This window comes from Phoxinus phoxinus (genome assembly GCF_949152265.1).
Source record: "Phoxinus phoxinus genome assembly, chromosome: 4".
Taxonomy (NCBI): domain Eukaryota; kingdom Metazoa; phylum Chordata; class Actinopteri; order Cypriniformes; family Leuciscidae; genus Phoxinus; species Phoxinus phoxinus.
Window position 1 is genome coordinate 25,360,904 of NC_136879.1, and position 60,948 is coordinate 25,421,851.

The window sequence follows — 60,948 nt, forward strand, 5'->3', positions numbered from 1 at the left end:
TACCTTTGTAAAGTTACAAAAAAAGTAAATTTCACTTCTATAACATGCCTCTACTCTGTTCACTTTTATCCAAGTGTATGTTTTGGATGTTAAACGAGACAAGGATCATTTTCCATGTCCAACTGTAGCAGTGAAAATAAGTTACCGTGCCTCGAGGTAGGTTGTGAACCCAGGCAGACTTTTCCATCTGGTTTCACGCTCGCTCAGTGAACAGAACATCAGTGTTTCACCATAAACACAAACTTCATGCTCATATGATCAGGATACGTTTCCGTTGGCCTTTGCCTTCCTCACACTGTCTTAAGGCAATCACAAGACATAAATATCCCTTTGAGCAAGTCTCTCACGAAAGGAATACTATTTCTAGCAATGCCGCTTGAACTAATACTTTCACTTGTAGTCAAAGCTCAAGATATGCAGAAGTCGAGTGGCTTTTAGAGCACTATCAACTGCTCATGTCTGTTCGAGACCACACACTCACTCCTGTAGCTGCTTGGAACCTATTTTAGAATCAACCTTGTCTTCACTGTGCCCTTTTCAAGAATTATTCCTTGAGACTAATCGGACCCTGGGGATCTAGACCTCAGTGCTGAGGGTCTAGAATAGGGTCTATTAGACGTCCATTTGGACTCAAGCCAACACAGCACATGACAAGTGGAGTAAGTGTTTGCTCCACCCATGAGGCCCTTATGAAAAAAAGCGCTTTTCATTATGACACAGAACCGCCTGACCTCATGTCTGACGCTTTTTGTACGATTTAAAAAAATATATATTATAAATGAACAAGTCAAAGAGTTAATAGACTAAACTAAATAATAAATAAACACCTTACTAGCAGCTGGATTTGTTCAGCTGTGCACCAAATGACCCTTTGTTAAACTCCGCCCCCCTCTCAGACAAGCTCTGCAGAAGGTCCCATAGGAAAAGAACTGGATCTTTGATCTGCCGTCTTTCTTCAAAGCAAGATTACATAATATTAATAACATGATTAAAAACTGGCAGAAAACTAAATAAAAATCAATGCAAAAACTGGTAAACTGAAGAGATAAACCTCATTTGATTACAGTAACGTTAATGTAAGTGAACGGATGTCTCACTCACTGGGTTTGGATCATTTCTGTAAAAGCTCATTTCAAATTTTACCCAAACACATTAGAATTAAGTTTTACTTAAAAGAGTAAAACCTTGGCTGTGTCCCAATTCAAAGGCTGCATTCTTCGAAGGACCAAGACTTCGAAGGCCTCGAAGGTTGGACTGAGCGTTGTTAAATGGGATGTTATATTCAACTGCCTAAGAACAAAACCGGGTTCACAACCTGTCTAAATATATTCACTTTGGCCCATTTATGTACATAATAAAGAGTATAAACTATATAAAATCACATCTTGGAAAATATATACTCAACATTTAAACCGCTTTACACATTTTTACATTTGTAGCGCATTTATAACCTTGCTAGTGAGAAATGCCATGTAGCTAAGCTAAGTTGCTAAACTATTTTACTGATAAAATCACCAGAGCAGGGCTGACAACACGTTTCTGTGCCATTTCAGTGGAGAGAGAGCGGAAAAAAGAGAGTAGGCCTGTATACTTTCCGTACATAATAAACCTTTGTGGCAATACAAATTTTGTGGCAAAAAAAACCATAGAAATACATTTTTATCATTTTATTTTACCTTTGTTTACTATGTTTATTTCCTAGGCCAGTGTCCTTGAGGGTTTTAGCTCTTTTACTGTTGTAGTCTGTAAGGACCTTTGAAATAACGAAGTTACATATGGAACTGTAATGCGGACCTGCCTGCAGTGCCTGGCTGGAACTACTTTAGCCATGGGTTTCCCTGAAAATAATTGCACAACTTAGAACGTTCATCAACCAATCAGATGTTGAGAGTTTAGAATTGAGAGTTTAAATTACAGTTCTGAGAAAAAAAAGTCAGAATTGTAGGATATTAACTTGCAATTCTGAGGGAAAAAAGTCAATCTCAAGTTTATTTTTCGCAATTCTTATTTTTCTTCTCAGAATTGTGATATCGTTTTCTGCCACTATAAGTTCCGCCCACAAAATACATAATTGCTGTATGCAAACACCCAAATGGTCTACAGTATATGACAGATAGCTAAATTTGCTAAGGAAGTAGGCTATACTGTAGGCCAGTAATGTTTTTAAGGCGCGGCTTAGCAAAGTGAAGAATTAAACAAACATTGATTATTTATTGAAATTTATTATCTTCTGCTGCCTCAGTTCCGTAACAGAATCCACAGGGAATTGTGATTTTCTTAGCCTGTGCGTATCCGCAGTCTTGAGATGTTTATGTAAGGATGTGCTGAAATATAAATCTTGGCGTGCTCTACCCTCACAATGACAGTAACGCTTGCATGTAACTCTAGATGCACTACACTGTGATGAATTTGGTCCCCACCCACCAGGTGCTCATGGAAAGTGAATATCACGAAATACAGAATTTTTACATTGATAATAATATTAATACCACACTGACTCACAAGATCCATTCTGTCTGTACATCAGTTTGCAATCAGCTGACCTGTCCGGTTTCCCGCTGGTCTTTTATTTGCATACGCTCTATGGTAGTGTGGTGATATTTCATCAAGCAGCAAGCTTAATAAAATAAATCACAAGCATTTTAGTTTTCCCAATTTCAAATTAAAACTGTTAATCTGTTAATCAAACTCTAAATAATCAATATAAAAATGCATGTAAATGAAAAAATAAAGTGTCAGGCTGCAGTGAGCTCTGCTTTTGTCTTCTGACATTTGAAAGCATTACTGCCTATTGAGAATCTGTAATAAACCTGTCGTGTTCTTCAAATGGTCACATTATACTAGCACACAAAACTATAAAACTAAACAAAGGTAGTTAGGGCCCAACGCATTTATGAGCATCCCAACAAAGACATCTCATTGGCTAGCAGACCTATGATATTGCAAAGGCAATAAATTTGAGTGGAAGTTTTTGTGACAGTAAACAGCCTGTCTGTGGAAGAGAATGAATTGTGGGTTAATTGAGAGGCGCAGTTTTGCGATAAAGCTCCACCACCTCGGCATGACCCCTGTAATAATGAGCAGTATGACAGAGGGCAAGTTTTCCTTGACACTCCTAACAAAAATCTACTGCCTTAAAAAAATACAAATTATATTGGGTTTATCATTCCCAGGTTGTCACCCATATCTTTATCTTTAGAGGAAAAATAAGACTACATCAGTAGTATCTAGAGCATGCGTAAATCGGATATTAAATTATCTTGTAATCACGAAATGTCTAGACAGTGGAACAATAAAAGGTTATTTGGTGATTTAAGGACTGTTATGGTTGTATTTGGAAGCAGTCCTGTTTAACCAAGACATTCTGTCTGCAAGGTCCTTGACCATCAAAAAACTCACAATGGGAACAGGAAAACGTCTCGGTTACGGATGTAACCCTCGTTCCCTGAGTAGGGAACGGAGACGTTACGTCGAAATGACGACGAATGGGGTTCGCTTAGAAGCCTATCCTCTTCGAATATTAATAAAACGAGCCAATGGCAAGCAAATGCCATGGGTCTGCTGAATTTGCATAGCGTAACTCCGCCCCACAGTGTGGGTATATAAGGAAGTGAGCCGGCAACATGCAGATATGTTTCTTCGCTGAAGGAGCCAAGCTGAACTCAGGCTGTTCCAGCGGTACAGCGGAAGTGGCAGGAAGACGTAACGTCTCCGTTCCCTACTCAGGGAACGAGGGTTACATCCGTAACCGAGACGTTCCCTTTCGTAGTCACTTCGAGTTACGTCGAAATGACGACGAATGGGGTTCCCAGTCCAATCACGCCACCTCGGCTGTCTTCCAGTGCCCTGCGTAAGTCTGAGCTCCCTGTCGTGAGACTAGCACGGACGAAGGACTCCTACTTAACACAGGAATACCAAGGTACACTGGGAAGCATATCACAGTGGAAATATGCAATCAGTGCCCGCCCGAAGGGGGGGGACTTAAGAAAACACATATGACCCGGAGGGGGGTGCATACGGATAACACTGGGGTGTCCAGCCCGTAGGGTGGAGTATTTCAACCCCAGGGGTGGCAGACTGGCTTGCCAAGGGAAAGACACATGCTCGAAGGAGGCTTACAGTGGAAATACACACGTGGGGGTCGCCCAGCGGGGGAACCATGCACATGGTGGCACCTAGCCAACGCGAAAGCTGCCGGAGGCATAACTCTGGCGTTGACGTCAACAGCGCTGGAGGAACTCAGGGCTTATCAGGCTCACCTGAGGAGAATATCGCACGTATCCAGTCCGTGGAGTGGAATGGCGAGCAAGCGAAGACACCTGAGCGGGTCCTAGCACCGGCTGGTTGAAGCGAGTACTCGGGAGGACACTGGCTCCACTCGGAGATTGTAGAATCTGGCGAATGTGTTGGGTGTCGCCCAGCCTGCAGCTCTGCAGATGTCTGTTAGCGAGGCGCCATGCGCTAGAGCCCAAGAGGAGGCCACACTCCGGGTGGAGTGGGCCGTCACACCAAGGGGGCACGGTCGACCTTGCTGCTGGTAAGCCAAAGCAATGGCGTCCACTATCCAGTGAGACAACCTTTGCTTGGAGAGAGCCCTTCCCTTCAGCTTCCCACCATAACAGACAAAGAGCTGGTCTGAGGTCCTGAAACATTGCGTTCTGTCTACGTAAGCACGGAGGGCGCGTACTGGACAGAGCAATGCCAAGGCTGGGTCTGCCTCCTCCAGGGGCAGCGCTTGCAGGTTCACCACCTGGTCCCGGAAGGGAGTGGTGGGAACCTTGGGCACATATCCAGGCCGGGGTCTCAGGATCACGTGAGAAAAGGCCGGCCCGAATTCCAGGCACGCTTCGTCTACAGAAAATGCGTGCAGGTCCCCTACCCTCTTGATGGAGGCCAGAGCAACCAGGAGCGCTGTCTTAATTGACAGGAACTTAAGCTCCACTGATTGCAGAGGCTCAAAGGGAGCACTCTGCAGGGCAGTTAGTACCACTGAGAGGTCCCAAGAGGGAACGAGAGGAGGGCGAGGAGGCTGTAGTCTCCTCGCTCCTCTCAGGAACCTGATGACCAGGTCGTGCTTTCCCACGGACTTACCATCAACTGCGTCGTGATGTGCGGCGATAGCGGCAACATATACTTTCAGGGTGGAGGGAGACAGCCTTCGCTCCAACCCATCCTGCAGGAAGGAAAGCACGACACTGATCGGGCATGATCTGGGGTCTTCTGAGTGAGAAGAGCACCAAGAGACGAAGAGGTTCCACTTCAACGCGTAGGCATGTCTAGTGGACGACGCTCTAGCGGAAGTGATGGTAGCCACCACCGCTGGTGGTAGGGTACTCAAACCTGCCTCGTCCCGTCCAGGAGCCACACGTGGAGGTTCCAGAGATCGGGACGAGGGTGCCAAAGGGTGCCCCGTCCCTGAGAAAGGAGGTCCTTCCTCAGAGGAATTGGCCAGGGAGGTGCTGTCGCGAGGAGTACAAGTTCGGAGAACCAGGTTCGGGTGGGCCAGTGCGGCGCAACCAATATGACCTGCTCCTCGTCCTCCCTGATCTTGCACAGGGTCTGTGCAAGAAGGCTCACTGGGGGAAACGCATATTTGCGGAGGCCCCGGGGCCAGCTGTGCGCCAGAGCGTCCGTGCCGAGCGTGCCCTCGGTCAGGGAGTAAAACTGGGCGCAGTGGGACGAGTCGTGGGAGGCAAACAGGTCTACCTGTGCGTCCCCGAACTGATCCCAAATCAGCTGGACCGCCTGGGGATGGAGTCTCCATTCTCCAGGAAGAGGCTGAAGCCGTGAGAGCTCGTCGGCTGCACAGTTCAGGTCTCCCGGAATATAAATGGCTCGAAGCGACCTCAGATGCTTCTGACTCCATAAGAGGAGGTGGCGGGCGAGTTGCGACATACGGCGGGAGCGTAGACCACCTTGTCGGTTGATGTACGCTACTGTCGCGGTATTGTCTGATCGGACTAGTACGTGCTGGTTCTTGAGCAGCGCCCGGAAGCGGTGCAGAGCGAGACGTACTGCCAGCAACTCGAGGCAATTGACATGCCATAGGCGGTGGGGTCCTGTCCAGGAGCCCGCGGCAGCATGTCCATTGCACATGGCACCCCAGCCCGTGGAGGAGGCATCCGTTGACACAACAACATGCCTGGAAACTCGTTCTAAGGGCACTCCGGCCCGTAGAAAGCTGAGGTTCGTCCACGGGGAGAAGGTCTGACGGCAGGTCGGAGTAACTGGTACTCGGAGCTTGCCCTGGTGCCATGCCCACCTCGGGACTCGATCGTGAAGCCAGTGCTGAAGCGGTCTCATATGAAGCAATCCGAGCGGCGTTACCGCGGCTGCAGATGCCATATGCCCCAGGAGCCTCTGAAAAAGTTTCAGTGGAACCGCACTCTTGCTCTGGATTTGTCTCAGGCAAGTCAGCAGTGACTGCGCGCGCTCGCTCGTAAGCTGCGCGCACATGGCGACCGAGTCGATTTCCATACCGAGAAAAGAGATCCTCTGCACGGGGCAAAGTTTGCTCTTCTCCCAGTTGACCCGAAGGCCCAGACGGACTAGGTGCCGGAGCACTAGGTCCCTGTGTTCGCAACCTGGTCCCGAGAGTGAGCTAGGATTAGCCAGTCGTCGAGATAATTCAGGATGCGAACCCCGTGTTGCCGTAGCGGCACAAGGGCTGCCTCGACGACCTTCGTGAAGACGCGAGGAGACAGGGCCAGCCCGAATGGGAGGACCGCGTACTGGTATGCCTGCCCCTCGAAAGCAAACCGTAGAAACGGCCTGTGTCGAGGAAGAATGGAGACATGAAAGTAGGCGTCCTTCAGGTCGATCGCTGCAAACCAATCCTGTGGCTGCACACATTCGAAAATGCGCTTGGCCGTGAGCATCTTGAACGGAAGCCTGTGAAGGGAACGGTTCAAGACGCGCAGATCCAGGATTGGTCGTAACCCACCGGTTTTCTTGGGGACAATGAAGTAGGGGCTGTAGAAGCCGGACCTCATTGCGGCTGGAGGGACAGTCTCGATCGCACCCTTCGCCAGCAGGGTGGCGACCTCCGCTCTCATGACAGGGGCATTGCCACCGACCATAGTGAAGCGGACTCCCCTGAAGCGGGGAGGAGACCGCGCGAACTGAATCGCATAGCCGAGCCTGATGGTCCGCGCGAGCCAGCGGGACAGGTTGGGAAGCTCTAACCAGGCTCCCAAGGACTGTGCCAGCGGGGTCATGCGGACGACAGACGTCCCCGCGGGGGTGCAGCGAAGCGGAATGACCGGCCCGGACGTGGGTGGCATAGCGGCCCGGTGTGGGGGCACGGTCATTAGCCGCGTCCTGCCAGAGGGAGCCAGGGAAGGACCAGCGTTCCACGGGGGCGTGCTCTGGCAGGGGTCTGGCGACAGAAGGGGATGAGAGCGGCGGGGCCCGTGGGCGGCGCGCACTGTCATTCCCTTCTGGGGGCTCAGAGATGGGGATATCAGTTCTTTCTTTAACCACATTAGGGTGCTGCCCACCCGTGGGTGAGCAGCGGGGAGTGGAGAACAAAGGATTCTCCCCCGGCCCTCCACCGGGGGAAGGAGTGGTCCTGCTACCATCTCCTGAGAAGAACTGATGGCCATCTCTGAGCAGCCCGTCTCAGGAGCGCCGCTTGGCCTGGCGTTTAGCGGGGCGCGGGGCTGGAGAGGGCTGGGGCGCCTGCCTGCGGCGTCCTCCACGACGCGGCCCGGGTGAAGGCTGCTGCTGGGGCCGTGCGGGAGGGGCGGGAGCCGCGGGAGGGCGCCCTCGGCGGCGAGCAGGCTGAGGCGTCTGAACCGACGGCTGGGTGGAGGCAGCAGCGGGCCGTCGGGGCAGAATATGACGAATAGCCTCAGTCTGCTTCTGGGCGGTTGAAAACTGTTGGGCAAAATCTTCAACCGCTCCGCCGAAGAGGCCAGCCTGGGATATGGGGGCGTCAAGCAGACGAGTCCGCTCAGCGTCCCTCATATCGGCCAGGTTGAGCCAGAGGTGTCTCTCCTGGACCACACTAGTGGACATCACCTGGCCCAGGGAGCGTGCGGTCACTTTCGTCGCCCGGAGAGCGAGGTCAGTGGCGGCACGCAGCTCATTGAAGAGCCCTGGGTCAGTCCTCCCCTCGTGCATGTCCCTGAGCATCTGGGCCTGGTAGACCTGCAGAGTGGCCATGGCATGCAATGAGGCGGCTGCCTGCCCCGCAGCTCTATAGGTCTTCGCCACCAGGGTCGACGAAAACCTACAGGCCTTGGAGGGGTGCTTAGGATCACCACGGGAAGAAGCACTCTGTGGACACAGTTGCATCGCAACAGAGCGTTCAACCATAGGCACCCCAGTGTACCCGTAAACAGCCGCCTGATCGAGAGGAGGAAAGGCGGAGGAGGTCGCCGAGCGATCACGGGAAGACAAGGGTGTCTTCCAGGACCTCGAGACCTCCTCATGCACATCCGGGAAGAAAGGCATTGGGGTTGGACGCCGACGTGAATCGGCGGCCGCGCCCAAAAACCAATCGTCCAGACGCGAGCGCTCGGGGCAGGGTGGCGGATTGCACTCTAACCCGATGCTCGCGGCTGCCCGGGAAAGCATGGCCGTCAGCTCGGGATCAGGATCGGGCAATGCTGACGCGCCCGGAGGCGGCAGCACAGCCGACCCCTCATCTCCCGAGGACTCCTGCCCACCTTGTGATGCTGTGATCGACATAGCATCGTCATTAGGAGCGCCAGACGGCGCACTCGGTCCGCCGCCGACCGTTGGCCGGGACTGATCGAGCGCATCATCTGGTCGGCTCGCGGGTTGCGGCACTTGAGAGGGGGATGTGGCCCGAGGACGAATCGTCGGTTGTTGTTGCCACACCGTCACCCTCAGGTCACCCTGGCCACCAGCCGAAGTACCAGCTCTATTACTAGAGGGGGTAGATCGGGGTGTGGATGAGGGGACTCTCACTCTTTCGAGATCACTGAGTCTCGACCGTAGTGTCGCGATGGTCATGTTTCCGCAATGAAAACATGAGTCATCCACAAGCGCTGCTTTGGCGTGCTCTAAGCCCAAACACGCAAAACAGCGATTGTGCCCATCTAAATCAGACAGCCAGTGACCACAACCAGAAGGGCACGGGCGATGCATCTTTAAAAAGACGTGCCACGCGCTTTGCTCTTTTAGAGAGAAGGAGAAATCCCCGCAGATGCTGAAGCGACCAGGGAGAGAACACACACACACTGGCAGATCACTGCTCAGATCGCAGGGAATGTGCACTCGCTGGAACTCGCTGTCACACCAACACCTGGAGGGAAGCTCGTCTCGAAGAGGAATAGAGATGATACTCAGGATGGCTTGTGGAGTGAAGGATAAACTTGGCTCCGAAAGCGAAAACATATCTGCATGTTGCCGGCTCACTTCCTTATATACCCACACTGTGGGGCGGAGTTACGCTATGCAAATTCAGCAGACCCATGGCATTTGCTTGCCATTGGCTCGTTTTATTAATATTCGAAGAGGATAGGCTTCTAAGCGAACCCCATTCGTCGTCATTTCGACGTAACTCGAAGTGACTACGAAAGGGAACCCCTGTTTTTCCACTCTCCAGCTTGTCTTACAAATGTGGGATTTCCCTTATTAACCGACACTTGCATTGATATGAAATGGAATATGTAGCGCTGCAAATCCAGATATACTATCGAGCCAGTGACCAAATTGCAAGCAATCAAATGGGAATAATGAAATCCTTCAAACCAAACACTATTGTTGTTTCTCCTCTGTTTCTCCTTCCTCCGTTTTTTTTTTTTTTTTTTTTTTTTAGCTTGAGAGATCAAAGGCGAGGGTTTTAGCATTCCTCTGAATAAGCTTTTAGCTTAACAACACAGGGCAATTTAGATCTCTTGCCGGCCAAGACAAAAGCTTCCATGGATCTGTTAGCTGATATTCTAGTGCCTATTGTTGCCCTTGAACCTGATAAATTTGACAGGGCCCAAGAGAATGGACATTGTGATTCCACAAAGCTCTCCTTCAATAACCGCGGGGCTAATCTCCTCGCCTGATACCGTATTAATAACCTTTTAATTAAAACCGAAAGCGACATTGAACAAGGACTAAGCTGCCCCATGCTGGGAAGTATAACGAGAATCAATACGTATACTCGCAGACTATACGAAAGGACGTTCGAAAGAGAGAAAAAAAGAGGCCCCTGTGAAGTGAACAATGTCACAAAAGCAGATAGTGAGGAACAAAAATATTTGCTTATCAAAGGATTCGAAAGGACCAACGCTAAACAATGCATCAAAGCGTTTATGGTGTATTCAAAATTATTCGTATTTGAATTCATCCAGTGTTTTTTCTATTGATTAATGACTTTTATTTAATAAAAAGTAATCTTATTTATATTTTATTCATTGATATCTATGTGTTCATTTAATCATCATTAATCGTTATATTCCTTATGTTGCATGATTATTCGTTGACATGCTGATTTCTTTAATACCATATATTCTGATATGTTTAATTATTTTGAAATATAAGTTCTTTTGTGTCTCTTCTGGGGTTTGTCCCGTTGACCGGGTGTGTTTTCCATCAGAATTGATTACGTGATGCTCCTTGGTTTCAAAATATGTCCGTTTCCATCTCAGCAGACATGAGATAATGCAAGATCTGCAATGTTCTCTTAAAGGGTCTTAAAAACACAATTGCTTATATAGTTATTCTGTGTGCCTACAAGGACCATGGTGACCTAATAAGACCTCCTAGGGTAGCCTACGTTTTGTCTTGATTACATCATTAAATGGTTGCAAGAGACGTTCGAAGAACTTATAGGTACTTTAGTCCCTTCCTGTTAGGCAAAGCATAAAATGTTTCGTTTCAGAAGATTCTGGGCTTCTTCTTCTGCTTCTTCTTTTCTTCCTCTCCTTGAATTCTGCAGTAATCTTATGGGTTTTTTTTGCCGGTAGAGGTTGCATATTTAAAACAGTAACAAAGGCGTGACTTGATGATGCTGTGAATGAGTGTTGAATGATGGGAGGTGTCGTCTTCACCTCCACTGCCGATGAAAATCAATCCGTTGGGACTCATGTTCATGGATAAAGTTGTATAACTGTTACATTTGATCACATGATTTTATTTAATTCTAATGAATTAGCCGCAAGTAACGTAATGTTTAATGCTAAATTACTACTCGAACATGTCACTTCATTCAAATTAAACGGTGGGGTAACGCAGCGCAGTTTTACGTGTTTAAAACAATCACACTAAAATTACATTTGAACGTACCCACAGCATTTGCAAAAAGACTGACTTACTATTGTATTTACTGTATGTACTGTATAACATTCGTGCATTTGATTACACTGCCATAGACTTTTTTTACCAGACTTGTTAAACAATTTTAGGACATGACACCGATATTGATCCTCATTTAATTTATCCTTTTTACTGAAAACGATAACGGAAAATTGTGGTGCCATGCTAGAAACAACAACAGTTGCGTGCTAGACGCTGTGGTTTCAACGGCAGTAAAAGCGGGAAACTAGGATAAATGCGGACATGACGCCATTGACAGGTGACGCAATGAGGAGGAATTTCTCTGGATTTAAACAATGTTGGCAACATTTGGGATTATGCAAGTACATAATTGAACAAAATATATAACTGCTAGAATTTTAATGTAAAAAAACATACATATTGTTCCTTTAAAAAGAGAATGAAATCCAAATTCAAGATCTTCTACATTTGTTTTATGTTTAGGTAACACTTTACAATAAGTTTATACATTTGTTAACATTACATAATAATGAAAATACTTCTAAAGCATTTATAAATCTTATTAAATGTGAATGTATTGCTCATTGTTAGTTCATGTATTAACTAATGGGATTAGTTCATGTATTAACTAATGGGATTAGTTCATGTATTAAATAATTAGTTCATGTATTAACTAACGTTAACGAATGGGACCTTTTGTAAAGTGTTGAATATCCCATTTCATTCCTTAAGTAAAATGGGTTGCAAATGCCGTTTCATGTTGACTTCAAGACTGAGATAAACATGTTCACACACAATTTACCTTAAAACTAAAAGGAAGAGTAGGTGAATGAAAAAGGAAACAGCATGATTTATAGCCAGGAAATGTGAAATGCTCTGATAAAGATGTGGTTGCTTCAGTCGGAGTCTACAAAACCTGCTTAGGAAAGCTGCCTGTCTGTCCTCAGCCGTGCCTGGCACACAGGGGGTCACGACCTGGTCATGAATCGCTTCTATCAGCTCCTTGCTGGGACAGGAGGGGAGGGGAGCCGTGGGCGCTTTTGATCTCGGTTGGCTAGTCAAGCAGCATGGGTAAGATATCCCTCAGCCTCTCCTGCAGGTCAGGCTCTGTGGGAGCGGGGCTGAGGGCAGGTCAAGAGCACCGTCCTATTTTTCCTCTTCACTGAGACTCAGTTGAGCTGCTGTAGCTTCAAGTGTTGCCTCAGACATGTTGGGTTAGAAGTACGCTCGGCTATGAATATGGAAGGTGCTCATTTATGCATCTAGAGTATCTTGGTCAGTGTAGCGCCATAGAGGACCACAACAATTGTTTTACTTGCTATTGTTAGTCAAAGCAGGTGCCAAAGAAGGAGTGGACATTCTCATTCTAACAAGCATTTGTTTGGACTTGTTGTTGGAAAAATACACACTTTTATTCAGGAAGGAAGCATTAAATGATTTTGAAAAAGCGACAGTTAAGACATTATAATGTTACAAAAGTTTTAAAATAAATATTTAATTCAAATAGTTGTTATTTTGAACTTTCTATACATTAAACTTGTATCACGGTTTCCACAAAAATATTAAGCAGGTTGAACGGTTTTCAACATTGAAAGCAAAAAGAAATGTTTCTAAAGCGCCAAATTCGCATATTCAAATGATTTCTGAAGGATCACGTGACACTGAAGACAGGGCTAATGATGCTGAAAATAGAGTTTTCACTGTCACCCCAAAACGTCATATACTGACGGGTCTTGACCATACGTCAACATACGACGAAAAGGGTACCCCTATAACGTCAATATGAGACGCAGACATAAGTGCACCAGCAGCGCCTCCTAGCGGTACCCTAACCCATACCTAAACCCAACCATACCCGAATCGTCACATAATGGACGTTAAAGGGTACCCTTTTCGTCGTATGTTGCCGTATGGTCAAGACCCGTCAGTATGTGACGTTTTGGGGTGAGACTGTGTTAGGATGATCACTGGAATAAATATAATTTTAAAATATATTAAATTATGTAACTTAACTCTCTAGCGGTAAAAAAAAACTGCATGTATTTTGCGGAAGTAAATTTTTTGGGTTGTGCTTATAAAACATTCACTACTAGGCTTAAGGGATATAACCAGTTTAAATGGAAAGGTTCTCAAGCTGACTAGCTAAAGACGTTACTTCCTTGACAATAAATTCCAGCTCAGTGGTACAACCATATATATATATATATATATATATATATATATATATAGGCTATATATATACTGTATGTGTGTGTGTGTGTGTGTGCATATATACACATAGATGCCTTAGGCCCCGTTTACACGTACATGGAGACATTTCCCTTCGTTTGTGCCCTTCGTTTACACGCAAATGGAGAATTCTCCTCTGAAAACGATTATTTCTAAAAACTCCGGCCAGAGTGGAGATTTTGGAAAACTTCGTTTGCACGTTTCCATGTAAACTGATCAGCCGACATCACAGTATGTGACTATTTTCGGGATTCTGATTTGCTAACGTGGGCTTGAGCTTCTCGTTGCACTGCCACCTACAGGTTTGGCATGCTCTAGACGGCATATACCGGTACACGGGTTCGTGTAACGAACACTTTTCTGTGTAACGAACACTTTTCATGTGTGCACAATGTTATTATTGAAAACGGAGAGGGGTGAAATGTCCGTTTATGAAAAAAGCCATCCACGTGTAAACGTAGCCTCAGTGTCTGTTTCTATGAGCTGCTATACCTAAGTTGTCCGCCATATTGGAACGGTCGAATCTGGTCCATGACCACTTGAGAGCAAGTTTACTGTTCGCCTGCAACCTATTTATTCACATGTATGAATATCTATATCTGCAATAAACATTATCAGATGATTTTCACTGCATTTAGTTAATTATTCATGTGATAATTCTGCATATTGAGTAATACATAAAAAGACAAACCAGCACATTCTCACCTCTGAAAGGTTATCCCATTTCATCTGGAATTTATAGCTCTGTGGTTTTTACAGCCATATAGGCAGCACAATGCTGTGACATTTTCGATTAAAATTCATTGATTTGTCTGTGTGAGTGATGTTAACTGTTCCAAGATGGCAGAAGCGTTGACATGTCTGGAGTAGCATCTACATATAGCCTACAAATATGGCTACAATAACCTATAATGAAATGACCCTTTACAATAGATAATGCTTTACACTGAACTCTGTTAGAGAGATATATAGCAATTTTTCTGTTCAATGAAATGCCTTACTCACCTGTTGAGTAATAAAAACGCCATCTCCACATCGCTTTTTCAACATTTCAATATCAAAGCCCATGTTGATTCTGGTTTTATTACGAGCTCTGTTGTGTTCTCTTCTTGCCACATACTCTCCTCTGCTTGGCGTTATTTTAAGTGGGTGATTCCCCAGAGGTAGGTCATAGACACAACACAGCTTTCAACTGAAAACTTTTCATGCACTTTGGCCGTTCATTTACATGGCAACCGCGTTTTGGGGACCTGAAAATGTACGTTTTTGTAGATCCGTGCGAACAGGGATAGTTTTGACAACGATGTCGTCTGTTTTACATCGTTGTCATGTAAACATTCCCTTAGGGTCGTGAACCATGTCAAACGTTCTCACTCGTTGTGACAACTAAACCTATGTCACTCCCACACCAAACACGTGTCAATGTAGTCGGAGCAACTTTTGTCTATTTGCGGATATGATGAGATACCCACAGGCGAGTGAGACGCATGTACACAATTTCTCGCGAAAACCATGCCGACCGGTCTAAAATACAAAACATGTATAATAGGCTTACCATAGTGAATCGGGGTAAGACAAAAACACGTTTTGAAGGAAGGATTGTGGCTCATCATTTAAATTTTGTTCATTTTTAACAAAAAAAAGTTACATAGTGTACCTTTAAAATAGAAACTATCTATTTTTTATCTAATAAATGCAGCCTTGGTGAGCATAGACTTCTTTCAAAAACATTAAAATCAACCCCAAACTTACGATTTGAACTAGTATCCACAAATCTTAAGATTTTGATTCCTTTCATCTAAAGGAAATTGGTAATTAATGTGAAATTCACTTTTCCAGACATATTTGGCACAGGTCAATCTTCTAGTACAATACACCAGCTTACGTCATTGAAAACTAATACATGAACCAGCTCAGAAGACTAGCATCATGCTGGAATCAGTGTGTGGTCTTTTACATTGAAGCTTACTCTTCCCTTCACAGTGTCTCTTGACAGTAGAGGCTTTTTAGCTCTGGATATCGTCAAGCATTAAGTGGCTGAGAGTAATGGGATACATTCTGGGCACGCGGTAGAAGCCCAGCACTTTAGGAGAGGTGAAACCAGGACAATGAGAGCCGTTCCTCTGTGCTGTGTTTACATTTAAACCACACCTGCTTCCTCCACACAACTCGGAATGTCACAGCACTCCTTCTCAGAGCGTTGAGGAGAAGTCAGGGAGATTATTCAACTCATTTCTGGTAGGATAGTCCAATATCAGCTTTTTCTAGAGATATATGCCTGAGACTTAAACCTGAGCAGTGCACACTCAATGTGTCATGTGCAATGTTTCAAATAACACACTCCTGGATAAGACTTATCCAGAGGAGGAATTTTTAGTCATTATTAACGTTTTTCTTCTTCTTTCTTATAGGCTAATATTAGCAAGTCTCTAAGTAAATTACTATAAATGAGATTCAGAAATGCTCATTGATTGCTTGGGATGAATTGTCCTGCAGGTAATTTGCCTCTTCAAATCATTCAATTATGACTGCTTTATGCCCTTATCATTGACTAATCATATTGGTTCTGCACTGCAAACTGCAGAACCATAAAAAAGCAATAACAGCGAGCACAGAATACGGATCTAGTGTGGGTCTGTGGGAACACTTTGAGGATTTTGGCGCCACCTACAGTCCAATTACATTTATGCATCAGGACTTTTTGCTGATTAAACCACGTGACGAACTGAAAGGCTATAATTCAATAAAACCAGACAATTAAACCATACGAACAAGAATACTGAGATTACACATGATCTTAAATCTAATCTTGTCATAATAGCACTGTTATTAGGTAAAACGCAGTATGTGCGTGGTTGTTAAAAAGTATGATGAAATTCCTATTACTGGCAAAGAAACCTTTCTCAAGAGACTTACAGGGAAAGTGACATTGGTCTACATCCTGCTATTAAAAATATCAAAGGGAAATCAAAAAGTGAAGTTAACATCTATCCCTTCTCGGAATCAGCATCAATGTGATGTTGCTTATAAATGTAATGGGTGTTGTTTATTTGACTAAGAGCTCTTTTGGACACAAAAAAAAATGCACTTTTAGATACACTTTTAATCTGCTAACAACAGCAAATATCTATTCATCACAATAATTAGTTCTGTCATTTGCTTTTTTTCCCTAAAATCTTTTCCCCACCATATCTCAAATTATGTATTATGATCAATAAAATTAAGGTGGAAATGACATTTAAAAAAAAAATTTTTTAATACAATTATCAACCTCTAAACCAATTGTATGTTAAGGCTAATTTATAAGGTAGTATTTTATGCAACCTAAATACACCGAACAAAATCAAATGTTCACACTTTTTGAATATTTTGACACATTACAGCTTATAATGATGCACAATAAAAAATATATTATCTACATAAGTGATAATAACATGTGCTATGATGGGAAAGAATCTATTTCTCAGAGTATGTGATCTCAAGAATTCAGAACTTCATTGATAGTTGTCTCCTTGGTAAACAAACAAACTTTTTTTTTATTTTTATAAAATAAATGCAAAAAATTAATTTAACAGAGAGATTGTGTATCGATATCAATATCAGCACTGCCTTATTTCAGTCAGAATGGAAAACAAGTGGCAATACTTTTTTAAGTCTTCTATGGGACAAAAAAATAGTGGCCAGTACAATTTGCTTTACATTTTTCAACTTTAGCACAAAGAAGAAGAAGAAAGGAGAACTGTTACAATTTTAAAGTAAAATTGGTTTTAAAGTAAAAAAAAAAAAAAAAAATTAGTAAAAAGTACAAGTCACGTAAAATATAAGTATAGTATAATATAAAGAAGAAGAAGAAGAAGAAAGGAGAACTGTTACAATGGTTTTAAAGTAAAAATGTAAGTAAAAAGTATAAGTCACGTAAAATACAAATGCATTGACAAAGATCTTGGTTTTGTTCTTTCTTGAATAAAAAGTGGATAGCTTTGCTCACTCTTTTCACATATTAATATAATTCATATTTTAATAATTATTACTATTGTTTTGTTGTTGAGGCTGCTGTTATTGTGATTACCATTTTTAAAAGTCATTTTACAATAAGCAGGACAAATAGCTTCCTGAAGTTTAAAGAAAACACATGGAATGATCATTTGAGCACTACAGACACCATACTCTCACTTCCCACCACATTTGCTCAAGTGATCCAGACATCACATGATCCGTCAGACTCTCCACATTACCTTAGCGTCCTGTCTTTGAGCACTGTTTGACAGAGGAGCCCAGTTTATCCGCGAGAAGGAACGGGCTAAGGTGGCAATACTGGGAAAATTAAAAATTAAAACTATAAATAAAAGTAATTCCTTTTATTGCTTCTATAAAAAAAAAACTAAAAAAAATCATAACTTGTAAAGTAAACCTTATTTACCAACAGATAATGAATAAGCTATGCGCACAAGACAGCACATTTACCTGAGGAGTTCCACTTTGGTTTAGATCTGGAGTGTCTAACATGGTAATATTGAAGTCTGTAGAGAAACGTGTGTTCTTGAGGACGGCGGCCATCTCGGCATCCACCTCCACTGGGACATTCGTCTGGAAATCGAATTAGCAAAACCAACCACTGAATAAGTCATACTAACATAAAAATAAATTTAAAAAAAGAAGTAGAAGTAGAAGTTTACCTTGAAAGAATGAGAGGCATCAAACTCAAAACAGTCAGCACAGTCAGGCACGGTTCCTTTATATGCGACCAGAGCTTTGCTCTTGATGGAGTTTTGAGGCAGTTTAAAGATCCGGTAGGTTCCAGATGCGTATTTCACATCACCTATGATACGTTCCAGGTCAAAGCATCACTAGTTAGAATGTAAAGCATCTGCATGCATCTGCGTTACATAAAAGCACAATGGCACATGAAAATAAATGCAGTTCAGCTATAATGCGAGCACATACACAAACAAATTGGTTTTAAAAAAGTAAACAAGTAGGTTACCAGTCTTTTTTTGAAGTTCAGGATTGTGAACCACAATGTGACTGCCCGCAACAATGTGGGGAGTGCTGAAGCCTATGTCCTTCATCAGAGCGATGAGATCTCGCCAGTAGAGGGCGCCAGCCATTCCCTCACCTGATAATAGCACACACTCATTTAAATCCACTTCTTTGGGCCAAATCAAATTCTCTTTCACATGGATGAGACACATTTCATAAGTTTGAGAAGAATGGGATTTCAATTAAATGTGTTTCAATGTGGACCAGGGTTATATATACCTGTAGTATGTATATAAATTATACATAGGCCTATTATATAAATTATACAAGACTCAACTAATTTTCAGTATTATGTAATTTAAGTTGAAGTGACTTAAAAATCCAAGTTGATTGTACTTAAAAAAATTAAGGAAGCAATTTTTTTTAACTAGTTGCCTAGTAAGCATTTCTCATTTTCATTTAGTTTAATTTGAGGTACTAAAATAACTAAAACTTAAATAATTTAATACAAACTAAATAGACATGTATATAAAATAGACATATGAACATTTGAACTAGAATAAAAAATTTTAAAAACGAATTAAAATAAAAATAAAAATTATATTATACTAATCTGAATTATACTAAAATAACACTAGTGTCAACCCAGTGAGAACTGATTTTTACATAATTTTGTTATTTTTTCCCTCTTAATAAATCTTAACTGCCACAAAAAAGGAATGCAAGTTCTAATGTAACAGATGACAGTTTACAAAAAGAAAACTAGTTTACCCCACAGAACTGGATCTTCTTTGAAAGAGTCTGGAACTACTTTGCTTGCATAGATGTCACTGTAGTACAACTCTCCGCCCTCCTATGAGATCATTCACGTGTGAAACATAGCATTTGTAAGTGCAAGACTTCGTAAAGGGTTTTGTTGCATAAATAGAAGAATGAGGGGGAAATTATCAGTAGCTATGTGATGGAAATATCTCACCTTTAGAACTTTGTAAGCTTCACTTATCACAGTTCTCTTATCTGGGCACAGACATATTACACAATTTGACCTAGAAAAAATAATTGGCCTTTTTTACAACTTTTGCACAGGCAGATTAACGGTCTACAAATCATGGAAAACCTCATAAATGACCTAAGGATGTGCATACACAACTACATCCAAAGAGTTGTTCTGTATCCCTGCGTCACTGAGCTTCTCCATGTATCCTTTCACAAACACAGTGTTTAGTTTTGAGTATCCAAACTTCTCCTGATGGTACTGGATATATTTTTGCGAGGAAACAATCTAATTATGGAGCAAATACAAAGGTTGTTGCGCTTTCTTTCATATTGATTTACACTTTTCAATTATACCAATTATACATTGGTTAACACTTATTCACTTTGTTTCTGAACTTTGAAGTACCATTTCGTCCGTCATATCCAGTCCAATGACTTGACCGCTCTCCCCAACCAGTTTACTGAGGACGAAGCAGTCTCTCCCCGATCCACTGCCCAGATCAAGAACCGTACATCCTTCCAGCTTCTCTGGAATCACCAGGCCACAGCCAAAATACCTGCATATTTATTTTCTGTGCATTACTGAAACAAATCAGGCAAAACTAACGTTTTAAGGCACGATCTCAGTGCTGCTGTTGTACCTCTTGCAAACATCCGGGTGGACTTGTTTCAGGGCTTCACATGCACTCTTGGCCACGGGTCTGGAGGGCATGACACACGCAGCATTGGTCTGCAAGTCATCTGAAGTCTCCAGCCGAGAGCCATAATAATTCTGGAAGTAATAAAGAGTGAGCTTTTAAAAATAAAAAAAAATCTGGTAGAAAATATACCACAAGTAATTTATACATACTGTAAAAGTTTATCTAGGAGGGCTTCTTACTCCAGCTAGGGGGTCAATTTAACCCAGTAGGGGCCATCCTACCCCTTTTTAAATATTTTACATTTTGTAACAACTAAATTAGCAAATGTTTCTATTTCTTTGGCTGATGCATCTTCATCTTGCACATGCTAAACTTATTTCTAAATATATTACAATTTAAAAGTAAACCCACATTGTTCTTGATGGAGGTTTCCCCCATGTTACCCTACATATATGCAAATGTTTTATTTCTGTAATCCAGGGGGAAACTACAGAGTCAAATATTGCTCAGTTGGTCATCATAAATCCAACAGAAATAATGTTTGACCATTTTATTAAGTTTTTTTGAGTGATTACCTCTAGCTATTGCAAAACTACTAGTTTAAAACTCCTATTTATTTTTAATATTCCTCATTTAATGCAAAAATACTTTGAAATATACAGTTAAGTAAAAAATTACACATTTAAATCTTGAAATTGTAAAAATGTAGGCCTATCACATGCCTCAAATATGCACATGATTCAGACATCTTCGTATTTACACATGTTCACATGAAATCAAAACCGTTTGAAATCTGAAGTTTTTTTTATAGTGCACTTTTAATTTAGCATAAAATACATCGTCGACTCTTATTAGGCTACTCAAACGCAAACGTATATTTAGATCGTATGTGTAACGTTAACCGATGGGATTAACATGTCGTTGGTCGCGTCGCGTCATTTGCACTGTAAACATGGGTTAACAGCGTTGTCACCACTTACCTTCACATTTTCGTGAACAGAAGAAGACATGCTTAGGGTTTGTAGTTTACGCTGAAAAGCCAGAGTCCGGAGAAGTGTTGTAACGTGTTTCATAAGTGCAAATGAATCAAGCGGAATGTGTAGTTTTGTGAACGTCTTCGAGTTTGTGCTGTTGCCTGTTGGGGATATAAATGACCCAAAAATCTAACGGATTAGTGTATTGCAAAAAGTAAGACGGCCTAAACTTTAGCAATATGCATCCAATTCAGGGGTAAAGTCCTTACTACAAACAGATCCTGCAGATATGAATGATCAACCCATGTTCTATCACTACTAACCACAAGAGGGCGCAACTCGTCCATAAATTCATGGCACACCTTTCTGCTATTACCATACATTACAGGCGATTTATAGCTATGTTTAATGACTAGTGGGTAGAAGCCACTCCCTTTAAGTGTCTTCCAAACAAATTGTGAAATATTTCACTTTTAGGGTAAGATTGAACTTATAACCTTATAATAAGTAGCCTATGTGATGATTTGTCAAATATACTGTCCTGGACAAACATCTGTAATATAAGTGTGTATCTGAAGTTAACTATGGATGATATAGTATTGATGTCTTGGCACAGTTAAAAGACAGTAGTGTGAAGAAGAGGCCTGACTTGCTGTGATGAATGCAGACATTGTTACTCTCCCGTGTGAGTGCATGCAACTGGAAAACTCTTCCCACAGTGTCCTGCTTGACATTAAGCAGAATCAGTCAGCTGTGACCTTACACTGCCCTCAGAGTCCTGAGCCTTTTACCAAACAACAGCCTGTACTTTGATTAAAGGGTGGTCCGTCCAAGTATGTCTGGTTTCACCCCCTTGTAAGCAAATATCTGTGGGACGAGTCTGAAAGGCCTTTGTTGTCAAAGACGAGACATTCTCCGTCATAGAGATGAGTCATCATAGTATTTTGACCTCAGAAAAATCAATTAAATAAATGGTACACTCCATAACTAAAGCATAAGGAAATAAAATTCTAAATAAATATTTTAATAAAATAATTAAAAATGCATGTAAATTAATTTCAACATTAATTATTTTTTATATATATTTTATGCTCATGAATGATTAATAAAGATTAAACAAATCAATGTATATAAATGTAAACATTTATTTTCTTACTCATTTCTAAAGTATTGTTAATGTTAAGCACCATGAATTTCCATCATGTACGAAATGTTCTATATAAGCCAACTTGCCTACATGCATAAATACAGATTATTTCAAGCCTATTAAATGAATTGTTATTTGCACACATTCACATGTATAGCATCTGATTTGATAAGTTAACCTGACTGTTTATCAAAGCTCAGTTTTTTTATTCCGTGACCCTTTGTAAGTGCATGACCACTGTACCGCAGACCGAGACATCAAAGCCGGTGTTTTCTGTGTGCCATTTCCACCCCCCTCTGTGTTCTCTGACAAACGAATAGTTGTCAAGCTCCAAAACTTGACCTCGGTCTTGGTCTCAGACTTATTTGTTTAATTTCTGTTCCTTTTTTTGTAGTCAAGGCAAGCAAGAGGTTATTGTCAGTTCAAGCCTGACAAACATCTATGCTGGGAAGGGTTCGCTGCCAGACTAAAGGTTATGAGAAGTTGAAGGAAAGGGTAATCTTTGGAAGATCAAATAAAGTGGAAGTCAGAGGAGGGGAATGTGTACAGTGTCACACAGTCTGCCTTTTCCTCAGCAAACAAAACCCCACTGTTCCACTTTCTGTCCTGCTCACATGCACACGTACCATCTCTGAGGTCTTTTTTAACCTCTGCTGCCCTTTTGAACTCCTCAGACCATCTAGTTAAAGCAAGCTATTGCAACCATTCAAGGTTAGTTATTTCCCTTTTACCACAAGAACAATGTATACCGGGAGGAGAGCATTAAATCCTGCTGTGTTTGACTGGAAGTTCAGATTTTACACAAGTGTGTGTGTGTGTGTGTGTGTGTGTGTGTGTGTGTGTGTGTGTGTGTGTGTGTGTGTGTGTGTGTGTGTGTGTGTGTGTGTGTGTGTGTGTGTGTGTGTGTGTGTGTGTGTGTGTGTGTGTGTGTGTGTGTGTGTGTGTGTGTGTGTGTGTGTCTTTTTACACTTGGTCTAAAAAAGGCTGAAAGCCCTCAGATAAAAGTGATAAAATCTTATGTGATGTTATTCTCTGCAGTTCATTTCTGCACTCTCTCTCTCTCTCTCTCTCTCTCTCTCTCTCTCTCTCTCTCTCTCTCTCTCTCTCTCTCTCTCTCTCTCTCTCTCTCTCTCTCTCTCTCCTCAAAGTAATCTGGCATATCTAATGTGAGATATATGTTCATGTCATTTTCATAGGCATAACTGGGTCACATGAAATCTCTTTGACTTTTCTGTTTGATCAAACATGGAATATGCATGATCACACACACACACATTTCCTTGTTATGATTCACAAAAAAAGCCACATGAGGAGATATGAGGAAATTAGATAAATTTCACTGCTAAATTTAGTCGTAGTAAAGATGGAGGCGCCCCTAGACGCATACTGCAAAGTCCTGTGCTTAAGGTTACAATGCCTGTTTAAGTGGAGACTTCAGGGATAGGGGGCATGAATGGGCTGTAAAGGAGCCAAGAAGTCATATTCCATGCGAGGAGTTCAGAGAGCCATAAATTACAGGTATGATTTAGAATCACCCGCTTAAGCACAAGGGGCATTAGCTATCATCAGCCAAGCACAGCATACTTTTTATGTACTGTTCCACATCGGCGGATTCATGCCAACTGTGCAACTTTCTTTGATCCATCAAAAATGCACGCAAGCTCTTGTCCAATTACGAGGAAGAGGATCTGTAAAAGAAACTCAGCAGGAATGTGAAGAGTGTCCTCCACTTAATCAGTGGCGCCGCTTCTTTACTGACCCTCCCGACAGCACTTTCCAGTTGTTCAGAGCTTTATCATCCCTTCCTTTAAAGGCAAAATTATCCCATTTATTATGCTTTTTAACATTCAAAGCCAAACCGGTTAGTATAACCTGAAACTCATCAAAAGCATTTTTTTTTTAATTCACACTCATGTACAGCACGAACATTTTTGCTTTAAGTTAATCCCATCAGCTCTCACTTCAGCCACCCCTACCCCCTCACTTTGACACATAAAAGGAGGTGTAGGCCTACATTATATGACCTAGTTTTGGTGGAAAACATAAAAGAAAGCTCATATTAAAAAACAGGCGTGTGTGCTTCTCCCAGCTTTCAGCATTAAAACCCCTCGTGCTCCGCTGCCTGTCAACGAAGTTTGCCTGCATGTCATTTTTGAGCTTTTAAAAACTTAAGTATTTAGATGTGAGAGAGCAGAAGGTGAGGGAATAGGATTTCTCTCCTCCGTTTCCTGAGAAGAAGCAACCCTGTAGGCCCGAGGCAGGTTGCTCTTTGTTGCAGAGTGTCCCTTTCTTCCAGAATACCTTTTTACAGTCCACTGATCTGTCTTGATGTTGGCCCCAGTGATGCACGAGGTCATCTCTGTCCTATCACTTCCTCTCACATCTATGTATGTCACTGCAACCGGCAGGAATTAAGGTCATGACTCAGGGCCCAGCAGATAAAATTTAGGTCAACAGTAAAGTTTAGTCAAGCCACAGACAAGGTTTTTTTGTACAACTAACATACTCAACGAATTCCTCCTAACTTACTTTTTGCATGTAAGATCAGTGTTTTTGTGCAGCCAGGGGTCACGCACAGGTCTAGAGACATGAATTATGACAATATAGTAAGAAAAAAAGCTCTTAGCAAGACAAACGACAGTTTATTCTGATTGTGCATTTCAGAACTTTATTCAAAATCTGTGCAAGTAAACACCCAAATGAAATGTATTTTTAGAAATAATGATACACAATAATACTCAACTGTATTGCAGTTAGCCTGCATCAAAACAATATTTTAAAACCAATAGAAGTCTTTGAAGCATCAGTGTAATCCATCTTAGTACTGTACAGTACGGAACATGATTGTTTACCTGTTTGTTTGGTTTTCTCCTTGTAAAAAATAAAATTGAGTAAAAACAAAATAAATATCTTCATATGCACATTTGTTTCAAAAGTTCAAACATTTTGCCCAGCGGTCTATTTCTCATGACAAACATACAGATCACATTTTTATGTATTGGGCTCCATGACAATATATATATATAGATCTATATATATATATATATATATATGCTTAAGACTTTGAATTTCCCCATGTCCAGTAATACATAGGAACCTTCTCATGCATCTGCATGCAACAGGCAGCAGTGTACTCTTAAATATCTGACATAACACAAAATTTTGCAGAACAGATTATCATAGTTTAATCAGGAGACACATGCAAAAGAAGGACAAAAATCATCCTCTAAAGTACATATTCACATGGCATTTACTTTGAAGTCTCTTTAAGAAATTTCAAAACTAAAATGCTTTTCATTCATACAAAATAGCTGTCTTTCATAAAGATTATGCTATGTACATAAATATAGTTTATAACGAGTCTTTAAATTGATGAAAAACAACATGTCAAATGTAAGACTGCAAAACATCACATGAGCAAACATTTTTTGTGGGAATGGCCTTAATATCACAAACACTCCCTTTATTAGATCAACGTGTCTATTAACATGACAGACAGCTGAGATTGGGCTGATTTGTCTCAAGTCGATGCAACAATCTCTTGCATAATAGAACAACATTTTATGACATGCTAATACCAAGACCTGTTCATAAAATACACAAATACAAAACATATGAGGGGGAAAAAAGCAGTCATTTGTAGTAACTCTTGTGATTTTCATTCATCATCTTCTAGAGTATTGTAAAAACCCAAAGCTGTCTTGACAGGTAAATGCTGAGAATGCAGAATAAAGAACATCACAACATTGTTTTCAATGGGAGAAAGAGATAAATTAAAGAGGAGATTGAAAAAGTATACACACTTCACATACCATATAGATATCAAGACACCATGTTTTAATACTGATGGATTCATATTCCATATTATCCAAACATGAAGATATACAGCTTTAAAACTGCTGTTAGTTTATCCGAACAATACAGAACCAATTAGAGTTGCCTATCTTTTTTTAAAAGGCCGATTTCATTTACTTCAATGTATAAATACGGTGACATTTAAAGCCTTCTAGGCATAGACAAAAGTAACAATACATAGTTATTTCTTCGTTTCAGCATGGTAAATTGAAGAATATTCACTAACAACTGCTGAGGCACAATCTGTTTATACAGATTGTCATGTGCATTGTTGCATCATAACTCACTGCCTGAGGCCAAAAGTCTAACCATGTGTGGAAAACGGAGTGGGAACTGATATTGTTACGAATACATGAGGGCAAATCTGTCACACACCTTTCATAGAAAACGTATTTCCTTTGCTGCTTAGAATGTAAGAAAGAAATCAGCCAGAAAGCAGTGCTTATAAATATTCAAATGAACTTTGGTTTCATGGTCTTTTTGTGAACTAAATGACATGTAATTCAAGTGAAAAATGTGTGATGCCTCAATAGAAACAAAAGTAGCAATGGGGTAAGTTGAGAGAATAAACACATTTCTAGTTCAAGCACAGATACTGGTTCACAGTCTCAAAACTAGTATTTTTTTAATGACCCGTTTAGCCGTGGTGAGTCACAACTAAGTGTTCCATTGTAATTCTGTGAATTTTGTTTCAAAGTTCAAAGGCTTCAGTATTACCTGACGACTCGTTTTTGACCTTTGTCTGCATTTGTCTCGAGCCTGCCTCCAGTCCCTCCCCCTCTTTAACCAGTTGTGCATTGCTCCTCTGGAGCATATAATACAAAATAGGGTTAGTCTTGGTAAACCGAGGTGAGTCTAGCCCATACTTTTGTGTTTGATCGTCTCCATTAACCATCCTTGCAGGGCCCTTCAAATCCTTTTTGATACTGTAATCGATTTTTGACCTTGCAGGCTCCTGCTGTGTAATATGGGGAGATTCTTGCCTATGAACGCATGCTTTTTTAGAAGATGCATTGCTGGGGCTCAGGCTCTGGTGAAAGTTTTGAAGCTCAGCTTCATTACATGGTTGCTTGATTGTATTCCCATTCAGCACAGCATGTGACGGTGAACTGAATGTACCCCTGGGCTGAGACAATTCCTTCAAGCAGTTGTCTGAAAGAAGCAGCTGCTTTAAAACATTGAAACTTCGGTTTTCGTTAGACTCGTTTGGTGGAAATTTAGCTGGTGGACTGTCTGCCTCTGGGGGGCTAGATGGGTCTCTGGCCTCTCTTGTCTCTCTGGTCTCTAGATGTCCAGCAGCAAAACAACCACTGTCGTCTTCTTTTATGATACCAGAATGCTCCAAATCCCTGGCCTGGTGACTCGAGGAGTTATGATATTCTAATTCTACCGAAAATTTTCGCTTCTTTGGGATCGTTGGTCCCTGGGTTTCAACAGATTCTTCTTTGACACAACTCATGTTTAGGTCCTCTAACTTGTTTGGCTGAAGGGTTTTATTGGGTCGTTTCTTTAGGAGATGACAGAGAAGACCATCTCTGGTGGAAGCCTCTGAGGACAGTGGTTCTTGCTTGATGTTTTTGTGAGAATGATAACTGGTGCTTTTTCTAGGCTCCAACCCTGAATTCTGGCATTGATTTGATATTTTGTTATAGTCATACATATGACCCTCATCAACTGGCTCAGTTTTTATTGTAATATCCAAAGGAGTACCATTTGCTTGGCCTATTGCCTGATGTGTTTGTTTTTCCAAAGAATTGGTCTTGCCATGTTCTCGTTTTCGTTTACTGCCTACCTTTTCATTCTGAGGAGCATTGCCCAGAAGAAGCTGAAGAACTGTACGTCTTTCAAGTAGATTCTCAATTTCTGAGACATGCTGTGCTGCTTCGGGCACAGTTGAAGTTTTTGCCTTGGCCTCTTCCCACAGTGGGTTATTACTCTGAATTGGCGCAGTGAGTCTTTCAAGTAAAGTTGGAGGATGGTTAACTTTCAGCTCTTGGGTCATGAGTTTGATAGGGGGTAAAGTTGTCTTTGCTGGTGGAGAAATGTCAGGGTTTTGTTTTCCACACTGAGCTAAATTCTGTAACAATTTACTAGCACTAAAGGCAGGTTCTTTTACTCTTACATCGCTTGTGGATTGTTTTGCTTTACAAAGATCCAAGGGGACAGACTGAGAATGGGGAGACCCATAAAGTGTATATGGAGATGCACTGCTGTTGGAGTCTCGGCTTTGAGTGTATGTTGGCAAAAGTTTGGGACTTCTACAACTCAATCCACAGTGGCCACTAAGTTCACTTGTTTCTTTACACCTAGCTGTACTGAAAACACCCTGGCTACTTGTAGATGCACTAGTGACCTTAGGGATTACATCATGCAGCAAATCTGGATTATCCAGACCTTTGTTTACTCTCTCGTTATTTTTGTGATCCAAAAGCAACTGTAATAGAGTGACCTTGTGATGAGGTTTCATCTCTGGACATGCATCCACTTTGACAGATGGACTCTCAGGCTTCCACCTATTTAATGAAGACTCTGGGATTCTGTCCAGTACAGGTGAGGACGAAGTAGATACTGGTGTTTGTACATTTGTTCTGCTTTTTAAAGAAAGGTCAATAGGAGAGCAACTAGAGTAAGTGCTCTCAGCATCACTGCTGTCTTTTGTGAGACTGCTGTCAGGGTTTGAGTGCTCGCTGTCTGAAAAAAGCGGAGAGGCCAGAGTGCCAAGGGTACAGAGGTCATCTTTCAAGTGACCCTGTCCATTAATTCGCTGTGAGGTGTTTTGACTGTTGAGAAGCTGAAGTAGGAGACTGCTGCAGTTCTGTGATGGTCTGCCTTGTTTCTCAAAAGGTCGACGCTCTCTAAAGCGATGTCCTGTCCGCATGGAACCTTCTGTCCTTCTTTGCCCTAAAGTTAGGCTTGGACTCTGTCTGCTGGAGTTTGTTGACAACATTTGTGAAGAAGGTATTCCGTTCTTTGTGTGTAAGAGGCTTAGTCCATGAGTCTGGCCAGAAGTGGTAGGTTGTTTATCTTGTGTCTGCTGTGTGGCCATGGCTGATAGTCTTTCACTAGCTGATCGTCCAGAGAGTTGGGTTTTAAGGGCATGTTCTCGAGAGTACTGTTGCAGGTGGGCCTCACTGGAGAGCAGAAGAGCTAGTTGACTACATGCCACACTTGGTTTGGGTGATGGAGCGGGGCTGGATCTGATATTTACCAGGTTTGCCACGGCTTTTAGGCGCTCGGTACAAGATAGAGACTCGGGAGATGGGGAGGGAGTACTGTTCTGCAGTGCCTTAGGAGATTCTGAAAAGCTTTCCTGGCTAGACCGTCGACGTTGATAAGGCACACTGTTACTGTGATTCTGCATTTTGCTTTTGCTCACTAACCCTTTGAGGTGGCTCAAGGCAGGTCTGTGGCAAGGCACATCTGCACTGTCCTCTTGTGCAGGCTTGCTTATCTGGCAGGGGGCGTCCGGTGGCCTCAAGCCTTGGATAATCTGCTGTGGCAGGGTCACATTTTGAAGTCGAGAACTGAAAGACTGCAGCAAACTAGCTAGAAGTGTACTCTCTCCTTTATCCTGGGAGGAGCCATTCTGGCCACTGTGGTGGTCTTCACTTTGTCCGTTCAGTGAAACGGAGGGTGCTGTTCTCCGTTGAGTCTCACTCTCTGTCCAGGCCTCTGAGTTGAGTAGACGAGCCTTTCTGAGGTGCTGCGAGGCTCCACAGTGGGAATTTGTTCGGTTCTGCTCCTGTCGAGTGCCATTAGGCTGTGCATGCTCTGTCCCGCCATCCTTATTCTTCTGCTCTTGGCTTCCACTCTGTGTTGCTGCCGCACCCTGTCCTCCTGCTACCTGATGCATGAGTAAACCTTCCAGATATGTTAATACAGCAGAATCCTGGTGTGTTTCAGGGCCAGGCTCTTCCCCATGAGTCATGTTCAATACTATAGTCCTTTGTATGGTTGGCCACTACAATAGAGGGGAAAATCGTTCTCTTATGTTCTACCAAGAGACCTTACAGTTTCTAGCTTCCAAACCTTGTTTTTTTTTTTTGTTTTTTTTTTTTTTAGGTAAAAGTAAGGCCTAATGCAGATTCACAAGCCATTCCCCCATACAGGAGGCAAGACTATTGTTTATAATCATGTTTTCCATTGTTAAGAAAAGTACAGGATTGTAATGCAGTCAGTCTTGTGGGATTCCATGGCACTGGTTTTGTACTTCAAAGCTCCAGGGTTGTGAATAAAATCACTGCCACATCTGTCCACAAGGTCAGCTGGTGACGGTCCTGCACAAGAGAGAGAAAAATAAACTATTAATATTATTAGTTACATTTTGCATACCAAACATTATTGTATTCACCAAAGCAAATTGATCTCATCTTTAAAAAGCAGAATCATATTTAACATGTCATATGTTGAGTTTCATAAGTTTTAGAGGCAAAAGACACTGTAAAATGTGATTAAACAGCAAGTTATTTAAGATGAAACATTAAAATTATCAAAAAAGCAAGGCCAAAAAAATCTAAATGCAAGTGTTTTGACAACCATTTCACATGCAAAAAGTCATAACCAAAGATGGATGGATCTTTTCATATACTGAAAGATTCATTCAAGACTCATTCTCTCCTACAGTATGACAGCAATTACAATCTGTTTCTTGCCTGAGTTCATTTTTTTCCTTCTCCAGACTCTTAAGCAGTAGGAATTAGCTTGCCGAATCTCATTAAAACTGAATACACAGGACTTTAAAGACTACTTGATTGATTTGACAGATATTAGGTCAAAAAATAACAAAGCAGAGTATCCTGAAGAGGATTAAATGTTATGACAGAATTCTTGCCAAGATAGATCCACAGAACTGCCAGTTGAGAACTCAATTCTGTGTGAGACAACCACAGACAACTAACATGTACTTTTGGAACTGTCTTTCCATATCATCTATAATGACTGGCAGGTTCAAAAATTAAACCGAGAAAAAAAAAAAAATGTCACAGAAAGTGACTAAAAAAAATAAAAATAAAATACATTTTTAACACTCTGTTTTAGGCTATATCTCTTATCTTATTGCTGATTTGCAGCAAACATTTACTAGGCCAGCCTACATGTTGATGGCTGCTTTGACAGACATAGGTTAAATTGCTTAAAGGTTTTAAGAAATGGCTAAAGTTCCTTGCGATCAGACACCTGTGTAATGTATCTCTCTCTCTCACCCTCTATGCAGTCAGTATCAGTGCCTGGAGAAGGAACACCCACATAATCCAGCCTAGTCCTTCACTTCCATGTTACCACAGTTGCTCTCACTACATCACAAAATATACCACCCCTGGATCACGCAGTGCCATTGGCTCTGTAGAAGGACACATTTGTTGTGTATATGCGCAAGCCTGCTAAACACTATACTCACCACACAACTCACTGAAGTAAAGTTAAAGTCACACACTTGGTACACCAGTACCACAATTATGTCTACACATAAGAAATTGAAAACATAATTTGAGATTGAACTGTAAGCACTTAATCATGGAATACACACAACAAGGCTGACTTTGTCAGTGCTCTATGATCAGAGTGAAGGTCAATGGCTACGGTTGATTTGTTCTGCTAATAATTGGCACCTCTGGTTGTTCTACTTCGGCTGACAGGGAGTGGACAGTACGGGATGACCTTATCAAGCTATCGGTCACAGAGATGTCAGAGTGACAGGCCCAAGAAACTCCTGTGCCACCAAACTAAATACCTCTAATTTGGAATAATGCTACTGCAAGAGACACATTACTGAATGTAGCCTAAGTCTTCAGACATTTTCAGCTATTTGGCAATGGTATGTGATAATACTATTTGTCAGTTAAGGAATTTCATTAAAAAAATAGGTTGGAAGCTGAATCAGACTGTGAAAATTAAAGTTGTCTCCTAATGACCAAGTGTTATATCTAATGTGTCAAAGACTGGAAGAGGGTAATTGATTTGGGCCAACAACAACAACACTTTGTCCTATGCTTCTGTCAATAGGCCACTGTTGTTCTAATCCAATGAAAAGAGGAAACGCAATACTGACAACTCCTCCACTCTGTTAAACAGATAAACAATTATTTTAACACACTTATCTCATCTCTAAAGAGAAATCTGTACTGAAATCAGCTTTCTTTTTTTAAACAGATTCTGTAACAACTTTCAAATCAAAGCTTTGCAAAGATTAGAAACAGCCATTTTATGACAGCTGTGAGCTTCAGAATAACTGTGTAAGAAGCGATTGTAGTAGCCTCTCTTAAAACCTAGTTATATATGAGTCCGTTCACTCAGATCTATTCAAGGGTTTTTTCCATCACAATATTATCACCATCAGTGCAGGGAGAAGACGCTCCTGAATGAGTTACCTGAGAAATACAAATCCCTGTAAAATGAGTGGCCAGATATAAAGAGAGGATCTGATATCTGGACTGGGTCCCTCATTCCTCAATTGCAAGTTTGGATGATTAATTGACCCCCCCAAAAAATACCAGATCATAAATTACATCCACAGTCCAGAAACTGTAATCCATTTAGGCTATTTAAAATGCATGATGAGGCAAAAGGAGCAAAACCTGCTGTATGCCCTGTTTGAAGTCAAGGTCATTTACTCCGCCGGGGCTGTTTGAGTTGATGCAACAGCTGGCATCCATACAAAGCATTAGGTCCTAATAAAAAGCGACAAAGCTGCCCTTGCGATGTGCGTTCGTACCTGGCGTCTAGCTGATGTGTTCTCGAAATAAAAAAGGAAATCTCAGACATAGTTGTGCCACTGCAACTGCTAAGTTGTTGTTATCCTCTGGTTGCACACGTAGGCACAAAAGCCTGTGGAACTACAACAACACATTCCTAAGATAGCGTTGGGTGACTCAGTCAATCAGGGCCATGCATCATTCAAACTAGGTCACTGTGACCTACTTACAAACAAGCATTATGGGCATCATGCATTGACATTTCCCAGCTGGGGCACACCCCTTTAGTTAGGGCTTTGCCAAGTGCAATCTCTGACTCCTAGTAAAAGCATGGTCTGACCTACATTATGACGACCCTATGATGAGCTACCCTTTCACATGGGCAAGCACGGGGCAATACCAGCGTGTTTTAGCCAAGCAGAAGGAACCCTTTCCCAAGTAGACGGCAGAAATATATACAGGGGCCCCTGCGAGTACCGTCACAAGACTCCAAACATAATTCCTGACTAAGTAATGGTCTTGACCTTAGACTTGTAGATTTATGATGGCAGCATAATGTTAACAGGAACACTTAGAGAAGACTAAGCTGGTTCATCTTCGACTACAGAATAACATGCATCTTTGTCGGTTCTCTTTCAGCCCAAAAACAAATGGCATACTGAAGTGATACAGAGTGCGCTAAAGCTTGTCGAGGAAAAATTTAATTACTGCCCACAACCAGGAAATGAGAACAAAAAATATTTGTACTCTTAATTGACTGTGGTAAATGGCCCAGTTTCCGGGGTTGGAAATTACTTGAGGAACGTGAGCATGGGAATCAGTCTGTGCCCAAAAAAAAAAAAAGAGATGATAAAAATACCCAAAATCACTTTGAGTACTTTGGTGGAAGTTTTTGGCTGTGTGAACTTGTACCCGACCTCCAGAAAGCCGTGACCTTTTTTAGGCTTCACACAGGGGGAAAAAACAAATTTGCATTCGTAGAGATTGTGAGAAAAAGTCAGATAGAAACTAATAGCTACACAGCGAGAGTCCATGGCCATTTAAAATTCACCCTTCGCCTTAACTCAAGAGATCATGTTTATCAGGATCATAGTTTATGCCAGTCATTATGTAAACAGCTCTGACCAAGTATAGCAATCGACTGCCAGTACTGCAAAGTGCAACTGTACTTGCAAAACCAAACACAAAAAGTTCATATGACAAAATAAACAAAAGTCACATGGTGCGGACTAAAGTGCAATATATCAGTGGTCTGAAAGTCCAAATCGAGAGGGAACCAAATAACCCTTTTATTAATAAAATAAAAATACACTGCACAGTTGCCTTAAGGGTCAGATAAAGGGACAGCATGTGCGTCATGAACCTCATGTCATCTGCTCAAGTCTTTAGAGATAACCAAGCAATGTTCTCATCCAAAACAGACAGCTTCCACTTTTTCCAGGATGTGATCTCATTACAAGTTACTGGCAGTACAGGTTATATGTCAGGCACGATGGGCCATATCCAGTGGTTCTCAAACGTTTTGTCTCCAAGGCCCCCACAACAATCGATGGCCCCATGCTTTTTCCAGTTATTTGTGATTTACTGGATAATAATTAAAAAAATATATTTTGTACTCACAATTTCCCACAAGTTCCATCGTCCCAAAGTCCATGGGTTTCTTTAATTGCTTTTTGGTTAAATGCCTGAAATAAGGTTTTAGGTTTACAAGCTAAATATATTTTCATGTTTATTCGAAAATGTAAAATACATCAGTAATACCCCCCAACCACCCCCCTCCCCAGTTTTTTTTTTTCAGCTTTTCCGTGTCTTGAAAAAGGCTATAGTGGCTAAATTTGACAATATATTTGCGCTCCTGTAATCTATTCAACTCAAACTTTACAACTTGTAGACTTTAAATAAATATTAAAAGAGCTGTCATAGGCTTAGAGGTGGTAACGCTGAAGTCATGCGACACCCGGAGTTAGTTCGTTTATAGCCTAACTTCAGCTTTTTACTTCCAGTTATTGCATCAAGGCTTAAAAATGTATACAATTTAATCTTGATGAACAAAATGTGCAAAAATCTTAAACTTTTGTTGTTCACAGAGCTTATTTTCTGCAATAATCCAAAAGCCAGTGGGAAAAAAATCTTGTTGTTTTGTCGAGGGAACCAGGGTGATGCAAACTTTTGGGTTGGCCTACAAAATTACGTAATTTCAGCAGCACTCTATGAGGATACTGATATGGCAAGAGACTTCATGATGTTAAACATATTTGACTGATTTCTTTGTGCAACTATTTAAATGAGGGGGGGGGGGGGTTACTACATGCAAGTTCATTTTCAACAACCTAAAACCATGGAAACATTTTAAACTTTTCACACAAATTAATCCATAACAGCAAAATAAGAAAATGTGAAGTATTAAGACTCATCCACAACTTCAAAAAGCTCAAAATTCATAAGGGTCCCGGCAATGTGGAAGAGATATTACTGCCATGCACACACTCATATACAATATACGATCTTACCTTCTTACGCAGCAGTGACACCGAGAACAGGTACAGTGTAGTAATCAATTTGCTCTGCAGGCTGTAAGGCTTTGTCTGAATACTAATACACCTCAACAACATCCTGCCCCTCTTTGCTCTCTCCTTCTGTCTCTCCCTTCTTCTTTCTTTGGGGTTGACACCATTCAGTGCCCTAGCCCTGACCAGTGAAGGAGGGGGGGGGGCAGCGGCTTGTCCTCTAGGCAGATAACCAAGGCCACTAATCAAGTGTGCGAGCACCCGGGTGGGGGATTAGACGCTCGCTCTGAGCAACTCAACACTGAAAGCAGCTAAGTGCGTGCACAACAAGGTCGCCATTAAACCTGTAGTAACCCCGTGGCTGGTCTCTCTCACTCTTTTTCTCGCCCACACACTCTTATGTGTGCCGCAACCACGCCGTTGGTGCTCAGTCACACAAAACAGGCTGACACACACAAGCGTAGCCTCTCTTTATACACCCTCACGTACTCTCGCGTACACACAGAGCCACACGCCCACAGACGGCCCACTCTTTGCCGAATAGGGATAATTCATCATATTTTACAACTGACGGCTTTCTACCTCAGCTGAGTGATATTGCATCCTGGCAGCGTGACAGGAACAAGGCACCGCCAGCCCTTCTGACAGCCTGCATTTTGTGTCTTAGAAGATGCTGCGCTCTGTCGCCGCACACTTGCTTTTATAGTGCAACAGCGCGTGTGTGTGTGTGGGTGAAGTGGAGCAGAGACTGGTCGTGGCTTCTTGATTACTACAGTCGACTAAGAAAGCTAAGCCAAGCTGAAATGCTTCAGCAGACAAGACCTTTATGGCTTGAACTTGCCTTGCAGTGGTTACTGATAGAATTTCCTCTTTTTCCCCTTTTTTATTAACAGAGGAAAGTCTAACCAATGGCTTTCCAATGTGTGCAGCAAATGATCTGGAGAGAAAAGGACTCATTTGGATCATTAGTCTGCTGCAGATATGGTGTGAAATTCTCAAGGTGCTGGCATTAACGAAAATACAGTCATTAGCCTAGTGTCTTAAAATACCAGCGTTTTTTTGCTATTTATACACTCACAACTATTTTTTACTTTGGCAAACAAACATTATATTTTAAGAGTTTCGTTTTGTTCAGGCACGGTGCAAATAAAAAAACCTGGTCAGCCATGTAAAAAAAAAAAACAGTTTTAAGAAAAAAATTAAGCCTGTTGCATCAGCAACATGGAGCAGGTATTGATAATTAAATATACAATAAAAAATGTGATTTTTTTTCTTAAATGCTGATAACCAACAGATTATGGCTGATAACCAAGTATTCAGTTTGAACTTGAAAAAATATGCATCAAAATAAGCCTGCTTTAAATATAATAATTATCCTAAAAAAATGCCAATATTGGAGGATATGGTCACTGATACAAATAAAGCTGAAATAAGAGAAATTATAAGACATAATAAATGATAGAAAATCTGCCTTAGAAAAGTTCTAAAGTACTAAAATCGCTAAAACAAATACAAATTTAGCTAAATAAAATGCAGAACAAAATGAATAAAACGTAAATTGAAATTGAAAAATAAAAGCTAGTTCAAAATAACAAATACTATAATATTATAATATAGGCCTATATTTTTTTTCTATATGATAGATCCAAAAAATTGCCACGCTTTACTTGAAATGGTAAATAACTAATCAACATGCATTTGTTACATACACAAATACAAATATATTTAATGCTGTTGTGCCTTAAATCTTATCTAATATATCTTTCTGCTGTATATAATTATATACCCCACCCAGGAGACCATTCTGAGCATAATGAGCATGATTACGAGCCGAGAAGAAGAAAAAAACAGATGTAAATGAGAGCGAGAGAATGAAAAATATCACTGCCTCTCCGTCTGAGAGCTGGGGATTAACACAAAATCTACCGTGCAAGTGTGTTTGAGGATGCAGTGCCACCAGTCTACCCTTGACACATTGACATCAAGCTACTGTCATGTGACACTCTGTCATTGGCCACCTGGCAGATCCTCCACCTTCTCACGACCTCATCCTCCTGTGACCTGAGGCTCTGGGCACGGGCCCGGCCCGTCAGGCCCCTCCCTCTGCTCCCCCTGCTGCGGGAAGGTCGAACAGGTCATCGTGTCCTCATCTGTAATCCGCTGCCATTCGTCAGCAGTGGAGGCCGGAGGAGGCAGCCTCGCTACGAGGGGAGAATGCCCAATTAGGCAGCTGTCACACAAAGCAGAGGCTGCAGAAAGAGAGTGAGAGAGGAGAGGGGGAGGCCGGGGGAAAAATCATCCCCTCCTGTTTGTGGAGAGGACAAGCAGCTGCGGGTGCCAATTACAGTGATATGTTAACCATTTCCACCCTAGAGCAGAGGGAGAAGGGAACGGGGCTCTCTAACCCCTACTTTGTCTCCCGGTGGAATTCCTCTCGTGGGGTCTGTTTACAACCGCCGTCACATTCGGCTGAGGAACTTGACTCGAATCATGGCACCTCCACTGTTAATAGTACTTCGCTGGAAAAGCATCCCATATAACTTTCGCATTTGTGTCCCTCTCTGTTAATGAAACAGGAATGCATTTCGCAATAGTTCAAAGAGGTACTGCTACACATCTAGACAATGAAAACAAGGCTGTCAATGGAAGCGTCATGCCCATTCAAGCTGATTTTTTTAGAGCCAAGTGGATATTCGATGCAACCACCCAACCTCAACCTCGCTCAAAAATGGTTTCCCATGTTTTTCCATATAGCGAAAATAAATGGTGATCAAGTTCACACATCATTTTAAAAATGTCATGTCAAATTAAATTTCACAATAGACAAATAATAATAATTAAATAATTACAAAATAATAATACAAAAATCCTCAGAATCTTTCACCACCTCATTTTCATTTTATTAATTTTAACTACCATCTACCATCTTTCACAAAGAGCAGACTTTCAGGAGGTCGGTTTTTTTTAAAAGGATTTTCTATAGGAGAATCTTTTGAGGTTCTTTTCCATTCTTGGCACAGTTAGGCAAACATCCATTATATATTAAAGCAGTGAATTTTGTGTTGAACTGGATAATTAAAATGTAAAATAAAATCATACACTACCGTTCAAAAGTTTGGGACTATTATGCTCACTAAGGCTGACTATATTTTATCAAAAATACAGTAAAAAATAGTAACATTGTAAAATATTATTACATTTTAAGTAAAACTAAACTTCATAAAGCATTCTAATATACTGATTTGAAACATTTCAATTCAAAAGAACAGCATTTATTTGAAATATAAATATATTGTAACATACACTTCTGATACATTTTGTGGATTTTGCTAAATAAAAATGTTAATTTGAAAAAAAAAAAAGTCTTACTGACCCTAAACTTTTTAAATCTACTGTAAATCAGATACTGTATACAAGACAGTATTAATGTTTGGCATTCTGTTTGTGAACATCTATTTAAGCACCAGGTGAAAATAAATGTAAACTTGTACTTGAACATAATCTTAATTGTTAACTAACTTCTGTTATTAGAGATTAGAAATGAACGCAGTCTTTTTTATTGAATTCCTGTGGGGGGGGGGGGGGGCAGCCCTTAATTAGGGGGGTTAAACTGTGCCGAACCCTTCAGACAGGTTATGCGGCACAAAAAGATACAACCCAAACTTAAACGCAAAAAGAGATAACACAGCTGCAAGCACAGCCTTTATCAAGACGAAGAGACCAAAGGGGACCATTTTCTTATCCAGCAACTTATTTAAAGACCTCAGGTTCCTCTTTTCTCTACTGTCACAATCTGCTCCTGTTTCACATGCCCCGGATAGAACAGGCAAGTACAGTTACCGAATGCTACAAGTTTAATCAGAGATGAATGAGGCGCTGGAAGGGAGAAGGAGCTGACTCGAGGCTGAATAATCGCTCCTCTTCTTAATTAAATGATTGAAGAAAAGCCAGCACATTAAAAGGAAGACAGTGCCTGGGTCCCTTGCCTTTTCCCTAGATGAGAGAGAAGTTATTAACACAGTAAAGTCTCTGCAGTCATCAGAACCAAACGCATAAGTCTAGAGGAAGGAGCAGAGAGTTTTCAAGGATGTGACCGGACAGAGTCAACTGTCAACTTAAGACAATGTAGACGAAGCAACTTTTTAGAAGGCCAAACTAAACTGCAGCTATTACTGCAAAGCTTCAAAATGATTCAACTCTATATGTAACCACATCGAATCAACGCAATACCAATGCTGTAGTATCTCTGATCTAAACAGTTAATTTAAACCCTTACAACCACGTTTCATTTAAAAGCATGTCAACACACAATGTTATACTACTAGATAAATAATTTACATGCATTTCCATCAACATAAAAACAAACCACTATCTGCTTTTTCATTTGATCATATTTCCAAAGATCCAGGGGTTCATCAAATATGATGTAGGGAATTCTGTGAGGACTAAAAGCAGACATTGTGTTAGTGAAACTGGATTTGGATGCGTTAACAAGTTACATAGGTTTCTTTCATTTCCGTGTCATGGAGGTGCCATGAAAATACATTACCAACAAGCTGCTAAATTAAAAAACTCATTCCTGCTTATATACCAACACTACTAATGCCATGGTACTCTTTAAAGTGCTTTGGAGTCGAATATAAATTCTATATGAACATGATAGTAGTTCTGTAACCTACATACATTATATATAAAAGTACCACAGTATTACCATCCCTGTACTATGGTATCGCCACACCACTTTTTAGGATAAATAATAACAAACCACTCTTAAATGAAATGATCATAAAGCCTCAGGAAGCAGCAATACTTTTTCAGATCGTCAGTATAACTCGGCGTCTAAAATGTGCGGTGGCAACCCACAGAGCAGCTAGCGCTAGGCCTCCACGGCACATGGGCTTTTTATGTGTCTCTCCTGTGTTCCTGGCCTGCTCTCTTTACAACGGCCCGCTCCCGAAAGAGCTGACAGTACACTTTCCATCGGTTTGACTTAAATAATAATAAGCACTTTTGAAGGACTTGAAAAAGACAAAAGTAATGAACAACCCGAGAGAGGCAATCGTCCTGACACAGACGGATGGACATGGCAAGGCCTGTCAGTCCTACAGTTGCTAATTAGCAGAAATGAAGTTGGATTAAAAACTTAATGGGGAGGTGATAACAGTGCAAGACACAAAGCTAAACGAGTCAGCAAACCTTTGACAGGCCTGTCTCTTTAAAAGTAATGTTTACACAGTTGTTCTCCCTCCCTCGATCCTCTTGTCCTATTTTCTGTTTTGTTATATATTAATGAGTGTCAAACAGTAGCATAAACACTTACGAACGATAACATGTCCTTGGTCATGCCTGCCGCACTTCGATGTTCTGTGCTTAGAAGGGTTGAATCCGAGTTGAGATAGGGTGATTGACACTTTAATCCTATGCTAATCGATTAGCATATATCATTTTTACAATGATAACTTAAAAGGATGGAAATCAGAGACAACTTCCTTGAGAGGGGTTTTAATGTGCTAAAGCGTGCTTTGCCATGCTAATAGTAAGGGGTGTAGAAGTGATCTAAAAAGTGGTGAATATTTAGCTTGCCTTATGAAAATTAATTAGATGATTAATTAGATAATTAGAATTAATACATTTTCTGAAAGGCAATTAAGTTAGTGCTAGCCATGATACGATTACCATTTGCGCATTCATTCAACTGGGTGACAAAATTAGCTTCCAATTGGATTTAAAGATGTTATTTAAAGTAATCGGCTACTTTCTACTGTGCCAAATCAAACTCTTAAAATTATTATTTTCTAGAAGTTGAGTCTACAATTCATCTTTTAAAGTATTGTTATTGAAACTTAAAACTTAAAAATGTTTTCGGTAATTGAAATAAAGCTGAAATAAATATTAAATGAAACGTTGACGTGATAAAATTACGATATAAAACAATTTACGCTTAATATAAATGTAAAAAAAACGTATAAAAATAATTACAAATATTAATAAACACTATATATTAGTATTTAAATAATACTAAAATGACACTGATTGGTCAGTGTACACATGTGAACGCCCCTTAAGAAAGGCTTACGGTAGACGTGCTAAACCAGGCTAATAATACAAAGCTTCATTCTGACTAAAGTCAGTTATGAAAATATGTAGTTTAGCACATCTTTATTTTATAGATTATAAATATATCATATGTGGTAATGCATCTACTTCCTATATTATATCACAATAGCATCCGTTTAGCAGAGAATGGAAGCGTATGCCATCTCAATCTCCTGAGTGCTCAGTACTGATCACATAAAAGAACTATAAAGGCTTGAAACAGCACAGAATTTAAAGGTGCATTAATTCCGGAGCCGAGTTTGAGATAACTCATACTTAAGTCAAATAAAAACCCCTGACATGACAAACGGTCCTACCGAGCGGCAGCCAGAGAACAGCATGTCTCAAGTTGTCTGCAAATGGGAGAGATGAGTAAAAACGGCTGAGCAAATGAGGCCCTGGCTGCGCTCACACAGAGCAAAGTGAACTGTTTACTCAGAGCACACAGGGGAAGATGACTCGCTCCCTCCCTTCCCCCACTCTCTTCCTCAGTAACACACACTCTCGCTCTCTGTCTGTAGTGAGTGAATGTCAGAGGGTGAGTGTGCGTGACCTTGAGTCACGTCAGAAGCACAGCGAGGGTCGTGCTGCCTGCGGGCGTCCTTGAACTGCATCTGCAAGACAAACCCTTCAAAAATAAACCCTTCACGGTACCCTGATAGATATCTCAAATATCCTGCCTTTCTTCAATGGCCGCCTGTGCTATCAGTCCCAGTGATGAAAAAATTTAATCGAGCCGTGTACCTCTACCCTCACACCACAGTGGAATCGCACAGTTATCTGCTGGTCTAGTCAAAGATATGATTTGCAATATGAAGGCAGTGCATCGTCTACTCTAAGAGATGACAAGGGGAGGAATAGAAGAATAAGAGTGCTTAAAAGGAGGTCAGATAGCTTTTGCACACTGATGTAGTGTTGAACGCCATCCATAACAGTCACATGCCACATGCACGCCATATAATGAAATTATATGAAAGGGATGCACATGCATTTTGCAGTGCATCCTTTTTACCACAACATTTTAGCCAAAAATGGCTAAAAATAGAATTTTTGGTTTGAAAGAATTTGATCAAATACATCAAACCATTAATCAGATTGATTGGCATTACAAAAAATATATATTTTAAAATAAATATAAATAAAATGAAATTAATTAAAAGTAAATGTACAAATCTTATTGCATCCAGAATTTAAAAATTCAGCCAAGAAATTAAATTAAAAAAGTGTCGAATTAAATTTACACCATTTTTCGTAATTACAACTTGCCACCTCAAATGCATGATTGAACTACTCCGAATGCTATTGCATTAACACTTCGTTGGATGTCCACCCTAGATAGGCTGGCTTTTTCTGGCAATTCAAAAACAGATACACGCAGAGCGTTTACAACGTGAACGATGACAGATTCTCAGAGGCCCGGGCCCCCTTCCGAGGAAGTAGAATTGACCCCCTCGGCAGATGAAACCCTACACCCTGCCAATCGTGGCCCCACTGGTACCCAGCTGTTCTTGTCCTGCACTTGGGTGTGCTTTAGCCTGCATAGAGCGGTTTTTAGTTTAACCTCAGGAGGGTGATCAGGAGGGGACGGAATTCAACGTTGTTCATCATCCCGGCCTGGTATGGCAGAAAACATGTTGCCAGATATCTTATCTGGAAATACAACGCATGCAGGTTGCACTGCAGAGCTAAGTTTACACAAGTCAGTGGAATGCTAGGACACATTTGCCTTTCACAACACTCAAGTGCAGGTATACCGTGACAAGAAGTAAGAAATGTAGCTCGTTACTGTTGAAATTGGCGAACACATGGGCGAGAATGCTTGTTCTTGCCAGTAATACTCTGTAGGGATAGGGATATCTTGAGTATCCATTTCTTATAAGGCAACATGCCGAACAACTGCCAGGGGTCCTGATAAGGACAGAGATGAGGTGACCCTGAGATCAGAGGTTACGTTCATGGGCAAAATAGAAAGGCTGATTAGTTAGTCTGTCTTCCTCTTTAAGACAAAGGTCAACATCACGGGCCATAAGAGGAGATCCAGAGAGCTGGGTGACATAGCTTAAATAAACAATAAAGAAATTGAATAGAATAATAAATAAACAAAACAATAAGATACAATTTTATTTTTAAGGCAGATTGAATGTATATTGCATATGCATTACTTTATGCATTTTCTCTGAATAAAGAAAATAACTTAAAATCATTTTAATCAACTTTTAATAAAAAAAAAGTAAGCTTTTTTGTGCTGCTGACGTTTAACTTTGAAACACATTTTTACACTTGCTCTTTAGGAAACCTTAAGGTCATGGGTCAATAACAAATAAAGCTTAAAGGGTAACTAAACCCCTGGTCAGAGCCTGACTCCACCCACTGGCAATATTTGAAAAATGCTGGAAAAGTGGGCAGAGCCCAACGGACGAACCGAGGGCGGGGCTGAGCGGGTGATTGACAGACCCGCAGTGACGCAGTGATTGACAGCTGCTGTCAGACTCGCTAAGATGGAGAGTGACGCAAGTAGCTTTGCAACAGAGCGGTCATTTAAAGTTGAGGACTTTTCTCACCTGAAGTGGAGGAATTGTCTGTGGACACAGAGCTAAAACCATATCAATTCGAGCCGCTAGCTCAAACTGCGGTGTCGCATCGCATTAACTCCCGCCTCGCGATCGGCATCCGACGATGCTAGCGAAGCAGCTGCGCAAGAGAGAATGGGTCCACTATCTGAGTGGATTATTATTACTATTGACCTACGTTAAGCATATTTTGCCGCTATGTGAAAAAAAATATCCAGCAAAACGCGCCGGCGGTTGTGGAGTCCATGCAGGAAGAGCAGCGTTTGGCACACAAGTGCATGTAAACACTGGCGCCTAATTTCCAAGTCTGGTGGGAAGTTATGCAGTCTAGCAGTGCTGTTGCAACCGGCAACACTACACCTACGTAACTTACCATCCTAACCACTGTACTAAACACAGATAAAGCTAATGCTAAAAATCTACACTATCCTAACTGATGCAATACTATGCTACTAACTAACTATGCTTCTAACAACACTAACAACTATGCTAAATAACTACCTAGGCTACACGAAATAATCTAAATAACTATAAATGCTATGCTAACTAGATGCTAAAATACGCTATCCTGATCGTTTTCAATAGCCTACTCGTAATTCCAATTTCCAGCTCCTGACTTGCTCTGGTGTTGACGGAACCAGATGCTTTTATACCAGGGGCTGCCAGGGGCGTGGTGAGCTCGCAGCGTCACAGAGTACCCTACGTCAGAGAGTACCCCTACTTCAGGAGATTCCGTTTAACCTGAAGGAGGGCAGCACTCAGACGTTTTTACACCATATATTTGAAAATTAAAACACTTTATACTCAAATGTTAAAAAAAGTACTCGAATCAATGAACAGCATTTATGAAGCTCCATTCGTACAGATCAATAACTAAAAAAAGTTGGTTTAGTGTTTAGTTACCCTTTAAAAAATATATTATTTTTAAACATATTTGGGTCACACTCACAAAAAATGTGTTTAAACAATTTCCAATTGTACACGCTGCTATGTGTTAGAAATAAACTAATTTAAGCCTTTCCAATTTAAACATCGAGCGCAAGACGCGAAAGAGAAGAGGAGATTTGTGCACTTATCCGAAGCGCGCAGACAGAAGTGCATCGTACAGAACACAAATATTGAATTATCTTTCAAGTGTTTTAAATAGTTTTCTTAGTCTGTTCATTTGTGCGGACGGTTGAGCCACCTGACATTTTTGGGGTTTAAGATACTACATTTTTTTAATAATAAGTATAACTAAATGTACTGAGGATAAATTCAAACTAAATATGTTTTATAGAATAACTTGATACATGTCACAGATTTATCCAATTATTTTAAAAGGATATAAAGCACTTGGACACAAAAATATGCAGGTCATGTCATTGACCCCCATATGAAAAACATTTTAAAATCATTGCGAAATCAAAATTTGCATTGCTTGCAAATATATAAAGACTATTAAATATATCTTCCAGCTGTAGTGATTTATGTAGAAATGTTTCATACGGAGAGTACTGAATCAATGCTATATTTATATTTGTAATAACCTTTCAGATCAATGTAATTCTATTTCCACAAGACTCCGAACTCCATTCCAAGCCCTTTAAACTTATTTCACAGGGACTCTTTGCTTTGTGCTGGAGAAAATAGGTCACATATAGTCTTCCACTTTTTCACTGGACAAAAGAAAAGTTCAGCTGAGTTTTATCACATAACTCAGCAGAGACCACCTTCATTAACCCCAGCGAAGAGAGATCAAGCTCTCATATTGCCAGATGTGCTTTGGAGCCCTTATCAGCCAGCATGTATGTGAGACAGGCTGATCTTAATTAAATACTGCTCCTATCCAAAGGCTATGCAGCGCACTCGTTTTTACTCCCTTCACTGCTGCCTTTTCCCATTCAGGGAGGAGATTATTTCAGCGGCTAATGGCGGAGGACTCTAAAAATCCCTTGCCTTATTAAGTAACATATTGTGCCTCATGCTATCTTAAGCAAATGGTTTCACTGGAACTCGCTAGAATTCGAAGCTGAGACCTAACACCACGGCTTTGGTCGTGACGGGTTGCCTCATTTTGGAGCCACGTTTAGTCGCAAATACTAGTTATCACAATTCTCAGTTTAGACTCATCAATATCACCAGTCATCTGCATGTTAATGTTTTTCTTTTTAATGCATTTTAAAATATTCTGTAGTAAGGCTGTGAATTGGACATTAATTTAGTAAATCTCATTTGATTAAGTAATGAAAAACTACATTTTCTGTTCACAGGAGGACACGTGCATGCATTCACAAATAGCTGGATGGATTGCAGAATACTGTAACAGAAGATGCTTTTTTAACTGCTTAACTACTTCAAGTTGAACTACTTTCAACTTCTACACAATGTCTTAAATGCAACTATAAATGGCATGAGAAGCTGACAAACAACAAAAAGACAGTACTTTAGACCATCAATTTTATAACATCGCAGACCAAATACAACTAGTGTAAACTGCTCAAGTCTACCACAGACAGACACATCAATTGCAAAATATTACTGTGAACTGTTGACAGTGAATGGTTTATGTTCACTGATATGGAAATAGAACAAACAATATTGTGTAATATATATATTCAATGTTTTTGTCTGTTATTAAATTAACTTGACTTTTTTTTTTTTTTTTTTTTATATGTGCTATACACACTGTGTGTATGTATATGTGTGTATATATATATATATATATTAGTTTTCAGAAAAAAAAAGTTACTATGTTAACTATTAGCCAAAAAAAAAAAAAAAAAGAGATCACATTAATTCATTTTGGTTTTACAGTTATAATAACTGTGGAATTTGAGGAAACTGTGGTACATTTTTCACTGGTACTCAATTTTTCCAATATAGTCTGGCCCGACAGAGTTCAATGTAAATAACAAGCTAGTGTAAAAATAGATTTTTTTTTGTGCTCTGGAAAAGGTTCTTGTGTTGGCCTACAGTGTGTGTTTTGTGTCTTTCACATACCTTCCAGCCTGCAAACTGCCTGTCTAACCCTCGCCCGACCTTCAGCCGAAAGAGAGGCAAACATGGTTGACCTGCCACTAAACTTTCCCCGGCTGGATGATAAGCACTTGTTTAATTATATTCATCTACATGGATCTGACATTGTTCCAGGATGATGTCAGAGCTCAGCAAGGTTAGCGGGAGCTGAAAGTGGATGGGAATGTTAAAGCCACCCACTGCAGCACTTTGCAGGCAGCAACTTTATTTTTTGCTTTGTTCCACGAGCTCAGAGGGCAGCTTCACTATCCGCTGTTACCGAGGTCATACAAGGGCATCTGCCGAATACAGGCAAACCAGTTGGGAACAGTGTGGAAGATGGTGTTAGAGAAATAAATGTCACTCAAACGAGAAATAAGACAGCTATACGTGCTAATAGTTTGTTGGATGCTAGCCCACCAAATAATCTTTGCGAAATTAACATAATTTTGGTTTTATACACTATAAAGGCCTGATATACTCACAGCAAAGTTATTTTTCGTTCTTTTCTTTTAGGGGTAAAAATAAGTTTGAAAGCAGTGAGCAGTGGTATACCATTAGCAAACATCCCAATGGCGCCTACACTGCCGCAAGTGGCGTTTAGGTGTAACAATGAGCCGTGCGATTTCCTTTCAATAAATAAATAACCACACAGCAAAAATGACAGCGGTGACAAAACAGCCATTAAGAAAGCATCCGATGATAGGGATGTGGATATGTTTGCTTTAATTCGGAACTCCAATAAAGTCACATCATGTTTATTGTAGCACTTTTTACAATAGAAGCAGCATTGCAGTATTAAACAAAACAAAAAGAGTGAGTAAGTGTAGCTTTCAACTAAAATTACAACTTTATAAACTTTACTATAAAGCAGCGTGTTTTTACTCGCGGACGTCTGACCTCGACGAACTGAAAAGAAGAAATTAACCAGAGAAATTTCTGCTTCAAAGGAGGCGGAGCCACAAACCACACCTACCCATTACGCAATCACTAGACCAATGATAGTTCAAAGGTGTTTACCAGCCAGAGGAAAGTTTTCTGACTTTGGCAAGCGGTTTCAAACTCCCAAAACAAACTTCATTTTGGCCTGATTTTGTTCAAAATGAAGTCACACCAGTTAGTTCTTCGACTTTGCTTCTAAGTTGGGGACTTAATAGTATCGTTTTTAGTGTTGTTACTTTCAAGCTTCACATTTGTTAAAAATTGCACAATTTTAGTGATTGCTATCACATTTTAAGGAACTATATTTTTCAAATAACACAACAGATATCTTTTTTTTTTCCGAAACGAGTCATGTTGGCATGCATTGATGACATGCGAATGTTTTCATGACAACAGCAGGTCTTGTGAAGTGATCACTCAAAGGCAGGTCAATTCCCTTTGATAGATAGGTTTACGTGTGTGCACCTCAGGAGGGGAAGAGTACGCAGGGCTGCTATAAAACATCTTTAATGGCTGAACCCGGTGCTGCTCCAGTCTTCATCTCATTTACAGGCAACTTGGATGTTTTATCACCTTCAGCTCTCCTTGCTGGCCTCGCCACCCACACGAACCGAGCGGGCGGATGGTGGATGAGCAGACCCGAGCGCCAATTAGATCAGTGCCCTTATTTACGCCATTCAAATGTTTTCAGGTCAGCTCTAATCTCCTCCTAATCAGCGAGGTCAAACCACAAAAAAGATCATATCTTTTCAAAAAACAGGCCAGCTAAATCAGAGACGTCTAGCTATGAATGTCAGACAAACCACAGTTACATAAACAACAAAATGACACATAAAACCTGAAAATTGTCAGCCTGCGGTGCATAAAATGGAGGTTAACTGAAGCATATGTGAAATTGTGTCACTGCAGTTGACCGTAGTTGAGGTCTGGTTTGCACAGGGTCACGTCGACGTGCATCAAACGGGTATTAAGGTCGTAACTGTCGTTTTAGATTATCACAAATCCCCTTAGATTCACTTTGAAAACAGATCGATTTGCCTGTAAGTGGACTCCTAATACAAGTTATCCTATCTTATGTAACACATATTGTGCTAGTGAGATCACAGGACTAGAACCCAGTCATTTGTGTGACAAAATGTAGATGTTTACACGGACACAAAAAAAAAACTACTACGTACAGATTAAAACAATAAGGTTCTGCTATCAGCAAGATTTAACAATCCAACAAGTGGCCTCCATTTTATGCACTTTGGCCCAAATAATTCTACCCTAGCGTAGCAGTTCTGATTCTGTGTTCTAGTTCCTTTCTGCTGATGCCACAAATGAACACAGTACAGCAAAAAAAATTACCATGAGGTCGGTGGTAAGAACAATCACATCAGTCTGCCCTTCTAGTATGGGGAAGAAAGGACCAAATCCATCCTTTTTAAAGCATTTTTAATAGCGGGTTTTAGAAAATCCTCTTTCCGTATTTTAGGGCAAAACTTTTGTGGTGGGATACATCATAAAACACATTTAGGTCATATTAATTTGTCTTGGGGCAAGGGCATTAAAATAGCCAGCCTCTCATCATGCAGGGAGGACTTGTCTGCCCAATATTGAGCTTATTTAACTACCAGTATGAGCTTTTTGATTGTTGATTCATAATTTTTACATTTGGTCAGCCCAACCCTGAATATGTAGATACGTTCTTCTAAGAAATCCAATGATATACATGAATAACATTTATGAAAAAATGCATGCTAATGCTAAATTAGCCCATGTGAATGATTAAACAAAATATGTTTATTTCACACACAAAATAATGAAGAGGTCAGTAGATTATAAAAAAGAAACTACTATATGGCTGTACATAATATCTAAAAGATTATATACAATTATTATAATAATGATCATTATTTACATATATTCATAATATGCATGATAACTAAATATAGATCTTTTTAATGATTTTGAAAGTCTAATGATGCTCAGCAAGACTGCATTTATTTGATCAGAAATGCAGTAAAAACAGTAATATTGTGAAATAATGCTACAATTTAAAAATTCTATTTTAATATATTTTGAAATGTCATTTATTCATGTGATGAATAAGAAGAAGCTATTACTCCAGTCTTCAATATCAATGTTGAAAACAGATGTGCGGTTTAATATATTTCGGGAAACTATACTCTGTGTATCATAGGGATTCTAAGATTAATACAAATTCCAAAAGGACTGCCTTTGTAAAATAAAAAGTCTTTACTGTCACTTTGAACAAGAAAAATCATCCGCACCTCAAACTTTTGAATGGATGTGTATGTATATTACCCACCTCAAATGAAAATAATGATCACTTTCACCACAGTTCATCTTAAATTGCATAACACCTTGATCTTACTTGAGGCTGTTTCCTTCCACAAATAAACAAATCATGTGTTCAGGTCATCTGACACACAGAGCTTTCTTCCCGGAGCCTTGTTTTCACCTCAGCTCCAGAGAGATCATTGTTCACAATTAACTCAAATCACTGGTCGAGGGAAGATCATGTGTCCTGACCTGACAAAACAGCTTATTAAACCGTGCTTGACCTTGGTGTGACTCCTAAAGTGGATGTCAACCTTGAACCGCGAATGACATGCTAGCGACAAACGGCCTTGATCCACTCAACAGAGCAAGCTGGATCAGATTTCGGCCCCCATTATTAAAGATGCCCACTAAAAATACAAGAACGAACAGTAAAGTGCTGTTCCAAAGCGGTCTGGGTGATAATTATCTCAGCCTGGTGGGAAACAATCTGGCCCTCTGGGTCAGGTCTAAGGCCATGCGCAAAGGTGACGATAGCGTCATCCTAAACGGTTTGACCAAGACATGTCCGCCCCTTCAAGGTCTTGGAAACCTGCTCTCTTTAGTATGCGACTATGCGCTACTTGGGGGAAGGGTAATGTTCTGATTTACTGATGACTATCAAATGGAAAAACAGCTGCCTCTTTGTGATGAATGAGGTGACACTTTTTGTTCAAAGCGCAAAGGCGGCAATAAAACCTTTAAAAAAAACAAAAAAAGCACACATGACCACAACAAAAAGACGACATCTCTCACCTCAAAAGCATCAAGAATTAACATATCAAAGCGGCATGTTGAAAACACAGAACTGTAATGTTTACCCAGCTGTCCCTGGTGCTTCTGTCTCTCCAACGCCGCAGATTCCTTCCACAGTCTAAACACGGAGGGGCAACCAGACTACTCCAAAAAAATGTGCCATGACCTGAACTCAACAAAACCGCATCCCCTGGGTAACGGCATGAACTACACACCCAAAACGTGTAGTGAAGGGGTGAAGGCCTGCTGTTGCTCGGTAACAGATTAGTCCAGTTTATGCTTTAGTGGGGTGGATCTGCTGCCCATCACCACTCGCTCTCTGCCAAATCATGGCCAGAGGACTTTCCAGACACTCACGCTAAATAGCCCTTGACCATGAACTCTCTGACTGTTCAAACATGTTCAGAAACCTTGAACACATCTCTGTGATGCCGATACAACCCCAGAGCTTGTCTGTAACATCTTACAGCAACAATCTATCTTTGGTTTCAGCCACCTTTAGAAAAAACTGAGAGGAGCATACAAGAAAATATTAAATGTCTTTAAGTTTAAAGAACATATTATTTGGCTGAACATGGTGTTCCCTCTTATTCTTAACGCCTTTGGTATTAAGAGGTTCATTTACTAGCTGTAGAGACCCATTTGATAGAGTAACCATTAAGAAATAAAGCAGAATAAAATAAAAAAGTCTCCATACTCTGTGCCGAAGGCTCAAAGTTGTCAAAGTAACAGTATATATCAGAGAATACATAGGCTAACTACATTGGGCGTAAACCTTGTATTTCCATATTAATTTTTCATAAATAATTACTATCGGTTACTTCTATTTTTACTCAAGAAATATACAGTATAAAGGCTACATTGAGAGCAAAGAAAAGTGTCTTAGTCTATCATTTGTTATCGAGTCATTGCCAATACTGCCTTAAATAGCCTGTGTATACTTGACAGTAAAAAACTGAGTGCCCATATAGCTACAGTAAACGTTATAACCCAAATGTTGCTGAAAACGTAACGCGATGAATGCACATACTACGTCAGATGCAGCCCTTCTAATGATGGACAAAAAACAAATTCACTGGCCAAAAATACATTTGACATTTTTAATAACATAATGTTAATTAATAACATAATAAAATACAAAGTTCTGTCGTGAATCTCTAAATGGTGCAGGCTGATAGGTCCTTAACTCAATTGTTAAGTGATCACATCGTTATCTACATAGCGCAGCTGATTGGTTGCAGTGGCACCAGCAGCCAATGAGCTTGCTGCTCAGCATTCAAATACTTGGCATTGTTTGCAGCATGCCTCAGAAACCCTCCACCGTCCCCAGCTCCACCTGTATAGAGCTGCTACGGGGTTATTTCATGTATTTTATATGTGCAGCAGCAGCATGTCTGTGAATGTATTGGCAGAACCAAGTCTCCGTACTTGCTCTACAGCAGCAGCGTAGCAGATCCATTCCGCCAAGACCAAATACAATAACATTGTCATATCCATTACCATGCCAATCTCTCCGAGAGTTGTCATGACAGAAATATAGTTATTTCAGCACTATATATAGTTTAAATGATACTTTTCTCATTATGTAGACTATTGAGCTGTAGACATTTGAGTTAAAAAGTCTCAAGAGTAATGCATTAAAACATGATTAGCAACATTTGAAATTGTTAAAATATGATAATAAAATAAAGTACATAAGCACAGTATATACAGTATATACAGCCTGATTAAAAAAAATATTGCAGTATAAACACTACAGAAAAATATCTACCAGTTGACATATTTCCATGGTGACAAATAATATATCAAACCACCCTGCTGTAATCCAAACTCTAAAAAGCCCAACATTCAGTAAAAGAGCAGACGGTAATACCCAGCGTTTGTATTCAAATTGGTGGCGCAATAATCTTTTCTCACCATATGTTATAGATTACCTGGTAATGAATTCTGTTTAATTAACTCTTAAGAAACACCTCGAAGGTCTAAGTTCAAGCTGTGCATTATTTTCTTGATCTGCTCGGCATAGAGCCGTCTTTGTCTCGGCAGGCAACCATTGGATTAGATTTTCCTGACAACATCTAGCAAGCATGACCTCATATCTTATCGAATTGGGTACACAAAAAAAGCAGCTGGTGAAATCACTCATGTCGTAATGCCACCAGAGCTCCATGAAAAGACTTTACTTTCACAGTACCTGGCGGAAACCAGTCTCGGACACATAAGACAATGCCACAACAAGTCTGATCGCCTAACTGTTATGGTCCTAAAATGTGTATACTGTGACTCTCACACCCAACCAGGTTTCATGTGCCCCTCAATGTGACAATAAATCCATTACCTCTGCCTCACATCCATTGCACATGCTGCTCTCCTCTCTTGCAATATATCAATCTTCTCAGTCATTCATAAATTCTAAAAATCCCCTTTTAGTTAATTGCTGAACCAATTTAATTTCTAAAAAAGCCCTCCGAAGAGCAAGTCATAATGAAGTAGGGATACATCCACCGACTCCCTCTGACTGTTTGCGCTTGCTGGTGTGAGTGGATGAACAGTGAAAGATGCTTGCATTAAAGCCATATAATTATGTGTGGGTGAAGCACTCTATGGCTCGGCTTATTGTAGCAGACACAATGCCCTTGCCTGAGCTCTGTAGGCTCCAGAAAGGACAGGCGGCTAAGAAGTTGTGAAGGACAATCCCCCCTAATAGGACAGCACTGCGGCGGCCTTGGACTCTGAATTCTCTGCTCGACGGGGGACATACATCAATCCGTCAGCCCAGCCACAGACAGCCCTGTAACCTTCAAAAGTCTCAGGATCGGTGAGGAATGATTGGCATTCGAGTGAGCCACTTTTCTCAGTGGGATTTGCTTCATATAACCCAGAGTGGTTAAATTAAGACACCATTGAATAACAGTCTTAAGTCCAATTTAACTATTGCCCCTACTGCGTCCTCTCAAGCCTTCAATTATGCTGATCCTGCCACATGGTGACCTACGAAAACCTTTATCCCTACAGCCATTAAAGCTGTCTAGAGACATAGACGCAGGAGCCAGGGCAATACATGTTAGAAATGATCGGCTCACCCCGCCATCCTCGTTCAAAACTGACCAAGAACGTAATGGCTACAGTACAGGGCTAAAATATAGTGGTTTTGGTGAATATTTGCAGAATCAGCCAATATCCAAACCAACTAAAAGACTGGTTTGAAAGTTTCAAAGGTCACTATGACATTTACTGTAGTAAGTTATAAGCAGCCCCAGAAAGAATCTGCAGACAATTTTCACATGCTGTGATATGGATTTAAATATGGTTATATCGAGCCTTTATTGGTAGCTGACATGAAATACTTCCGGGACGTTGACATTGTGAAATGCTAAACTACTTCTAGAATTCTAAAAGTCACAATGAAACAGAAGTGATGATATTTTTCTTTTGTACTGTGATGTATATCTGAGTGAAACGGATTATCGAAAAAGAAAAAATGTTGGAAAGTGACTTGGTTGTTGATTGGATTTTGAGATGTGGGCATTGCACTGAAAAATGAATGCATTTGTAAAGATGCATTTAGTAAAAAGATAGGTTGAATTTTCTTTTCATGCCAACTTTAAAAACAGAATTTTGCAACTTATTAAATAACTATATTAAAAATGTGTGAGTGGTCACACATTTGAAAAATTGTTTCAACCACAGATGATAGTAATGAGGCCAAAGTTCTGTAGATCACCTTTAGAAGAAATGGTGACCACCAGTCACAGCATAAAATAAAAAATAAAATAGAAAAAAACCTTGGTCCCACTTTATATTAAGTGGCTTTAAGTACTATGTACTTACATAGACAAATAAGTACAATGTACTTATTGTGTTCATATTGTATTGTAAAATACTTTTTCTGCTATTGAGGAGTGATACGGGTAAGGTTAGGGACAGGTGTGCTGGTATGGGTAGGTTTAAGGTGTAAGGGACAGGTCAACAGTAAATGTAATTACATAAATTAATTACCGCTGTAATTACAAGCAGGTATTTTTAAAATATAAGTACAATGTAAAAACATATGAACACAATCAGTCCATTGTATCAAATTATTAATTTCAATGTTAGTACATAGTACGGTAGTTAAAGCCACTTAATATAAACTACCCATGTCAGAAAATGTGACCCAAAAATTGTATACATATTAAGGGGCGAGGCATGTGTAGAATTTTATGAATGACTGGCATTCCAATTCTACAGAAATCTGTGGAACGTTCTGTGGGCACATATTCCATGTGGGCTTGGTTATAAAATTTCACAGGAATCTGTAAATAAAAAAGTATATTATGGACTGAGATATTATATAAACAGATTTAAAAAAAAAAATCTAAAAACCTTCACAAACAGCGTTGGCTACCAACCCGTTAAGTTTGGCTTAACGGGTTTAACGGAGTCTATGCATGTGAAGTTAAGGATAGTTGCACATGTGCCATAAATCGCATACCTAATATTGGCTCACTCTATAAAAACATCACTGATACACATCGCTTGCCTCGGGCTGACATTTCTATTCTACAGATGGAAAAATCATTTCTGTGGTGTACTGCTGATAGATGAGCTGGCACACGGAGACATGATTTAAGATGCTTCTTTCCTTTTGCCCTCCACTTTTGCTTACGCCATTAGTTTAATACGGGACTCTTTGCTTGCATTTGTCTTTTTTTTACCACCCCCCTCCTCATGGACCACAACACAAGCCAATTTAAGAGGCACTGTAAATGTATTTTCTTAAAAGCTGGTGCGCTGAGATCGCATTGATCCCTGATGTTTACAAGATCACGTTCAGCCGGTTGTCTCTTCAACAAGCCGTTGCTTGCATGCATACCTCTCTTCCTGATTTATCTGACCCTGATCTCACAGTGAGCCGGCTGTAATTTTTTTCTCGCAAACTATGAATAATGTACTTCAATCTCCATTATGGTCAATCAATTATGGGTTATGATTGAGGGGCGTGGTGACCTCCTGTCTGGTAGATGATCCTGCCATTATCTCATGAACAATGAACCCCTTCCAGCCATCCATACGCGCACACACACACACACAAACACAAACCATTTCACTTCATCCCTCCATTTCCTCATCCTGGATATCTTTCCACATGATCAGATGGCATTTACTGTTCCGCCCTGTGCAAAACGACAGGAGTATTTCTGTCTCTCTATGCCAACTGCATACTCTATCAAAGCCAAGTTACCTGAGCTTCGAATTCGGAATTCAATTTGTAATATGATGAACTGACATCATAATATTATTCAGAACAACAAAAAAGCAAAGCAAGAGTTGGCAAACACCGTAGGACTGTGAGCATCATGTAGGAGTCCAACCAAATACAGAAGAAAACCACAGGCACTTCTATCATGCATAATCAAAAACATTAACTTTTAGAGATCCATATATTTTGACTAGTGTATGTCCATGACTATAACTGTCTAATTGGCCAGCAGCCATATCACCCTGTAACCCAAGACTGGTTTCCCACTGAAGCTAAGCGGGGCTGAGCCTGGTTAGTACTTGGATGGGAGACCTTCTGGGAAAACCAGGTTGCTGCTGGTAGAGGTGTTAGTGAGGCCAGTAGGGGGCGCTCACCCTGTGGTCTGTGTGAGTCCTAACACCCCAGTGTAGTGACAGGGACACTATACTGACAAAGAGCGCCGTCCTTCGGATGAGACGTTAAACCGAGGCCCTGACTCTCTGTGGTCATTAAAAATCCCAGGATGTCCTTCGAAAAAGAGTAGGGGTGTAACCCCGGTGTCCTGGCCAAATTTGCCCCTTGGCCTCTGTCCATCATGGCCTCCTAATCATCCTCATATATATACTGATTGGCTTCATCACTGTCTCCTCTCCACCAGTAAGCTGGTGTGTGGTGGGCGTTCTGGCGCAGTATGGCTGCCGTCGCATCATCCAGGTGGATGCTGCACATTGGTGGTGGTTGAGGAGATTCCCCCCTTCTATGTAAAGCGCTTTGAGTGTCCAGAAAGGCGCTATATAAATGTAATGAATTATTATTATTATTATTATTATGAATTCACTAACAGGAATGTTGAATAAATAGTTCACATAAATTAAAATGTTATCATCATTTACTCGCTCTCAAATCTCCAATCGTTCCAAACCTGTACGACTTTCTCTTCTGTGAACCCAAAAAGAGGAGGGCTGGATATCGACAAAAATTGTACAATTTCATTTGATTTCGATTCACAAGCTTGTGATTCGATTCCGATTCGAAAAGATAGCGATTGTTTTGGATACATCACGTATAAAATAAAAATCTCTCAACTAATGATGTAAACTAGTTGGTACTACATTACTATAATATTGAAGGTTAAAATTAAGTGATTTGTATACAAACACTTAAATTACACACAAAGAAGTTTGTATAATAATAAAGTTAAAATACTAACTTAATTATTGCAAAATTATGTTTCTCCTCCAATTGATTAGGGAAATATAAACATTTAAATGATGGCGGTCTTAAAAACTTGACAGATTTATTTAAACATTTATTATTCTTTTACTATTCTTCAATATTTAATGTATATGTAATATGATGCATATTTACCTAAATGTTCCTCTCTATAGATCATTTTTCTAGCTGAGTAATGAGTTTATGGTCAATGAACTGCTTTTCTGAGGTAAATGTAACATTACGTGACACTGTTTACGTTTATTGACGTCTTTCCGCATTCAAGCACTGATTTAGCGATTACATGAGACATTTCGTTAAGTTTTTTTTTAACATACCTTCTAATGTTCATTCATGTTTATTCCGTGCTGTAACTAGTAAAGCAAAAGAGATGATTAGTTCATGTGTTTCGTGCTGCTGCTCCGTTTGATCTGAGGTGCTACAAGCCATCAGTCACACCACATTAAAATGTCGTAATAAAATTGACAGAATTTGAAAAACTTATTTTCATATCAAAAGTAACAAAGCTTATAGTGATTTATTGGATGGGAGGCACTACCATTCATTCATCAACTGAAAACAGCATAGACTAAAAGATTGATCATTGGGATTTTTATAGATGTCAGTTGATTAGTCGTTGATCAGTCATTCGATTAGAATTCGATTCGAGAATTCTTTTTACCCAGCCATAAAAATGTATTATACTATATTTGTTTTCCATACAATGAAAGAAATAGGGTCAGGAACAACATGTGATGCTACTGACTCATATGGGTGGGGGGGGGGGGGGGGGGGGGGGGACTTATTTTGTGTTCCACGGAAAAAAAGAAAGTCATAAAAGTTTGGAACAAAACAATGGTAAATAAATGTTGGAATTTTTATTCTGTGGGTGAACTATCCCTTTTAATAATAAGAAATGCTACATGAAGTCATTCATTTACAAATATGGAAAACATGAGTTGAAACTGAGTCCACAAATATTACTATTAACTGGCTGTTATCACTATCCTAGATATCCACTTTTCTTAATCTAGACTTCAGTGACAAGATTGTTTACAAAAGCTTACTTCACAGCTCTTTTAGAAAGCCTAAGAGCTTTAATTTTAAACAGAACCACACTATAAACAAATTACGCTTTAACATAATGTGAGTGGGTAGTCAGGTTTTTGGGTTACATGTAATTGTAATCTTAAGCGGGCTGTTCCACCCAACATTTGGGACTTTTTTAAACCAGAATAAACAGAGTAAATTCTGATGTAAAAAAAAGAGAACCAGCTCAGTGGTTTTGATTTAGTCATGCTCAATACAAAAATAAAAATCAACAACTGCCCACATACAGGGAATTGTGTGCTTAAAAAAGAGACAGTGGCATTACAGCACATTATTCAGTGCAGCTTAGCTAATGACACAACACCATGCTCATTCAGTGCTGTCTAATGTCATAAGGTATTTTTATCCTAAAAAAAAACTATGAGTCAACCCACTGAACATTATATACTTCAGGTCCTGTTATTATCCACAGCTCCACACTGGATTGAGAAATGCAACAAAAGCCAGAGGCATAAATATATAATAAATAAGGGTGCACTCAGTAACTTCATACTGACACCTATTGGCCTGGAGGCATGTAATATGTTTACTAACTGCTGCCACTATGCACCAAATCTGTTTATCTTTTTTTCTGTCCCATTAACTACACGAATACATATGATGCATAATAACGCAACTAACAGACTGTTGCCATTTCTCTCTGAAAAAAAGGCATATAGTAGTGTTTTTCTTGAAATGCATATGCTTGTAAACCACCAACATTTAAAAAATGTAATATAATGTTTAAAAAAAAATAATAATAGTACGCAATTGCACAAAATTATCAATTGCATGACCCATTTGGTCATGTGATATCAACATGTCTGCGCGCATAAGGGGGCGACCACCTCCACATAGAATAAAAATAACGACGGCTGGAGTCTCAAATTACTCTAGGGTAATTGCTATTTCTCAAAAGTGCCGTTTACTTTGTAAACTTCCCTACATGCTCAAAAATGAATATGTGAATAATGTGATGTTCTTTATACAAAACGCATAGCCTATGTCTGCAACACTGAACTTAAAACAATATTATTTTTAGGTAGCATAAACACTGAATTTCAGGATAAAGATTTATAGCATGCGCCATGCGAGATAATTTCTTGTTTCTTAATGCAAGAAGCACGTTAAAGATTTCACACAAGCACTTGAAGAGTCTCGGTTAGACTAAACATAAACTATGGTAGCCTAAGCATGGTGCTGCTAAAACCATCCTCTTATCACAACCACAGTAACAATGTATCTAGTGCTTTAACTGAGCTCGGCTACTATTAGCACAACAACACTCTTTTATATCACATTTCACGTGCTTGCCGGTGCACCCTCTATAATGTACATGTGTAAGTTATATTATGATATAGGGTGCGTATCCTTGTCGCTTTCATGTAATTGTTTGATCACATGCATTTGTTAAAATAACCGCACACATTATACGTGCATGCCTGCATGTAAACATTCAATGAAATAAATGAAGACTCAAAATGGAAACGTCAGCTCCCACCACCCTATATATCCTCTGCTTACATATACGCACAAGCCATTAAAATACATAGCGGTTTCTGGATTTGCTGCTAATGCATTGATGAACAAACGAATAAATAAACCAGAAATCTTATTTTCACACCAAGCCTTACCTGTTCGGATGAAGAGAATCCAGTTGAAAATTATGCTGCATTTAGGGAGGCGCGCATATGATATTTCTCTCTACGAACAATTCAGATGTAGGAAAACGGAAAGATGACTGGGGCTGACAGCGTCTATTCTCCACATGCGCGGTTTTCTTCTGCTCTTGAGTCCTGCAGTCAGTCGCTTGACTGAATTGTTTATTCAATGTATCCCCGGCACTCTGCAATGCCATGTTCACTCCTCCTACCCTCCTCATGGACGCTAGTGAGATCCGATTCGAGAACGAATCGTTCTTGTAAAGATTCAGTCGAACCGATTCGCAAAGAGTGAGTACATTTAACATAAAATAAAAATACACTAGTAAACACATTTCCACCAAAACTCAATAATTTCCATTAACAATATAATAAAATATCTCAGGATAGCTATTGCTTTTAAAGAAAGCAAAACCAGTCAGAGCAAACTAAAAAATAGACTGGAAAAGCTAGAAACAAGCTTAAAACAAAAAGCCATGTTTTCCATGTGATCACCATGGGAAACTCTGTGGGATATGTGGCATGTAAACACAATAAACATGTGATACATAAAATATAATTAATCATAAATTTGGCTATACCCGTATTTAACTGTATTTTACAACAATAAAAAAACAAAGTGTAGAAACAAAGACTTTTGAGTAATGATTCAAATGAATTGAATCGTTTAATCAGCTCAGTAAAACGAATCACCCGTGCGAATCGAATCGCTAAAATGAATCGGATTTCCCTATGCTGATGGACGCCACCCTTAAAGCCACAGCTTAAATATCTGTCCTCTTCCTAACCCTGGGCTAAGATTGATCTATCTATCTATCTA

The 60,948-nt window shown here is 40.4% G+C and overlaps 2 protein-coding genes across 4 annotated transcripts in view; both read right to left on the minus strand.

The window, feature by feature from the left end:
* LOC306996910 (arsenite methyltransferase) overlaps positions 1-21,421 on the minus strand; it is a 52,908-nt gene extending 31,487 nt beyond the window's left edge. Inside the window, exons 1-11 of one of the 2 annotated variants that reach the window (XM_079609856.1) lie at positions 21,331-21,421; positions 21,068-21,222; positions 20,088-20,218; positions 19,853-20,003; positions 19,596-19,732; positions 19,427-19,496; positions 19,222-19,303; positions 18,455-18,586; positions 18,147-18,289; positions 17,935-18,057; positions 17,706-17,784 (exon numbers count right to left, since the gene is read on the minus strand). In XM_079609856.1, the coding sequence (XP_079465982.1) occupies positions 17,707-17,784; positions 17,935-18,057; positions 18,147-18,289; positions 18,455-18,586; positions 19,222-19,303; positions 19,427-19,496; positions 19,596-19,732; positions 19,853-20,003; positions 20,088-20,218; positions 21,068-21,160 (1,140 nt within the window). In that variant the 5' untranslated portion in view covers positions 21,161-21,222; positions 21,331-21,421 and the 3' untranslated portion in view covers position 17,706. Of the gene's footprint in view, positions 1-16,490; positions 17,785-17,934; positions 18,058-18,146; positions 18,290-18,454; positions 18,587-19,221; positions 19,304-19,426; positions 19,497-19,595; positions 19,733-19,852; positions 20,004-20,087; positions 20,219-21,067; positions 21,223-21,330 lie in introns of those variants that run through there. The other variant, XM_079609855.1, reaches the window with a different exon arrangement.
* Positions 21,422-24,852: 3,431 nt separating this feature from the next.
* Positions 24,853-60,371, minus strand: nrip1a (nuclear receptor interacting protein 1a). 2 transcript variants are annotated; one of them, XM_079609203.1, is made up of 2 exons: positions 60,102-60,371; positions 24,853-30,340 (listed from the first exon to the last, which is right to left on the minus strand). In XM_079609203.1, exon 2 carries the CDS (start codon positions 29,989-29,991, stop codon positions 26,755-26,757), a length of 3,237 nt encoding a protein of 1,078 aa, XP_079465329.1. In that variant the 5' UTR covers positions 29,992-30,340; positions 60,102-60,371; the 3' UTR covers positions 24,853-26,754. The 2 variants fall into 2 exon arrangements, with proteins under 2 accessions (XP_079465329.1, XP_079465330.1); XM_079609204.1 differs by lacking the exon at positions 60,102-60,371 and adding an exon at positions 35,263-35,895.
* Positions 60,372-60,948: the final 577 nt, after the last annotated feature.

Bases quoted from the DNA above. Each gene is read 5' to 3' on its own strand.
- nrip1a (XM_079609203.1), bottom strand. From the start codon at position 29,991: ATGACTCATGGGGAAGAGCCTGGCCCTGAAACACACCAGGATTCTGCT.